The sequence below is a fragment of the Puma concolor genome, chromosome C2, assembly GCF_028749965.1.
Source record: "Puma concolor isolate L17-30 chromosome C2, mPumCon1.1.hap2, whole genome shotgun sequence".
Classification (NCBI taxonomy): Eukaryota; Metazoa; Chordata; class Mammalia; order Carnivora; family Felidae; genus Puma; species Puma concolor.
In genome coordinates, this window is record NC_141675.1 from 25733666 (window position 1) to 25795767 (window position 62102).

At 43.4% G+C, this 62102-nt stretch overlaps 3 long non-coding RNA genes across 8 annotated transcripts; 1 reads left to right on the top strand and 2 right to left on the bottom strand.

Moving 5' to 3' along the window:
- Positions 1–14173: 14173 nt before the first annotated feature.
- On the bottom strand, positions 14174–20532 carry LOC147577149 (uncharacterized). Of its 4 annotated transcripts, XR_015239959.1 has the most exons (4): positions 18487–18802; positions 15820–15974; positions 14843–15141; positions 14174–14535 (listed from the first exon to the last, which is right to left on the bottom strand). It is a non-coding gene; the product is annotated as an uncharacterized LOC147577149 (long non-coding RNA). The 4 variants fall into 4 exon arrangements; XR_015239958.1 differs by lacking the exon at positions 18487–18802 and adding an exon at positions 19544–20532 and having other exon boundaries at positions 14174–15141; XR_015239957.1 differs by lacking the exon at positions 18487–18802 and adding an exon at positions 19717–20531 and having other exon boundaries at positions 14174–15141.
- On the top strand, positions 19405–55877 carry LOC147577150 (uncharacterized). Its single transcript, XR_015239962.1, has 4 exons — positions 19405–19821; positions 31399–31576; positions 55153–55353; positions 55771–55877. It is a non-coding gene; the product is annotated as an uncharacterized LOC147577150 (long non-coding RNA).
- On the bottom strand, positions 50905–58626 carry LOC147577151 (uncharacterized). Of its 3 annotated transcripts, none has more exons than XR_015239954.1 (5): positions 57735–58626; positions 55608–57210; positions 55221–55483; positions 52759–52988; positions 50905–51832 (listed from the first exon to the last, which is right to left on the bottom strand). It is a non-coding gene; the product is annotated as an uncharacterized LOC147577151 (long non-coding RNA). The 3 variants fall into 3 exon arrangements; XR_015239953.1 differs by having other exon boundaries at positions 55608–56507; positions 57046–58626; XR_015239955.1 differs by having other exon boundaries at positions 56136–58626.
- Between the last annotated feature and the right edge of the window lie 3476 nt (positions 58627–62102).

Genomic DNA, 62102 nt, shown 5'->3' on the forward strand with positions numbered 1-62102 from the left:
TCCCCCAAGGGAAGGGGAAGCAAGGAAATGTGGTCATGTCTGATTCCTGGGCCTCACCCCGAATCACTGAACACGCCAGAACTGTGTGGATGCTCTTCCAGATGCCCTGAGGGCACCAAAGCAGGCTTTCGGTCTGGGCTTCCTTCTTCCCTCCCAGCAAGCCCAGGGATTTCCCCTGATCAGACAAGCTTCTGCAGTGAAGGGCATGGGGTTGTTTTCCTCCCCAGCAAATATTCACACCTTCCTTTTGCACTTCTCCAGGAGATGCTAGTTAAGTGCTATTAATTGGGGCCTGATTTGCATCCCTTATGGATTATTAGCTGTTTGTAGCTAATGGGGATCAAAGCTTGCACATACAACTCCACCCCATTCACCCCCGCAGGGGCCTGGGTTACCCCAGTCTGCTCCTCGGAGCCTAGCGAGAACAAGGAATAACAGGTTTGACATGGTAGGGCCAGGATGCCCCCCGGAAATGGAATTGACACACACCCCTGGCTCCCGCGTGACACAAAGGAAGCCCTTTCACCGTGCTTGCTTGGGAGGATGGCTGCACGACTTCTGGGCTGTGCTGTATGTTTTAGTCCACCGTAGGAGATTTTTCCTGGCACCCCTGCCCCCAAGCCCTGTCATCACAAGCTGGCTGGCATTAGAATTTGAAGAGATTTTTTTTTTTGTCTTTTTTTTTTTTTTTTTTTTAAATCACAGTCTTTAAGTGCTCTTTGTGTTCATAATTAGTCATAAGCCCTGGGATGGCTCAATTCACTTCCCTGTGCGGGCACCTGCCCCCCCTTGCTTGCCCAAGTGCTGTTAATTAGCCCTGCAAAGATCGGCAAGCCTGATTGGCAGCAGCTTTTGCAAAAAGATTCCCAGCCCTCTCAGCAACAAAAAAACGTCTTAGCATCTCGGTATCATAGCTGTCATCCGATTCTTTGCTTTCTCATTCTGCTACTGCTGAGGATTTCATGGATGCATTTATTTATTTTGAAATGTTAGCACCAACGTTTTGGTAGAAATTTGTAAGTTTCGCGTTTGAAAAATAACCTTGTGTTTGAGATTTGTCACATTTGCAAGAAGGGATGGAATGGGGGCGGGGCATTCCTTTTTAGAGTAAGAACAGGGCTAGCAGTTTAGAAAGCTGCCTGGCAGTGTCACTAAATCTAAGCATGGACACACCCGTGAGCTGGCAGTCCCACTCCTGGGTAGTTCCCCCAGAAATGCACTGAGCGCTTCCTCAAAAAGTGCTGAAACGTGCCCACTTGCACTATCATAATGGCCTCAAACTAGAAACTGCCCAAATGCCCATCAACAATATAATGACTTTTAAAACTGGGCGAATTCACACAATGGAACACCATACAGGAGTGAGAATACAGACTGCAGCTACAAACAACAATATGGATGAATTTCAGAAACGCAAAATTGAGATAGACACAAAAGAGAGTATCCTGTGTCATTCTACTTACAGCGAGAACAAAAATTGGTGAAAATTAATCTGTGCTATTCGTCCAAAAAGTGGTTAATTTGGGGTAAGGGGGGCAGGCAGTAGGAACTAGAAGGGTTTCCTGGATGCTGGTCATGTTCTATCCCTGACCTGTAGGTTGGTTATAAGAGAGCGGTTAGTGGTTAGTGTATGAAAATGTATTGAATTGTAAATGTGTGTGTGTACTTTTCTGCACATATATTGCACTTCAGTAAATAGTTTGTTTTTTTTAAATGGTGCCAGGTTGAAGTTACCTTCTTAGGAGGAAGCTTTAAGGTTACCTGCTCGTTTAGTAATTTGGAGTAGACACAGTTGATTTTGCCTCCCTAGCCAGCTGAACTCTGCCTGGGATGTGGTATCCTAGAGGCCTGGGGCTGCTTTAAGGACCGAGGTCCCTTGATCATGGACTGTGGTCCTGAAAGCCTAGGAAGTCATCCTAATCATGGCTCAAAGAAAACCAGGTAGATGACCTGAAGAACTCAAGTACAGGGGGGAAAGTCAGGGATGAGAAAAGGAATACAAGGCATACAAAGTTGTCTAGGTTCATCCCCTAGGCACCCTAGGCATGGTGGCCAGGGCCTGGGGGCATCTTTAAACCCTATGAAAAATTTGGAGGGCTTAAAAACATGTGTAATGACTCCAAAAGGCAAAACAGAAAATTATATGATCAAAATAAATACATAATTGTCTACAAAACATAACATTTATGTAAAGTAATTCAGTATTTCTCAAACACTAGTGAGCATAAAAAACCTCTGGGGATCTTGCTTGAACTCAGATTCAGATTCAGTAGGTCTGGGATGGGGCCTGAGACTCTGCATTTCTAACAAGCTCCTAGGTGATACCACTGCTTCTAGTCCATGGACCACACTGAATAGCAAAGAAATAGTTAACTGCAGCTCAACCAACTCTTACACAGTTGTAAATACAGTAGATACTAAAAATATAAAACAAAAACTCAAAATAATTTTTATTATGATAAAATATACATAATGTAAAAGTTTTTTACGGTTTATTATTTTTGAGAGAGAGAGCATGAGCGAGCAGGGGAGGGAAAGAGGCAAAGGACAGAGGATCTGTGGTGGGCTCTGTGCTCACGGCAGAGAGCCCGATGCAGGGCTTGAACTCGCCAACCATGAGATCATGAGATCGAGTCAGACACTCAGCTGACTGAGCCACCCAGGTGCCCCCACAATAATAATTATTTTAAGAATCATGGTAAACTGTCATTGTGGTGGCCCAGATGAACATATCTCCCCATATTTATGCCCTGTGTAATTCCCTCCCACATAAACTGTGGGCTTGGCCTGTCAGTCCTTTGAGAAAGAAAGAAAGAAAGAAAGAAAGAAAGAAAGAAAGAAAGAAAGAAAGAAAGAAAGAAAGAAAGAAAGAAAGAAAGAAAGGTAGAGAAAGCAATGCTAAGCCAGTTTCAAGACTAGACTTTAATTTGTCTGGCAGCTTCTGTTTCCTCCCTCTTGGAATGCTTACTCTTGGAACAGTCCTTCTTGGAACTCAGCCACCATGCTATGAGGCAGTCCAAGTAGCCACGTGGAGAGGCCCACATGGAGAAGAACCAAGGCCCCCAGATGACAGCCCCAACTGAACTCCCAGTCAAGCTCCATCTGACTCCAGATACCCAGGCATTCCAGACATTTCAGTCTCAGCTGAGCTCCTGGTCCAGCCTTCAGACAGTTCCAGTTAACTCCATTTGGAGGAAAACCACCACTGAAAGACGACATGTTGTTGTTTTAAGCCACTAAGTTTTGAGGTGATTTGTTACACAGCATTAGCTAACTGCAACAAAACCCTCTCAAATGTTTTAGAGCAAGAACAAAATGCACTTTATCTAATTACATGTTATCAAATGTAAGATACTTGATATAGAGTGAAACAGGTCCAGAATCTTCAAAGACCTTAAATATCCCAGGTCCTAACAAAAGGACCAGCAAATCCTGCTGCAGCTGGTAGGAGAAGGGCTTCTGAGTAACTCCAGTCCCTAGAACCAGTAGCTGCAGCAGGACTTTTGTGGTTGTTGTGGCCGCTGTTGTTTTGTTTGGGTGAAAGGCCTGGCTGGCCCAGATCAGCCTGCCAGTTAGCTGCTATCATCCTTATGGCAAAGAAGGCGGCTGGGGATTTTTCCACATATGTGCCTTGGCATATGGCTTCTGGGGGATTTGAACTCTTAATTAGAAGCTTCCTTTTGCCCAGAAATTATTGTGCAGCTGAGTGATAAGAATGAAATCAGCCAAGTCTGATCTCAGATTCCCAGAAGCACAGCAAATAAGCAGACCGAACAGGAAACCTTGAAAGCAGTGGCTGAGATGTGCTGCTCACCTCACCCTGTCCTTGAGTCCCTGAGCCCTCTCTCACTGCCACACACTACAAGGAAACCAGCTTCTGCTTTGCTCTGTTCTACCAATCTGGGGCCCGGTGGCCCACACCTGCAGGAACCTCCCTGACCTTAAGCAAAGAGAATGGTGGGCAGTGGTTCACTCATTATTCAATAATATATATTAAGAATGTCCTGTGTGCCAGGCAGGCACTATGCCGGGCATATGTTAGTAAATAGAATAGACATAGCCCTTCCTGTCAAGGAGGCCACAGCTCAGTGGAGGAGACAGATGGTAAATAGGTAAGCACACAAATACCATAGAAATGCCGCATCCATTCCTGCCTTGGAGGCTGTTTGCATGATTTCCTCCTCTGAAGTTGCTCTTTATTCTCATATTTTTGTTGTTAGATGTCAGCTTAAACATAACCTCCTGGCAACGGCCTTCCCTGCCACCCAGTCTGATCCATCCTTCTGATTTTATTCTCTGAGTAGCACTTACTATTACCAGATATTTTGAGTGTTTATTGGTTTATCATCTCTTTCTCATCCAACGAAAGTAAGCTCCAAGAGAACAGGCTCTCTTGTTCGCTGCTCTGTCTGGAGCCCCTAACACGGTGCCCAGCATGTAGTAGGTGCTCAGTAAATGTGAAGGAATCAATGAATGAACCACGACATAAAGTTGGCATCTCACCTTTACATCACCAAAAGTTTTGTTTTTTATCATATGCAAGTTAGCTGCTGATTTTACTTACTTTTTCCCACATAAGAAGAAAGAAAGAAAGAAAGAAAGAAAGAAAGAAAGAAAGAAAGAAAGAAAGAAAATTGTGATAATTTTTTAAAGGACAAGTAGGTACTAACAGCCCATTTTGTCTTCCATTCCTCATGAAAAACCTGGGGCATCAGAGAAGACTGACAGAATTCTAGCCAGAAACAATGCAAGTGGACATTTTAGTCAGGGGAGGGGGGAGGTTCTTAACCTGGGTAAGTGCGTTACATCCAATGGGCCTTTAGAAATCTTGAATTGTGCCCAGGCCCTCATTACGACTGTCACAATGTCCAGGTGGGCATGACTGACTTGAGAAGCTCCCGCCAACACTGGGACTCATTGTCAAGTATTTTAAGATCATTGTCCATCCACCCCTCCATTGAGCACCTGCCAGCCCGATGCGGAACAGGCGCTGTGCTAGACATGAGTGTATAAAGATGAACACAACACAGTCTCTGACCTCAAGGTGCTCAGACATCATGGAGGAGACTGAGACCAAAACCAACAGGTATCGTAGGCTGTGATTCATGCAGCGAAGGAGCTGGGCGGAGGATCACCCTGGTGGGACACCTTAACACAACCTGGGAGGCTCACGGTCAGGGGTTGCCCGGAGGAGGCGTTTCCCAAGTTGAATGTCAACAAACTAGAAACAGAATGGGCAGGGTGGACAGAAGAGACAGGGGGTATGGACACAGAGGGGAAACACAGCTTGAGAAGTCAGAGAACAATGAGGAATTGCTAAAGGGTGCTGGAGCAGAGGAGGGCAAGGAGGAAGAGGTGGAAGATGAGGTTGGCCAGACAGCAGGAAACGGTTGGCACAACGTTGGACTCCGGTTCTGATGATGAGATGTTACCTTGTTCCTTCTCTCCTCCCTGCCTTAGCATCCCACCTGGGACCTAGTAACCTGCCGGGTAAGAACAGGATCCAGATTTACGAAGAGCAGTGTGAGCATTTTTGTCATTGTTGTTCATTTCTTTAGGAAGACCTTTTTACCTGCATTAGAGAGTCCGAAGGTAAGCATTTTTCCCTTGTACTTCTTTTTGCTCCTAGTAACAGCTAGCTTTTAAAAAGTCAGCATATGTCCATTAACTTTGAAAAACTGCAGCAAAGAATCCAGGAAATTTCCACTGTTTGGACAACTGGCAAAGAGAATAGCTTTCTCTCAGCAGCAGGCCACGGTTTCACCCATACTGCAGTCAGAGAGGACAGACAGCAAACTGGAGAGAGAGATTAGCATCGAATAGAACTTATTTTTTCCCAGTTTCTTAGAAAACCTTAGAGACCCGAATTTTGTTTTCCTCTTCCACAATGAAAACGTGAATATTTCTTGTAGTTCCTTCTGCTTTGTTCATCAAAAACCTTGGCCACTAAAATAGGTGCCGTGGTGCTGTGCAACCTAAGAGGGCAATTTTGGAAGAAGTCCTACAGAGTAGATTTCCGGCTCCCCTCCTAGGCTATTCACCGAGGGGCAAATGAAATTCCTTTTAACCTGGACTACTCAGCAATAAATGTTTTGCCCACATTTAGACCGATAGCCAGAGATCCCTTGTCATCTTAAAATCCGCTGTGCTGGGTTTACACACACTCACATCATGAGACTTGGAGGGGAGGGGGCCGAGTGCTATTGGTCCCTCGAGAGAGAGAGGGGCGGAAGGACCTCAGATGAGTGTGTGGCATCGCCTGCCTGCGGGGCTGCCTGGGGCTGGTAGCACAGTGGCTTTGGCGCCTGGGGGACTGGGGACAAGAGGCAGGGAACAGCAGGAGAGGGCAGTATTAATACCAGGATCACGGCCACTGGAAAGGGCATGAAGTCCCGTTAGCCCCACAGCAACACGACCCTCAGAGATGATGACAAGTTCTGGGACAAAAGGGGAATGTGAGAGATTGACCAGATTTAGCAAATAAAAATGGAGGATGCTCAGTTAAATTAGAATTTCAGATTAAAAAGAAATGAAAAATAAAATGTTAATGTGTAAGACCGTCCCATGTAATACTTGGGATAGACTTACACTAAAAATTATTTATTTGGTTTTTCTCTAATCTGAAATTCTAATTTACCAAGCTGTCCTCTATTTTATCTGGCAATCCTACCTTGTAGATCTGCAGCCCACCAGATCCTCCCCCGTAGTATTTTCTTTCCCCTTTCCTCCTCTTCTGGCCCTCCTTCTTCCCCATCAATACACGAAAGGATCTGACAATAGGTCCCAAGTAACTGAAGCTCATTCAATACCAGTGTATTCTCTTGCCTCAATTTGCATGTTTTCTCTTTTGAGGTTGTCAAACGTTTAAAGACTTTGTTCCCAGCTGAAGTTACCTAAGCAACATGCCACTGATGAGGGGAGAGCTGGAAGCGAACTGCCTTAATTCAGGTAGAAATGTTGGAGGGTTTGAGCTGTTCTCGCCAGGCTCTCTGCAACGTCAGCGCCTCTCCCCTGAGAAATTCAGTTCACAGCCTGTGGATCCAGTTGTTGCTAACGAAGCTTGTTGCTGCTCAGGAGTTTACGTTTGGGGAGCAGGGAGAAAGGGAACACTCTGGGAAGAAAGAGGCTGAGACCAACATCCAGCTCTTGTATGGTAAGATCTAGGATGTCTGTTATTTAGTTTATGTGAGTGTCAGAGTTTGCATGTGAGGTGATAATTAAGTGGTAGGTGGTACCGGGGAAAATTATCAACACAGAGGCTGATGAAAGACACCAGCGGCCTAAACACATCAGCAAAGTTAAATGGATTTGGCGTGTAGAAGTAATACTAATTGCAGTCATTTTGGTGTGCCGTCTACCATGGATGCCTAACTGGTGCCATAATGCTTATGGGTATCATTATACATGCCTTCCGCTAACTTTGTTGTAAAGTATAATTTGATTAGAACTGGAGACTCAACATGTATTCAACCGCACCTGTACAGTTGGTTACTCACACTGAACGGATACCCGCTACTCAAGACTTTAGTGCAAATGGGGCCTGGGTCATGGTGAGAAAAGCAACTGCGCGGGCAGCCTCTGAAGTGGCTCCGACAATTCCCTATGTCCCGGGACTCGGGCCTTCGCGTCATCCCTTCCCCTCCGGCGTGGCCTGGACCTGACTCACTCCCAACACACAGAATACAACGAAAGGGATGGATGTCACTTCTGAGATCAGAAAAACGCCTGTGACTTCTGTCCTCCTCGCCTTCTCTCATGCTCTCTGGCTCTCTGGCTTGCTTGCTCTAGGAAAAGCCAGCTGTCACGTTGTCAGCTGCCCTCTGGAGAGGCACACATGGCAAGGAACTGAGGCAGGCCTCTGGCCAACAGCCAGCAAGAACCTGAGACTTGCCAACAGCCGCGCGCGCGTGGGCTCAGCTTCCCCGAGCTGAGCTTTGAGATGCAGGCAGCCCTGATGGACACCTGCAACGAGGTTGAGGTTGCAACCTCGTGAGGAGCTCCAAACTGCAGGCAAACTGCCCCACAGAAACTGCGAGATAATAATAATTATTATTATTAACTTAGCAATAATAAATGTTGGTTGTTTTACCCTGCTAAAAATTGGGGGTTATTTATTAGGTAGCCACAGGTAACTACTACAGTCACTTATTCAAGACAGGACTTACAGGGTTTCTTGCGTGGCTCAGTCGGAAAAGTATGCAACTCTTGATCTTGGGGTCATGAGTTCAAGCCTCACGCTGGGCCTAGAACTTTAGGGGGAAAAAAAAGACTGTACTTACGTGGTAGGGAGGTATGTCATTGAGAGAGGTGGCTGAAGGTGTAACTATTCTATGATGCAGACACAGCAACAAATGAGGCATCTACACCATGTGGGGTGTGTGTGTGTGTGTGTGTGTAGTGGGTAGGGACGGGGCAGAAAGAAAGACATGGAAACTGGTGGTTTACTGCATCAGCATTGCCAAGTTCTTGTAGCTCTAGCAGTGCTCCCACCTGTCACTGAACAATCTTGAAGTCTTGGTGTTATAACTCAGACCTGCTGTTTCCTGTTTGCAAACTGAATCTCCAGTCACTGGCTGGGCCGCAAATTGCTATCTTTCTTCTCCCTTTGATTTGTGTTCTTGGGTCAGTCTGTGCTGACCAGGTCACAGGCCACTTCTTTCTGCGACTCCTTGGATATTAATTAACTCTTCGGGGAGGTGGGCTAGTTAGTCAAAGCTCTTGTCTCTTGACTTCAAACCTACCATTCTGGACTCCGCTTGGCGCCGTGGGCCTGGAGCCCCGCAAGCCGAATTCCTGCTTTGTCAGCAGCTCCTTGCCAGGTTCTGCCAATAGGGGGCGTTAGAGGGCGCTTGCCAGGCTGAAGGACTTGTACTCTCAATGCTGCTTCCCCTCTACTTCCTGTTCCTATAAGCATCGCCCCAGCTGTAGCAGGTCCTGTGGCAGCAGCCCAATGTCTTCAAAACTGTACATCCAACGTCACAGGGCCCTGTGAGACGCTAGCAGGCGCTGCGTCGCACTCACTTCTCGGAGGGTGGGGTCCCAGCCCCCAGGACGTCCTCTGAGTTCCTAAGTTTTAATAATGTCAATCTCTTCCTTGAGTACCCCAGCCTGAGGAGCGGTGGCCGCTTCCCACAGTTGCCACCTCCACGATACGTTAGGGTTCTTGCTTTTCCAGTTACCTTATTCACAACCTTGTCTATCGAATCCTCTCTTATAGAAACAAACCGATGTTTGTTTCTGTGTCCCAATTATACTCTGGCTGTTACAGGGGTTCCCCCGCCCCTACTCCTGGCCTCTGACCAGGCTTGGCCCCATTCCCATCTTACCGCTTCAAAGAAAGCTGCCCACCCTGCAGGGGCACAACCCCACCAGGGACTCTTCTGGAAGTTGTGTGCCCTAGGCTCCTGCTGGCCTCACACTCGTTCCAGCCTGGCCTTTCGGAGACAGCCAGGAAGTGGGGACCACAGACACCAGCCGACCTCAGAGCCAGACACAGTGACAGTCGCAGAGGAGGAGAGACGTTAGTATAAAGAAGCCAGAGTCCACCCAGCTCAGGGATCGCTGGTGCCATACAGATGATCCCTGACTTAGAATGGATCGACTTGGATTTTTCGACTTCACGGTGGTGCAAAACCACCATAGAAACAGCACTTCGAATTTTGAATTTTGGTCTTCTCTGGGCTAGTGCTATGGAGTCTGATCCTCTCTCATGAGTCTGGGCTCGGGCAGTCATGTGATCACAAGGGTAAACAATCGCTCTACTTCAACCATTCTGTTTTTCACTCTCTGTACGGTGTTCAATAAATTACATGGGTTACTCAACACTTTATTATCAAATGGGCTTTGTGTTAGATGATTTTGCCCGACTATAGGCTAATTAAGCATTCGGAGCATGTTCAAATTAGGCTAGGCTAAGCTATGAGGTTAGGTATATGAGATGCATTTTCTTTTTTTTTTTTTAAGTTTTATTTACTTTGAGAGAGGGGGGTGGTACACTCACACGCACACAAGTAAGGAGGGGCAGAGAGAAGGAGAGACAGAATCCCAAGCAGGCTCCCACTGTCAGCGCAGTGCCGGATGTGGGGCTCCAACTCATCAACTGTGAGATCATGACCTGAGCCGAGATCAAGAGTCAGAGGCTTAACTGACTGAGCCACCCAGGCACCCCTACATTTTCAATTTACAGTATTTTCAACTTATGATGGGTTATGAGGACACAATCCCCTCACAAGCTGAGGGAGATCTGTATGTCCAAACACAGCTGGAGCCACAGGTGACAGCTGAGAACAGGTGGCTGGGAGGAGCAGCACTGGGCCACCAGGTCTGGGTACCGTGTGGGTTATGGTCCACCTGCTGCTGGCTGGTTTCACCTGCTTATGCTACACCTCCACGGTTGGCTCTGTCGTTTCTTTCAAACGGTCCAATGTCACAAGTCTCCGACTGACAAATGGCCGCGAGGCTAAGGAAAGGACTGTATTTTTAATATTTTTGTTTAAGTCAGGGGCCCTTTGAAACACAATTGCTTAAAAGAGGAGGCCAGAGTATAAACTTAAATTTGCATGCGAAACCCAGTATAACAGGCAGAGTCTAACCAGAAAAACTGAATTCAGTTTGTATCTAAGCAGATCAGGGTGTAATGCAGTGAATTGGTTACACAGGCAGTGGAAAAATCTAAGTGTCCAAAAAGCCACCCAGAGATTAGCACCACAGGAAGCCAGTAGGCTTCAAGGCAGGAAGGACGGAGGGAAAGAAGTGGTATTGGAGGCTGGGTTCTCCAAAAGCAGACTTAAGCATAGTTTGGGGTGTAAGACACTTACTAAGGGTCAACCCCTGGGAAGGGGGAGAAGCAGCAGCAGGATGTCAGGGGAAGAAGGTGCAGTGGGGTGCAGCCTGAACTAAACCTCAGCCAAGTCTGGAGGGTTGCTCACCAGAGCATCCCGCATCAAGCCAACACGGTGAGGCATTTAATACCGCACTCCCTCGGTCACCAGATGTGGGTGGTTTGGAAAGGCACGACCTCCAGCAAGGCTGACCCTGCGGTAGCTGACAGCTGGAGGCTGGCTGCGTGCCCTGCCGTTGGGCAGCAAGTCCTTCCTTGAAGGAGATTTGAGCATTTTGTGTTTGCCACCGTACTTCCACTGGAGCCCAGGGGCTCAGGTTCCCTGGTGGAGGCAGGAAACACACTGGGCCTGAACAGGAGAGGTAGAGCCGGGAGACAAGGCTGCCAATGGAGAACCTGCCCAGGGCAGAAAGGGAGAAAAGAAACACCTGCCCTCCCCCTTCCTCTTCCTTATAATGTCTGATCCATAGCTCCTACTGGCCTGGCCAGAAACAGCTAACAGGGAGCTTGAGAGGCTCCAAAGGACGCTTGAGAAATGCAGCCTGCAGGTGTCAACGCCCTTGAGCAGAGCTGGGGAAGGTAAAGGACCCTGCAAGCAAACAGGCCCAGGAAATCAACTTTTCTTCTTTTTTTGGTTTATTTTTATTTTTTATAGAGAGTGGGGGGTGGGGGGGTTGGGGCAGAGAGGAGAGAGAATCTTTTTTTTTTTTTTTTTTTTTTAAATGTTTATTTTTGACAGAGAGAGAGAGAGACAGAGCATGAGTAGGGGAGAGGCAGAGAGAGAAGGAGACACAGAATCCAAAGCAGGCTCCAGGCTCTGAGCTGTCCGCACAGCGCCTGAGTTCAAGCCTCCAGGGCTTGAACTCACAGACCGCGAGATCATGACCTGAGCCAAAGTCGGACGCTCAGCCGACTGAGCCACCCAGGCGCCCCAACTTTTCTTCTTTCCAAAGCCCACCTGTCTCACCTGTGATGAGCACTGTGCTGCCCCACCCAGCACGGCCTACAGAAACCAAGGACTCACCCCCTCAGCTGCTGGGAGTGCTGCTGGGAGACAGCCCTTCGGTTGTGACCCTCTTTGGGGACAGTGATGGCTAAAAGCACCACTGTGCCCAAGGTTGTACCCCTTCCTGTGGCGGCTGATACCTAATGACTGAGGCGAGGCAAAAAGGTCCAGCCCAATTAGGAACCACCCTGAAGGGCCATCTGGCTTCAGAACTCCCAAGAGTTGATGGACACCATCTCTGAGAAAAGCATCATAGCTCAGCTTTTCCCTCTGTCCAGTCTTGCTTTCTTTCCCTCCAGGCTCCTTCCTTTCTCCCTCATAAACCTCCTACATACTAATCATCTCAGAGGCTCCTTCCTGGGAACCCAAGCTGGGACATTCATGTTAGGTTCCATAATTGAGTTAACTTTGTTTTGATCCTTTCGGCTTCGGGATATCCTCCTGTCATACCAGGGAGTGAGGAATCCCCTACCTGGCCTCCATTCGGTGACTCATACATCCACTGCTAGAATGTTCTTCCCAGACAATCAGCAGGCTCAGTCCTTCACCTCATTTAGGTCTCTGCTCAAATGTCATCCACCCGTGAATCATAGCCTTCTCTAGCGCCAGACTCTTCCTTACCTTTCTTTACAGCACTTATTGTCAGCTGACCAATTATTTACAATTATTTCTTTATCACGTCTCCACTCAAGAACAGGGAGTTTGGATTTGTTCATAGCTGTTTGCCACACAGTGGGAGCTCAGTTAAATTGACTAATGAATTCATGCGTTCGTTTAGTGAGTGCCAAGCCCTGTGTCAGACACTGATGATGCGTTTGGAAATTTCTGGTCTAGTGGGGAAATTAGACAAGTAGAAAAATCATGGTAACACAACGTGGCAAGTGCAGTAACCAAGGCACAGTTGTCAACCGATGAGATCAACTTAGGTAGCCAGGGCAGAGCTCCATAGAGCAGGTGATAAGGGATTAGCTCCCCAAGGAAGGGCAGGGAAGACAGGTCCTGGAATGGGTGAGCTGTAGAGTGGTCCAGGCACACAGGTGGGTGACAGCAGAGGTCTCTAGGACATCAGGGTCAAAAGGGCAATGAGACAAGGAAGGCCAGGCATGCCCTAAGATCCAGCCAGCACTGCCTTTTCTGGAGTTTCTCATACGTTCACTTGAATGTGCAAAAATTCACATACAAGGGTGATCACTGCCACACTGGTTACAATAGCAGAAAAAAAGGAGCAACATAAATGTTGATCAAGAGGGAAACGGCTAAATCAGTAAAGGAACCTATGCACTTTGGAGTACGGCAGCTATTATATCAGTCTTTATGCACCAACTTGCAAAGACTATATGTACACATTATAATAGTAAGTGGAAAGGGAGATCATGGAAGTATATCAACATATTCATACCATTTTCTTCAAATACACACACATGGACGCATATGTGTGTTTACATAAACAGAGACTCCTCTGGAAGGAAACTTAGTTGACAGTGGAATAGTGGGACGGGAACAGACAAGGGGAGGCTTTTGTCTTGGGGGTATTATTTGAGTTTGTTAAAATTGTCATGGATTAACTTTCACATTAAATAAAAGGAAAGGAAGAGAGAGAAACAAGTCCTATGAGCGTAAGGCCACCAGGCAGAAGAGACAAACTGAAGATCCACAAATACAAAGAGGATAACTGATCAAAGCAGGTCAGAGGTGGAATGCCTGGGTGGCTCAGTCGGTGAACGTCCGGCTTCGGCTCAGGTCATGATCTCACAGTTCGTGAGTTCGAGCCCTGCGTTAGGCTCTTTGCTGACCGCTCGGAGCCTGGAGCCTGCTTCGGATTCTGTGTCTCCCTCTCTTTCTCTCTGCCCCTCCCCTGCTCGTGCTCTGTCCCTCTCTCTCTCTCTCTCTCAAAAATAAATAAACATTAAAAGCAGGTCAGAGGGGTTAAAGCAAACTAGAGATAGGAGTCAGGAAAATGAGCTAATTCAAGAGCAGGGCAGGGCAGCGGGGAGGGACTGGGACCTAGGTGACCTAATTCCAGGAGCAGCACTGTTGACTCTCTGGCCTCCAGGCCACTTCCGGCCTCATGTGTGAGGCTGTCAGAGCCTCCCTCAGTTACACTGCGCTTTGAAGGAGCAGGAGTAGCAGAGTTCAGATGATGAGCCCCAGCCTTCGAGCTTTCTCTACCTCAGTACTCCCTTCCTATATCCCTGAGGACAGAGAAGGCGGAGCGCTTCTGCCTTCTCTTACCAGCTCCTTTCACCAAAGCAGGTCTTTTCTTCTTTGCTCCTTGGGAGACTTCTCAAAGCCTTTAGCAAGCTTTATTTTTTTTTTATTTTTTTATTTTTTGCATTATGAAGCTCTAACAGGGGATGCTGTATGCAGCATTTCCAAAAACAATCTGGCCACAGAGCCCTCTTTAATTAGGTAATATATTTTAATTGTAATTAAGTTTTAATTACATAAGTACTGTGTGGGTGTTTTCTCCTTGTAAAGAACATCCAGTCTATCCTGCTGGAGGGAAAGGCCACATGGAAAAAGAGGCCCTGGAGGATGAGACACCACATGGTGAGAGAAATCAAGTAGAAAAGGTCCAAGGCATAGCAGCCTTGAGGGTGGGGCCATCTTGACCATCCAGCCCAGTCCCGCTGAATGCAGTTGCACGAGAGGGCCAGATGGTTCTGTGTGGAAGAACCCTGTGGGAAGTCTTGACCCAGAGAATTATGAGAAATAATTGATTTTTGTTTTAAGCCACTAAGCTTCAGTGTGGTTCCTTATGCAGCAATAGATAACAGATACATTCTCTCATCCCATCCCCAATGTCAATCTCCCCCTTCCCCAAGGAAACATTATCTTGAAATTTGTCTTTATCATTACTTGGCTTTAAAAAAAAAAATAGTTCTATCAAGTATTGTTTTGCAATATAATATATGATTTGTAGCTGTTTTTGAGCATTATAAATATAGATTCACGCTACATGTATTTTGGGGAGAATAGAATTGTGGAATACTCACCCAATGAAATACTGTCACACTAGTGAAAATGAATATTGCCACACACAATACCACGGGTGGATGAAAAGCTTAGAGTCATAGTGTTGTATTGCAAACAGCAAGTTGCAAAAGACTATAATAACAGATCATTCATCTTTTCGTATCATTATTGGCCATTTCTTCTTCTTTGATTTTCTGGTTCATTTCTTTTATCCATTTTTCTTTTGGGTTGTTTGTCTTTTTCTTATTGATTTGTTGGAATTCTTTATTCATTTTTAGAAGTGTCCCACTGAAGGTAGAGTACTAGGAATTACTTGAATCTGGAGAAACATTTCCAAGAATAGAGTTTAAAATTACCAAATCATACCAACCAACAAAAAGCACCCTGGAAGGTATTGAAAAAAATTGGACAAAATTAATAACAAATTACCAGGCTCTTCAACTTCTGGGCTAAAAATTCCAAGGATCAAAGACCCAAAAGAGTTTTGGGCTCTATTGCCAGATAAGAGGCTATTTATATATATCCACACTGCACAGAGGTTCTATTTCATATTTTCTTCACTACCAATAGGAAATGCATCATTTAACTTGAGATATGGCCCCCCTTTTAAACATTTCTTAGGATAGACCAATGAATTACTGTTCTCCCTAGCAGCGAATTTATATTGCACTAAGAAAAAATAGACTCCTTTAACCCCTGAAGAGTCACATTTCTTTCATTTAGGTCACTTGATAGGGCCATTATAGACTCCGATAAGACATGTGGGACTCTGTTTAATATCAGGCAATTTTCTTGTGCCTCTTCATTTATTAAAAGAATGTATCCATTAGCAGTCATTAGTACATTCTGTCAAGATGGAGGCTAAATTATCCTCGATGGCTTAAGAGAAAATGCTTTTTGAAGAAAAATAATGGCATTAATTGCTCAGTGGAATAGATACGGCTTTCTTTGTCATAACCTCTCCCTCCTCCCCCCAGTGCAATTGGACACTGCTTACCTCTGTGAAAGATCCAGGCCATTTTCTCCTTACCCTATGAGCCAGCTCCTTGCTCCAGCCTGTGGCCTCTCCAGTGGCAGGCCACTATCCACAGGGAATACACAGAGCTCCTCGGCCCATCACAGTGAGGAAACTTGACTGATTCCTCTTGCTCCCTAATTCATCCAAGGGTGGAAGAGGAAGGAGACGCCTCACTTAGCAAACAATCTCATTTGAAGGGACTCAGTTTTAGCAACAGGAAGCAAACCACATTAGAGAAATAATTGCCCTCCTATAGCTCCAAACTGAAACCCATCTCCTTTTTGACCTTTCATTTGGAACATATGCTCTCTGGAATGTGTGGTTGGGGGAAGGAGATTGTAGGAGTGTATGTTTGTGTGTGGTATGTTTTCATAATTAAAAACAAATTTCCTATGTACCTTTTTTATTAAAAATCTTAAGGTTTGATTAGTGAAAAGCTCCCATCTCTTGGGGACCCAGTTGGTCCCCAAGAGAAGTCAATTCTCTGTCTTCCTAACATCTTCTACTCTAGTTCATCGTTCCCACTCTTTTTGCCACTCCTGCCATCATGCTGTTCCAGTGGCACACGGGCCCCTTCATGTCATCTGAAATAGGCCCCAGCCTCAGAGTCACGCACTCTGCAACCACACTCACCTTCTTAAAGCCTGCAGTCCTCATTCCTCCCACATCTAGAAACATACACCCATGGGAGAAAACTTTTTAGTTTGGGTTTTAAGATTTTCTGCATTACATTAGAAAACGCTTCCCCATTATTCTCTGCTCCAGTCATACTGGTCAGTTCACTGTTCCCTGAAATATGCTTCATGCACCCATTTGTCCACACCATTCCCTTTAAAAAGGAACTTCAGGGTTAAATAACTAGACAAGTGTAACTCTGAAATGGCCATATTACCAGTGCTTTACAATGTACCAAAATAATAGTTGCAAGGTAAATAATGACATAATATCCATTGTCAAATATTGGGGAAAGTTTTAAAAATATTTCATCCTAGTGTTGAACTTCAGAGAGTTCAGAGCCCTTTTAAAAGATAAAGGTAGTAGCACTCTAGACCAGGACTGTAATAGATTCTTCAAAAGAGTAGCAATAGGGTCGGGGCACCTGGGTGGGTTGGGGGGGGGGGGTGTTCAGTCGATTAAGCATGACTCTTGGTGTCAGTTCAGGTCATGATCTCACAGTTAGTGGGATTGAGCCCCAGGTCGGGGCACTGTTAGTGCAAACCCTGCTTGGAATTCTCTCTCTCTCTCCACCTCCCACCCCTCAGGATAAATAAACTTAAAAAAAAAAAAAGAGTAGCAGTAAATCTATACAGTATGATGTCATCTCTTGGTGGAAGGACCATTTATTCGTTCATTCATTGGTAATCAGGAGATTGCAATTTCATTGCCTGACAACTGCCAGGCAGAATTCTTGGCAGGAGAACTCTCTATATTTAGGAAAATATCTTGACAAATTGCTTGGGGGTAGAAAGTGAGGTTCAGACAGAATCTGACTACACTATTTTTATCAGGGTGCCATGCTCGTGTCTAGGTAAGTGAAGGACTTATCTTCTTAAGCATTTTTTCAGAAAGAAAAAACAAATCACTTGAAGAAAAACGGCAAGGTCATCAAGGCAGAACCTTGGGTCGAAAACCAGGATATACTCCGAACTGTTTTCTGTTCAAATATTTTATGAACAAAAAAGTAGGAGGCTTTGGGCTTGGCTGTTAAGATCAGGTGAAGGTAGGGTCTGGTATCAAGTTGCCCATAGGGCTTCTCTGAAGGAATTTGTCAAAGTACAGCTTTTTGTTAATATCTAGGGTTTATAAGCCTAGCAGGAACTCTGGCTCTGTCCCTTCAAAGCTTTGTCGAAACTCTATGAACTCATTTCTTCATTTGGAAGATAGAAGTGGGGGTGGGGGTAGGGGGGACACTATACTCCACCCAGGCCTGCTTTGTATTGTGTTTCCTATATGCATCCACACATTTATGTTAAGCTGACTTCTCATTTTTTGATTCACATTTCTTTGGTAAAATTGTCTATATCAGTAGTGATGCCTTTGGCTAAAAGTAACAGAAACTCCATTTCAACTGGTTCATACCTTAAAGGGGATTTACTGACTCATGCAACTAAAAGAGTCCAGATGTACAATAGCCATCAAGTGTGGTTCCATCAGCCTCCAAACTGCCTCTCTATCATCTGCTTGGTCCCTCCCTCTTTTGTGGGTTCGCAGCATAGTCAGGCTGACGGCAAGGTGACCATAGCATCTCCTGGCTTTGCAGTCTGGCCATAACAATGTCCAAAGAAGAGGGACCACTCCGCTCAGTAACACGGCTGTTAAGAGTGAGACCTCTTAAACACTCTTTACCCTAGACAATAGATGTCACATGTGCACTGTAAAAAACTTGAAAAATAGAGACAAACAGATTGAAAATCGTAACTCAGTCACTCAGAAAACCACTCCTTTAGCATTTTTCTTCTAACGGGTTTTTGCAATTGTTAAGATTCTAGAGTGTTAGCAATTTTGAATCCTTTTTATTTAATATTATGTCATAATCATTTTCCACATCATTATAAATCTCTTGAAAATAGTACTTTTAATGATGACACAGTGCTCAATTAATTTCATGTTCTAAAATGGAAAAAAAAAAAAAGTGAGACCTCTTACCCTGAAACTCCTGCCAAACCTTCTATTGCATCATCTCATTGGCGAGAATTTGGTCAGATGCCCACCCCTGAACCAATCCCTTTGGCCTGAGGAATGTCACACACTAACTGTCTAAGGTCTGGATTCCTAGACTTTTTCTGCGGCAAGGAGGGAAGATTATTCAGACCAATCAAGCCCGCACTGCAACTGGAGGTGGAGTCAACTTCCCTAAACCTCAGGGCTGCATGGACCCAAACAAAACTCCCTGAACAAATCAGGGGGCCTCCAGAAACAGGCGAAAGGAAATGGATGCTGGGTAAGCATCTTCAAAGTTCCTTCTGTACAAAATTATAGAATACCTATCTCATCTCATACCACTAAACAGGATACAGGCATGTCTGATAACCAGAGGCTGTAATGTTCACAGAGTTCAAGTCTGCCAGATCTTTATCTAACAAGGAAATGGGAAGCATGTAAACAGTGACCGCTCTGTGGGTAACCATCCACCAGCATACGTGAAGCCAATTGTTTCCACTCCATATGGGATACTAATCAGCTTAATTATGTGGGGGAAAAAAAAACAACTCAAGAACCAAAACTGCTCCAACGTTTCACCAGAGTTGGGGGAAAAAAAAGGTGAAAAATATGCTTTCTTCAAACAGAACAGGAAAATGTTTGAAAGGAACGATCAGAAGTGAAATATTCTTTAATCGCTGAGTTTTTTTTTCACCAGAGGAACATAAAAGATGTTGGAAAATATACTCTGTTCGGATAGAAAAATAGAGTGTTGGAAAAGATCAGAGACTGAGCAGTTTTTAACTGTCAGTCGTTAATATCCATTTTTATTCTGCTACCAAATTTACACTCAGCATTTATATAATATTTGCAAAATACGATGTTTATCGGTTTTGTGGGTGTGGCGAGAAGTCTGTCAATCCAACCCTGCTTTTGGTCTCAAATTGACTTAGAAGAACAGTCGATCCATTCTTCCAACAAAACATCTATTGAGGGCCTCTGACGTACCAGGCTGCCCCGTGCCTGCTGCATAGTCACGTGGTCAGCCAGCTGCCTTCCTTACCTTTCACAGAAAGAGGGTGCCTTGGAGGCCATCATCCAAGGCCCTTCTTTTGAGCACCCTGATCCTTCCTCTGATGCCAGCTCAGATGGGTCACCGACTTATTAAGCTCCCACTACCAAGAAAGAACAGTACAAAATGCGTGGTGTGAAGATAAAGAGAAATCATTAACATACCTCATATTCCTGGGACCTTCGCAACCTTTCTGGAGATATAGCACCACCAGGAAAGAAAGAAGAGCCCATCTTCTTTCAAAGAGTTGGTGAACTGACACCGGAAGGGTAGGTAGTGCAGGAGTAAACTATGTCCAGGTTAATATAATATGTGTGCAGGGTGGGAAGGGAGACTGGCATGAATGCAGAACAGTGGGAATGAACCACTAAAGGCTAAACTGTGGAAGGCTTGGAAGTCAGAGATAGATTTAGACCCCATGGGCTAAGGAAAAGGGAAATGGTTTACATCTCAAAAGCAAGGCTGTGATCCAGTGCTTCCTCCCCCCCCCCCCCCCCAAAATCCTGCCTGTTGAAGCAGCCAATGTGGTACAGTAGAAAGAGTAAAGCCTTTGGTGTCCAGCTAACCTAGGGTTGAATCCCGGGTCAACCACTTGCCAGCCACGTGACCTTGGGAAAACTACTTATCCTCCCTGAGCCTCGGTTTTCTCATGTAAATAAAGAAATGAAGCCCATGTTCTAAAGTTGTGCTGTCTAGTGAGGTAGACATAAGCCCTGTGTAGCTATTGCACTTGAAATGCAGCTGGTCCAAATTCAGACGTACTCTTAGTATGAAATGTACACCAGATTTGGAAAATTGAGTATGAAAAAGTAAAAAGAAAAATATCTCATAATTCTTTATATTGATTATATGCTGAAATGATAATGTTGGATATATTGGGTTAAATAAAATACATTATGGAAATTCATTTTATCTGTTTCTTTTTGCTTCTTGTAATGTAGCTATTGGAAACTTTAAAATTACATAGCTATAATGTTAGGCAAGGCAAGAAACAGTTCTATTTTTCTGGTAGAAACTGGAAGTAGAATTTTGTTCCTTAATGTCTTTAAAATCAGTGAGCACAGTAATTTGTAAACGTGGCCACAATTTCTATCAATGCCAGTTGGCCGTGTCCTCCTACTCAGACTCTGAGCTGAACTTGCTACTTGCTTTGCTGATGGGACTTGAGCAAACAGGGTGCGAGCAGAGGCTGTCAAAGTGCTTGTGCATCAGGGCTAACTCTCTTGTGTTCTTGGGAAACTCACAGCTAAATGAATAAACCCAAGCTAGCCTGCTGAATGACAAAAGATACATGGTCAAGTTTCCCCAATGCCCCAGCTGTCATGGAGCCAACCTCCAGACATGTAAGTAAGGCCATGCTAGGTCATCCAGCCCCAACTGAGCTGATCTAGCTGACCCATAGAATCATGAGAAATCATAAATGTTTATTGTTTTAACATAAGTTTTGGGGCATCTTGTGCAGCAAAAGGTAGCTGGTAGAGTGTGGATGGGTCCATGACAGCCATGATATTCGTAGAATCTTCACCAGAGTCTGGGGAAGAATGGAGACTAAAAAATTCCAGTTAATCTGGTCTCTGTTTGAGGGGAGAACTTCCAACTGCGTTCATACACACACACATACACACACACACACACACACACACACACACACACACACACAGAACTGACAGAGGAATTAGAAATGTTGGTGCAAACAGATTGAAGATCTCACACGGGATTTTCCAACCTTTTGGGGCATAAAGATTTCTTTTTCTGAGGGAAAAACACTTGGACACCTGTATTCTGGTAGTTGTTTATTAATATCTATCTATTGGCAGAGAACATATATAATGCCCAGAGAGCCCCTGCTGGTATTTACATGCATTTATCAAATTGAGATAAAAGAAGTCTTTCTAGATGGATCAGTTAAAATATGGTGCCACCTGGGGATGACTCAGCCCCAAAGTAGACAAATGGCTCATGGAAAGGAATTGGGGTTCGTTTTCAACCCTTGTATGAGCCCCCTCATACAAGGCACTTTGGGCCAGGGGACAACCCATTTAACCATAGAGAAGCCCTGATGACCCAAAGACTCTATGGATTCAGTAAAGCCTTGAAATGAAACTGTGTTTGGCTCATAGGAACAGAATCTGGATGAATTTGAAAAATAGTCATTATTTTACTGAAAAGACAAAAAAAAAGCTTTGAGGTTTGAAATGGATTCAGACTCCTTGCCATAAACTTATACTTCCCCAAGGCTCTATAGTCCAGAGCTGGGTTCAGACAACTCAAGATCGTGTCTAATGGTCACAGTGGGGCAAGAGTGAGGGTGACATTGTCCATCTCTGGCCCGAACTCAGTTCACAGCTGCAGATCAAGTGTGAGTATTGGCAAAGGAAATACAGTGACAACTTACCACTTCGCCCCACATTGAAATCACGGGATATGATGCTAAATTAATCCTTTTACGTTTTGTTCACACGTATTTTTCTGTGAAAAAAAGATGCCTACAAGTGAATAATCTTAACATAAAATTCTGAGTTATTAATAGCACTTAGTTTGAGCCATGAGTTAATTTAGCCACTCAAGTGTCCCAGCGTAACCGAAATGTGCCATCTTAAAAACTGCTCCGGTGCATCAAGTTCCCCCAAAAGGGCACAGATTCCAAAGATGGGCATTGGAACATTATTCTATCTCTCCTCACATCCAACCAAACACTAAATTAAATACAGAAATATGCCTTCGTATCCGTTGACTGTTCTCTTGAGACCGTGTGATCCTCTGTAACGATGTCTCGTGTTTGCATGAGGCATTCGCTTTTTTAGAGCCCATTCATGAAACCACAAAACATAAACCATAGAACTATTTTAGACGGTTAAAATAAGTTTTTCTTTTCACAGTGATCTTATGGGATGACAGGGGCAAGCATTGCACTTTTGCCTGCTTCAGAGATGGGGGGAAATTGCAGGACAGAGACGGTATTCTCAAAAGTATTAGCAGAACTAGTCAGTGCCCAGCTCTCCCCACTAACATGTAGCTGCTTTATAAGGGGCAATAGGACATCCCAAGGACCATACTTTTCAACTCATTAGTTAACCCAAGCCAGTGGCGTGCTGGCAAATGTATAACAACTGAATCTCCAAGTGACAAAGCCGTGATTTGCACAACTTGCCAATTTCCATGGTATAAAGACGCCTATTGCAGCTGATACCCAGCTACTGCGTGATATCACCGAGTGCAGCTGGGGAGAGGTGCTCAGCAATACTCCATTATTTAATATTTCTGTACAATAGACCTAAGCAACCTCAAGAATGTGATAGTAGTAAAATGTAGTCAAATAATTAGTACATGATGAATTTGGAATATTTGTTACCTCCATTTTTAAATAGAATTTATTTAATTGTAAGTTCTTATAAGTTAATTTTTAATGATGGCCGTATCACCCAATTCCTGAAAATTTAACAACTGTCTCTCACTTGTCAGGAGGAGCTAACTTCGCATGCTCCCCGCCCCCCCCCCCAAACCTTCCTTTCAAGTTATTTCAGTTTTAAAATAAAATACATATTACCCCTAGGGGGCACAGCCAGGGAGACACTTAACTCAGTCCTCCCCAACTAACACACATATTTTGACACTTTTTAGGTTGCACAAGCGAACACATAGCAATTTGTAGATGGCCTGGGCTAAAAGTCAAAGACAAGTGCTAGAAGCAGAGGTCTGAGGACCGTTGATAGCATTAAGGAATATGCACTGAGGAATGTTCATACAACCTTCCTGAAGACCAGAACAAAGAAAATCTGCCCTCCTGTTGCAGAAGAAGAGAGTACCTTTGGTCTGAATTATTCCGCTTTGGCTACTGACTGAACTAAACCAGATTATTACACAAGTTTCCATTTTCTTCTAGCTTGGCCTAAGGTTTATGTTTGGGACATAAAATATTAGCACTGGGAAAGATAGTAGTCAAGCCCGCCTCATCAGTTTACAGATGAGAAACCCAGCAGATGAGGGAATAGAGTAAGGCAAATAAGGTACTGGGGGTGCAAAATTTAAAGAGGCATGTATTCTCAGGATCAAGTGCAGTAAGGATCCAGTGTCTCCTTAAATTTTGCACTCGAGGCACCTCACTCGCTTCGCCTTCTCCTGGTCCTGAAACAAATGCCCAAAGAGGTCCAGTTTTCTCTGCTAGCTGGAACTAATACAGATCCTTTAACCTCTGCTCTGGAATCTTCCCCCTCCAGTAGGCTACCCCCAGGTCTGGCCAACCTTTGGAGGGAAGACCTTCAAAACCACGCAGGAAGTTTTGTGCCCAGCTAGAGTAGCAGTTCTGGCTCTCAATTGAGGTGGCATAATAGAATATCCCCAGGGAGCCTTAACTGTTTCTGATTCCCGAGTGCCACTCAGATTTTAATTTCAGACTTGTTCTGAGACGGGCCCTGCATCATATTTGTTTATTTATTTTTATTTTTTTTAACGTTTATTCATTTTTGAGAGAGAGAGACAGACAGACAGAACATTAGTGGGGGAGGGGCAGAGAGAGAGGGAGACACCGAATCCAAAGCAGGCTCCAGGTTCCGAGCTGTCAGCACAGAGCCCGACGCGGGGCTTGAACTCACAAACCATGATGAGATCATGACCTGAGCTGAAGTCAGATGATTAACCGACTGAGCCACCCAGGTGCCCCTGTTTGTTTTTAAAGCTCCTCTGTGATTATTATATGCAGCCAAGGTTGAGAACCATTGCATAATAAAAACAGTAATAATAATAACTGTCCAAATAAAAACCCAGATTAGTTAAGAAAGGGCAGGTTTTGTTTAAGCTGTGGTGTGGAACATCATTGTTTGTGTCCTTTCCCATTGGTATTGTTAATTCAGTACATTATCTGCATCCATAAAGAACTACCTTGTTTAAGAAAAAATGAAAATCAAACAAGCAGGTAGCACCTTGGCCTGTATTAAGACTGCACTGATTCCTTCCCACAGTGCAAGACCTCACCCACCACAAGGCAATCATAGTATTCCAACGGGTGGACTTTTGCACTCTCAGTGGGAAAAATGCAAAGCAATATATATACAAGGGTGGGGCACCTGGGTGGCTCAGTTGGTTAAGCGTCTGACTTCCACTCAGGTCATGATCTCACTACTCATGAGTTCAAGCCCCACATCACGCTCTGTGCTAACAGCTTGGAGCCTGGAGCCTGCTTCAGATTCTGTGTCTCCTTCTCTCTCTGCCCCTTCCTGCTCATGCTCTGTCTCTCTCTGTCTCTCAAAAATAAATAAATGTAAAAAAAAATTTAATAAATGAACATTTAAAAATATATATATAAACAAGGGAAATATTTATTATTCTTTTTTTTTTAATTTTTTTTTAACGTTTATTTATTTTTGAGACAGAGACAGAGCATGAACGGGGGAGGGGCAGAGAGAGAGGGAGACACAGAATCGGAAGCAGGCTTCAGGCTCTGAGCCATCAGCCCAGAGCCCGACGCGGGGCTCGAACTCACGGACCGTGAGATCGTGACCTGAGCTGAAGTCGGACGCTTAACCGACCGAGCCACCCAGGCGCCCCTGAAATATTTATTATTCTTAAGAAGGAAAGCTACAAACTATTTCTGAGTACTGGTAAAATTATTTTCAATAGAACCATTTGACCAAACAATGACTTTGCTAATTTACAAATCACTCCTCTTAGTTATTGAGACACAGAGGATCCTCCAAAAGGAAGAGTGATTTTACCATTTTCATCAGTGTTTGTCAGAGATTTGAGAGCAAGAATTCTGCATTTATTCAAAAATATTCTAGACTATAGGCTTTTTAGTAACACGGGTATACCCAGAAATCCCTATTTCACTCGAGAAAATGTAAACTCTATGAATCAATTTGTGGTGGTGGTTCCCTGATTGCATACATTAGTCAAAACTCATAGAACTGTACACGCTAAAAGTGGTCAATCTCACTGTAAGTAAATAGCATCTCAATTTTTAAAAATTAGGGGCGCCTGGGTGGCGCAGTCGGTTAAGCGTCCGACTTCAGCCAGGTCACGATCTCGCGGTGCGTGAGTTCAAGCCCCGCGTCAGGCTCTGGGCTGATGGCTCAGAGCCTGGAGCCTGTTTCCGATTCTGTGTCTCCCTCTCTCTCTGCCCCTCCCCCGTTCATGCTCTGTCTCTCTCTGTCCCAAAAATAAATAAACGTTGAAAAAAAAAATTAAAAAAAAAAAATTAAACATAGGGAGGGGCGCCTGGGTGGGTCAGTCAACTCTTGACTTAGACTCGGCCCCACGTGGTTCATGAAGTCCAGCCCCACATCGGGCTCTACGCTGACAGTGCAAAGCTTGTTTGGGATTCTCTCTCTCCTTCTCTCTCTGCCCCTCCTGTGTGTTCAATCTCTCTCTCTCTCTATCAAAATGGATGAATAAACTTAAAACATAAAATAAAATTGCTCTTCTGAAGGCATTGTTTGTACTGCAGGCCAGCATCTCTGAGACTAAAGACCCACTCAGTTGCCTGTGTAATCCTGGGTATCCCGTTTAAGCCCAAGTTATTCATCTTTGAGAACTAACAAAATCAGGTATTAGAAATCATGGTATCACTGAGTAGAATAAATTGTCTGTGAATTTAAATGCAACAATAGTAGAAAGTTTGCCATATGTCAGGCACTGTAATGAAATGATCAAACTTTTCTTTTCAACAGGACCACTCTGGCTTCTATGTTGAGAAGTGATAGAGGTGAAGGGAGGAAGGGGTGTGAACAAAGTGGAAGCAGGGAGGCCCATTAGAAGGGTATTGAAACACTCAGGTGAGAGATGGTGATGGTTTGGTCCGCAGTGGAGGTCGTGAAAGTGGTGGGACAAGGTTGCCGTTTGGATATTTTGAAGACAGAATCCATCATCTTTGCCGATAGATTGGATTTGAGGTGTTAGAGAAAAAGAGGAGGCAAGAATGTCCTATAGATTTGAGCTCCTGAATAGCTAGAAGGATGGAGTTGCCATTTCCTGGGATGGGAAGATAAAAGAGAAGGAAATTGCAAAGGACAGAAGGTCAGGTGTTCAGCATGTTAAGAGTGAGATATCTACTAGCTGTCCAGTAGGGTTGTCAAATGGGCAAGTGGAGAAATGAGTCTGGAGTTCAGAGGAAGGGTCAGCACTGCAGGTGGGTAAGCTACAGCCATGACGCTGGAAAACTTACCATTGGATGAGGGAGGTAAGAAAGAGAAGAGGTCCAAGGACTGGGATCTGGGACACTGCAACATCAGAAGGTTGTGGAGGTAAAGAGCAGCCAGCAACGGACCGAGCAGGAGCAGCTAACAAGGTAAGAAGAGGGTGATATCCTGGAAGATGAGGGAAGACAGTGTATCTGTAGGGGGAAAGATCTACTGCATCAAAAAGAGCTCGGAGGTCAAACTTTTAGTGAGGCAACCTGAAGGCTGAGTGGCCGGTAGCCCTCCCTGGATCTCAGTCCAAGAGGCCACCCTTCCTTCCTCACTGTCAGCTTGCCCATTTCTATCTCTGTCACGTGTGTTATTACTCTTCCCTGTAGTCAGCTCCATTCTCTATCTTGAGCTCTCCTCTTGGTCATTTCACTATTTCCGGTGCCCTGTGTATGCTCAATAAATGGTTATTGACTAAACAAAAGATGAATGAGTGAGAAAATGGTCAGGGATGGGGACGGGACTGGAGAGAGGTTTATATGCCTCCCATCCCCAATATCTAAGGAAAATGAGTTGTCTTCAAGTGCCACAAGAGTCAGGGTTCAGTTGGAGCCTCTTCTCTTGGCTCACATGCACTGTTATATTTTCAGGAATTCTGATAGCTGGCTATTAAAAACAGCCATAATTAAAAACTACATTATGCAAACTTATACCCAAATAAATACATTAAATGCAAAGGTAATAAAATCTCCACTTCCCAATGATTTCACTACATTTTACTATTCTCTGTGCTCTTGAGTTTACCACTTCTATTGTATCTGAATGGTGGAAACACTATAAAATGCGGTGCTATTGGATTCTTCTTCCCAACATCGCATTCGGTGGTATCATGTTGGTAGCTTGAAACAGAAACGGACTACGGTGAGAGTGTTTCCACCACAGACACAAGCGCTTTCTACAAATCAGGGACCCCTCCCCCCAGTCTTTTGTTAAACCTTTGCCATCTTACCATTGGCAATGTTCTTTTATTATTATTTTTTTATTTGAGAGAGAGAGAGAGAGAGAGAGAGAGAAAGTGCACGCATGCACCCATGGGGGGGGGGGCAGAGAGAGAGAGAGAGAGAGAATCTTTTTAAAAAAAAATTTTTTTAAATGTTCGTTCATCTTTGAGAGAGAGACAGACAGAGCATGAGCAGGGGAGGGGCAGAGAGAGAGGGAGACACAGAATCCGAAACAGGCTCCAGGCTCCGAGCTGACAGCACAGAGTCCAACACGGGGCTCGAACCCGGGAACGGCATGACCGGAGTGGAAGTCGAACACTCAACCGACTGAGCCACCCAGGTAAATATATATATTTTTAGATGTTTATTTATTTATTTTGGGAGGGGAGGGGCAGAGAGTAAAAGAGAGAAAGAATCCCAAGCAGGCCCCATGCCCAGCACAGAGCCCGATTTGTGGCTTGATCTCACGACTCTGAGATCATGACCTGAGCAGAAATCAAGAGTTGGACGCTTAACCAACTGAGTGTCTCAGCCCCTGGTTGCTCTATATTTCCTATAACAACCTCCAGTAGGCGACCTTTCTTCAACGGGGGAAAAAAAGATCACTGAATTCTCTGAGAAAGCAACATTTTCTTCTTTGAATTTCTATCTTTTACTTGTGTGGATTGCAGGTGGACAAAACAACCAGTGGATTCACTGAATTCTTTTTCTCCCACCAGTGGTTTGATGGTTTGCAGACAGCTAGTGTTTAGCGCCATCAATCAAAGAGGTTTCAACATCACTACTGATGACTTCTCTCCCAACCACCACCCTGCAGCCTCTTCCGCTGGATTCTTATGAGAGAAAGTTTAGATTTATAAAAATCACTCATTATTATTTAACTGGGTCGGCAGCTGAGCTGGTTATGAAACATGTGTCTGGATCGGAAATGTGGGTATAAACTGCCAGACTTTAGGGAATTAAAAAAAAACATATATGGTGAATGTGGAGGAGAGTAGGATTATTCCCTTTGAATGCTAAGATTCCAGCCTGATTCCTCTCCAGGTCTCTTTCCAGCTCCCGGATGATGCAATTCATCTCCCCACTGGAGTGCATTATGCTCTCTTTAAAGACCCAGAGCTAATGGAATGCTGAGAAAATCAATCCTTTCTTATTATGCAGGCCTGCTGTTTGGTAAATGGAAAGCAAATCCTTTCTTCTTCTAAGTAGGAAAAAAAAAAAAACCCAAACTTGAGAGACACCTTGATTATATCCTCTGCATGTCCTGAATGAGAGTCTACACACAATATCTGTGCTTAACATACATGGAATTCAAGAAGGCCAGGTGCATATCCACTCACAATTCAATGGAGAGATGGCACACACACACACCCTATCTCTCTTTCTTTCTCTCTCTCCTCTGAAGAGGGCATATATCATAATGCAATACTTAGAAGGAGATGTATTAAATTGACATCTCACATCCATAGTAATTTTTTTACCATTTATTAGGCATTTACCATGTGCCAATTATCATGCTTTAAGCATACTTTTTTTTTTTAATTTATTTATTTTGAGAAAGAGAGAACAAGTGGGGGAGGGACAGAGAGAGGATCACAAGCAGGTTCCATGCTGTCAGCAAGGAACCCATGAGCCGTGGGGCTTGGGCCCATGAGCCGTGAGGTCATGACCTGAGCTGAAATCAAAAGTCATAGCCAACAGGTGCTCCTAAACATTTCTTTTAAACAACAACCTCAGTGGGGCGCCTGGGTGGCTCAGTCGGTTAAGCGGCCGACTTCCGCTCAGGTCGTGATCTCGCAGTCTGTGAGTTCGAGCCCCGCGTCAGGCTCTGTGCTGACAGCTCAGAGCCTGGAGCCTGTTTCAGATTCTGTGTCTCCCTCTCTCTGACCCTCCCCCATTCATGCTCTGTCTCTCTCTGTCTCAAAAATAAATAAACGTTAAAAAAAGAATTTAAAAAAAAAATAAAAATAAAAAAAAATAAACAACAACCTCAGTAAGTATATTCTATTTTTATCCCCATTTTACATTGAGCAAACTAGGTGAGATAAGTGGACTGAGGACACTGTTGGGAACACACTCTGGATTTAAGCCCAGTTCTGTCTGACTCTAAAACCAGGGCTACTAAACTTAGTTCCATGCTGATGATCATGCCTCACTTAGAACTAACAAAGTGAAAAGCTATGGACAGTGTCAGATTTGATATAAGGTTTCTGCTAAGAGTGAGAATACATTGCCTTGCAAAAAGATGAGCTCCCTGATACTGGAGGTATTCAAGAAAAAGTTGAAAGAACACTTCCTAGTGGAGGCTTCACCATTTGGTAGGCTTCTTGTTCTAAGAAAAATGGTTGGTCAAATCTGCTATTTCCCTAAGTGGATTTTTCACCAGAGAAACAGAGAACATATTTTTGGTAAGAAAGTTGACTGTTCTAGGGGCACCTGGGTGGTGGCTCAGTCAGTCAAGCGCCAACCTCGGCTCAGGTCGTGATCTTGTGGTTCATGAGTTCGAGCCCCGCATTGGGCTCTGTGCTGACAGCTCAGAGCCTGGAGCCTGCTTCGGATTCTGTGTCTCCCTCTCTCTCTGCCCCTCCCACACTCGCACTCTGTCTCTCAAAAATAAATAAACATTAAAAAAAAGAGAGAAAGAAAGAAAGAAAGAAAAAAGGAAGGAAGTTGACTGCTCTACAAAACCAGACTAGAAATGACGGACAAAATGCAATGATTGGGCCATCATGAGGAAGGACTTCTTTTTAGTCCATGCAGTGAACCAGGCTTCGCTGAGAATGATGACCTTCTCTCCATGAGGTTGTTTATGGAAAAGCTGGTGACCACACATAGAGTTCCTTTTGCCTCTACCCTTGTCTAGGGGACTTTATTTTCTCTCACTTGTAGTTTTGCCCCATTTTCCTAACTGATCCGTCCTCCAATCTCTCCACAACCTAGCCCATCCTCACACTGATCTGAGTTATCACCACCACCACCCATGGCAGTCTTACTTTTCACTCTCTTGCTTAAAGACTTGTTAGCTCACATTGGCAGGCTGAGTTCCCAGAGAAGTAGGACGAGACAGAGACCAGCAGGTCCGATGCTTACTCAGCAGAGCTCTTGACATGAACACCTGTGGCCAGGAGGAAAGGAGACAGGACTGGGCACACGGAGAAGTCATCACAGCAGAGCTGCAACTAATCCCAAGGGGGACTTTCGATACTGGGACGGCCCTTCAGAGTTCTCCTGAAGTGGGGTAAGACGGGCAGCCTCTTTCTACTCCTATGTAGACCAGTCATCAGATGTAGGCTGCTCCAGGAAGCTGCGCGAGTTCAGGCAAGGCGGCTGCCTTCAGGAAAGAGTGCAAGAGAACTGAGACACGGGGCCATCTGCTAGCAGCACTCCATGAAGCTTAAGCCCACCGGTCCTGAAAGGGGATCTGGGCAACACAGCACAGTGTATGCCAGTGGAACACACTCAACTCCTTGACCTGACGTGCAAGGCCCTTCGCAATCTAGCCCCCGCTACCTGCCCAGCCCCATCTTTCTCCATTCCCTATTGCTGAACACAGATCCATTCGACTTCTCAGGGGATTCTTCAATGTGCTGCCACTTTCATGATTTGTACATACGACTCGCTCTTTCTAGGATCCCCTTACCTGCTGTATTGGCTTCCTATGGCTGCTGTAACAAATTACCACAAACCATGTGCCTTAAAACAACACACATTTATTTCCTCACAGTCCTGGAGGTCCAAAGTCCAAACTTCAGTTCACCCAAGTCAAAATGAAGGTGTCAGCAGAGCCATGCTCCCTGAAAGCTCTGGGGAAGAATCCAACTGTCTTTTCCAGCCTCTAGAACTACATTGTTCGCATTCCTTGGCTCCAAGTTCCTTCCTTCGTCTTCAAAGCCAGCAGCAAAGTAAGTATCTTGCTTCATTGTCACCTTCACTTCTGCTGCTGTTACACCTATCTTTATCGCCCTCTTATAAGGGTATTTGTGATTGCATTTGGGGGTCCACCGGGATAATATCAGACAACCTCTCCCACCTCGAGATACTTAATCACACCTGCAGGTCTCTTCTGTCATATAAAGGTAATGTTCGCAGACTCCAGGAAAAAGGACTGGTTATCTTTGGGGGCCATTATTCTGCCTACCACACCTGCCTCGACCCACCTCCCTCTCTTTCAAGTCCCAGATCAAGTGTCACCTCTTCTGTGAAACTTACACTGACATTCTCAGGTAGCTTGAATTGGCACCGCATTGTCATCCCTCAGCACTCAAGCCTATGTCTTCATTCAATCAGTTATGCTGTCATGCGTACTTCAGTCATGAAACGATGAATTCATTCATTCGTTGAGCACTTCCTATGTGCCAGGCGCTGTTATGAATTCTTGGGATTTGAACAGTGAACAAATGGGACAAAAGGCCCTGCCACTGTCTAGCTTCTATTCCAATGAAGGTGGACAGACAACTTAAAGTTAACATAAATAGTGTGTTAGAAAAAAACAAGTAGGCAAAAAAAAAAAAAAAAAAAAAAAAGCAGGAGCATGAGCATGAGCGACAGCCAGGTATAGGAGAATAGGAATGTAGCGGAAGAAGATGGAAATAGTTGCAATTTAAAACAGGTGGCCAAGGAAGGCCTCAAGGAAATGGTGACATTTGAGTGACGCCTCGAAGGAGATCTGGATGGATATCTGGCAGAAGAGCTTTCTCTAGGTAGAAGGAAGCACCAGCACCAAGGTTCTGAGGCTAGTGTATGGCTTACCTGTTTGGGGAGTAGAGAAGAGTTTCTAGAGCATTTTGTGCAGGGGGGTAATGTGATCTGTCTTTTAACAGGATCCCTTTCCTGGGGCTGCCACATATAGCCCTATGGGGTGTACATTCCACAGCACAGTCTAGTGGGTTCCGTTTACATTTTTAGTCCATGTACATAGACTATATGTGTAACAAAGAAACTATAATGGCTACTGGCTGAGAGAAAATGAAGGAGATGCCAGGGTGGAAGCAAGAAGACCAATGAAAAGGCCTTTATAATAATTCAGGCAATCTATCTACCGCTAGGCATCTCCAATGCCTAGAACAGTGCCTGGAACGTGGTAAGCAGACAAGAATAAAATGACTATCACATTTTATATCATAGTGTAAGCTAGACTTGAGGACTCACTCACTGGTTACTTCTTGGATTCATACTTTTTTTTTTTTTTTTAATTTTTTTTTTTCAACGTTTATTTATTTTTGGGACAGAGAGAGACAGAGCATGAACGGGGGAGGGGCAGAGAGAGAGGGAGACACAGAATCAGAAACAGGCTCCAGGCTCCGAGCCATCAGCCCAGAGCCTGACGCGGGGCTCGAACTCACGGACCGCGAGATCGTGACCCGGCTGAAGTCGGATGCTTAACCGACTGCGCCACCCAGGCGCCCCTTGGATTCATACTCTTGAATGAAGGGGTAGACCAGATGATTTTTCAAATCTAAAATTCTGTCAACCCAACTGCCATCTGGGCTTCTCCATTAGGGTGTTCCACTATCATCTCCAATTCTACACGTTTAACCTGTATTTCTTTCTTTCTCCCCTCCCCACCTGAAAGAAGTTCCTCCTGGCTTTCCTCATCTGTTGATGGAGGCATCATTTTCCCACCTAGATTTGAAATCTGTCATTTTAACCAACTGTATCCAGGTCCAAGTCCTGGGACACCTCTTCTTTCAATTTCACTGCCCATAACCCAATCCTGCCCTCACCACGTCTCCCCAGGAGCCAAGAGCCCACAGTGGCGTCTCATTATCTATCTGCCACCAAGTTTCTGCATTTGCGTCTTGCCATCCCTCCCCACCCCTCAGATGCTCTCCTGTCCTTTGCTGTACCTCCAGGACTTCCATCCAAGCTCAAGCCCTTTACGGTCCTTTGTCAGTCCCTATTGGCCCCATCCCTCTATGATCCCATTCTCCTCAAAATTTCTCTGCCCTTTGTGGCCTGGCATTTGGTAATATCTAGAGAGGAGGTGATGGGTAGGGGAAAGAATGCAAGCTTTGGAGGCAGTCAGGTGGGAATAAAATCCCAGCTCAGCCGTCTCCTAGTGTGGGGTCTTGGGAATTCATTCACATTCTCTGGGCCATCGTTTCTTCATATTAAAACTTTTTTAAAAAATTAAAACTTTAAAAAGTCTACTTCGTAGACCTGTGTGAGCGTCCAAAGATAATGTTTACAAAGCATCTTGTACACATTAGGCGCTTGGTAAATACTGATTCCTTCTTCCCTGCCTGCTGTCCCTTGCCCACAGCTCCCGTGCTTGTGTTTGGCATTTTGATTCCTTTCCCTACCACCTTATTGAATTCACTTGAATTCTTATTTATAAGTAGATGTTAATAACACATTTATTTCAGCCCGGGTTAGAACACCAGATTTTGGAAAACCCTTTCTCAGTAATTACCTACTTTAGATATGTATCAAAATCACCTTACAATTATCACTGTCAATTTTTTCAACTTATTTGGATATTTTCAAAAGCGCTCTACAATAGAAGAGAATAGTGTAACGAACCTCTGTGTACCTGTGACCCAGCTCCAATAATTGTCAATTCTTAGCCAGTCTTGTTTCATCTATTACTCTAAATTTTTATTTCCGAAGCATTTTTCCCCAGAGTATTTTACAGCAAATCTCAGACATCATATTGTTCTACATATAAATAATTCAGTAGGTATCTCTACTATGTAAAGACTAGTCTCAGTTTGCTAGACCTGCCATAACAAAATACCATAGATTCAGTGACTTAAACAACAGAAATTTATTTTCTAACAGTTCTGGAATCTGTAAGTCCAAGATCAAGGCGTCAGTGGGTTTGGTTTCTCCTGAGGCCTCTCTCCTTGGCTTACAGATGGCCACCTTCTCTCTGTAACCCCACATGGCCTTTTTTCTGTGCCCATGCACTCATGGTATCTCTTCCTCTTCTTATAAGGACACCAGGCCTACTGGATTAGAGCTCCACCCTTATGATCTCATTTAATCTTAATTATTTCTTTAAAGGCCCTGTCTCCAAATATAGTCCCTTTGGGGGGTAGGGCTTCAACATTTAAATTTTGGGGGAACACAATTCAGTCCATAATAGGACTTCTCAAAAACATGATTGTAACATCATTATTATACCTAAAAAATAGTAATAATTGCTTAATATTATCTAATATCCTGTCCTTGCTTAAACTTTCCTAGTTGCCCCCAAAAACATTTTAATCTTTTTTTAAGTTTTTTTTTTTTTTTTTTTTTTTTGAGAGAGAGAGTGAGACAGAGCATGAGTGCGGGAGGGGCAGAGAGAGAGGGAGACACAGAATCCAAAGCCGGCTCCAGGCCCTGAGCTATCAGCACAGAGCCCGACGCAGGGCTTGAACTCACAGACTGCAAGATCATGACCTGAGCCGAAGTCAGACGCTTAACCAACTGAGCCACCCAGGTGAGCTGCTCCAAAAACATTTTTAAATTGTTTAAATTAAGATTCAAAACGGGACATATTGTTTTAGAAATACAGATTCCCAGGTCTTTACCCTGGAGTTGTGATTTAGCTTCCACCCAGCTGCCTCTTCAGGAGGCAGCCTCTGTGGAGTTATGATAATTTTTGACTGTAATGCTACCCCAATGGAAGTTTGGCCATAAATGTTTTAATCAAAATTATGCCAACATTGATAGATTTCTATCAAGAAACTAATTTCTACAATAAGTGTTTTGTTTGTTTTTGAAAGAGAGAGAGAATGACCAAGCAGGGGAGGGGCAGAATGAGTTGGGGAAAGAGAATCTTAAGCAGGCTCCATGCCCAGCTTGGAGATCAATTTGGGACTTGATCTCACAACCGCAAGATCATGACCTGAGCCAAAATCAAGGGTCTGAGGCTTAGACAGAGCCACTCAGGTGCCCCTAGAATAAGTGTTTTCTTTACTGAAGTATAGTTGGCATACAATATCATATTCATTTCACATGTACGACATAGTGATTGACAATTAGATACATTATGCTGTGCTCACCACAGTAAGTGTAGTTATTATTGGCCACCATACAATGTTATTACAATATTATTGACTATATTCCCTATGCTGTACTTTTCATTCTTGTGACTTATTTATTTTATAAACGTGTGCCTCTTAATCTCCTTAATCTCCTCAACCTACTCTCCAACCTCTTCCTTTGCTGGCAACTACCAGTTTGGTCTCTCTATTTATGATTCTGTTTCTGATTTTTTGTTTGTTCACTTGTTTTGTTTTTTAAATTCCACATATAAGTGTAATCATATGGTATTTGTCTTTCTCTGTCTCACTTATTTCACTCAGCATAATATCCTCTAGGTTCATCCAGGTTGTCACAAAGGGCAAGATTTCTTCTCTTTTTTTATGTCTGAGTAATATTCCATTGCATATATGTATACATGACATCTTTATTCATTCATAGGGCTTGTTTCCTATCTTGGCTATTATAAATAATGCTGCAATAAACATAGGGGTGCATATGTCTTTCTGAATTAGTGTTTTTGTTTTCTTCAGGGGAATATTGAGAAGTAAAATTACAGGATCATATGGTATTTCTATTTTTCATTTTTTTGAGGGACCTCACATTGTTTTCCATAGTGGCTGCACCAATTTATGTTCCCACCAACTGTGCATGAAGGTTCCCAGAACAAATGTCATTAAGTAATAAAATTCATTGATTCCCTAAGCACAATTCATTTCCAGTTTTACCACTTTTATTATAGTTTATGGGACTTATTTTCATCAGCATTAATTCTTTTGCTGTTTAAATGTTACAAGGAAATCTGATTCAGGTTTTCATCCGTGTCAAATTTTCCCAATTATAACATCTGCCTTTCATTTTGTGGCCATTATTTCTACTAAATCCAATTTTTTCCCCAGTCAGATTTGGGTGTCTACATTTTGGTCAAGGTTGGATTCTTCAGGCCATTTTTTTCCCAGTATGTAGTTTTAGCTGTTGTTACTCTTATTTTGTGGTGGTTATTTCCATCAGGAATATTCATTATTACTTGGTAATAGGCTGAGAGCTTAGATTTATTTCTTTACTTATCCATGAAAAAATGCTATGTATCTAAGACATAGCAAGGGAGATAAAGTGTAGGAGTCAGAAAATGACAAAAAGAGACACACACAGGGGAGACAGATTGAGACAGAAGCTGCAGCTATCTTGAGATACTGTTTGCTAAGCTCTCTGAGGGGTCTGAATGTCCTGAGGGTCAAAATGGCGAGATTAAAACAATATGGAGACCGCAGTATGGTTGTTGAGCATGGGCTAGGCAAATAATTCCAGGACTTTAAATCCTAGGAAGTTAAACACACAGTGTTACTCACCCCGCCTCCTCCCCCTTTTATGGCTCTTTTTATTTCCTTCTTATCCTTGCCTTGGGACTGAATTTTAGCCCTCTGCTCTTCTTGAACTTCAGACTGACCACAGCCTGCCCCAAACCTCTGTTCCTTCCCTTCCATTGTTCATAAAGCACCTTTATCAGTGGTGACCTCCCACATGGTTTTATCAATGTCTAGCACAGTGCCCTACATGCAGTGAATGTCCAATAATTACCTGTTACTGGTTTATCTTAAAGTATCACCCTTCTGATTTAAACTCCCATAAGCTAGGCCACTGTTAACAAAATCCAAACACATCTAACTCGACCTACCACTTCCTGGGGCTTAAGTGGGTGGATGGAGCCAGATTCGGCAATTCTGAACTGTTGGGGGGCCTCTCAATCTGTCTGCAGAATTGAAGCTTGAAAAGTTTTATTTTTTGCCGACGTTCCCTAGCAAATGCCTGCTGCACACCCACACACTTAGCCAGCAAGAAGAGAAGAGCTGTTGCAAGAATTGTTCCCTCTGGGACCAATCACCACAGGGGCAGCCCTCCCTGAAGATTCGTCCAGCGGGGGGCTTCCAGTCCCTCTAGTCCAGCCCCCCAGCTGCCATCCGCAGAAGCTCAGAAGGAGGAGGTGTTGAGGGGAGGTGCAGAGAAGGGCTACAAATGGCAGCTCCTGGAGGGAGAGTGAGGCCCTGGAGGAGTGACCTTGTGGAGGCCAGGAGGAGGGACACAGAAACCAAGCCAACAGAGAGACAAGTAGATAAGGAGGAGACTACAGGGCTAGGTTTTTGCAGATGTCTTAAATGGCTTGGAATGGCGGCACCCAAAACGTAAACTGTGTGATCACAGCGTTAAAACCTGAGGATTAGCAAAAGAAAACAGAAGTAACAAGAGAGATCTGCTGGCATTTAAGGGAATAGGAGAAACAAGACTGAGACGGGCTAGACTTGATGTTTCTCAAACTCGGCTGCAGGTTGAGATCGCCTAGGGAGATTTAAAAAGACTGAGGCCTGGGTCCCACCCCAAGAGACTTAGTTAATTGGTTTGGGGTGGGTTCTGGGCATCCAGATTTTGTAAACACTCCCCAAGGGGTTCTAAAGTACAGCCAGCTGAGATCAACTGAGCTACACTGAAGACCGAAAAGGAAATACAATCTGCTGTGTCTTCTGTGGCCCCGCAATGCAAGAGAGAAGGACCTTGGGCCGGACCCCGTTTGGTGTCTGTGGCCAGCTGTGTGTCTCAGTGGAGACAGCTGAGCATGTGCATCTCAAAGTCTTGGTTCTGGTTTGGGCTTGACCACCACCGTGGCTGGTGTGACCTTGGACAATGGGAGTCCTGGTCAGAGAAGACCTGAGCTCACCCTGTGCTGGGCTGGTCACTTCTCCCTGCCTGCACTTCCCTCACATAATCTCCAGCTCTGAAACATTTCAAGTCTCTACTTTCATTAAAATAGCCCAGTCACTTCTAGTTCAACAGATTTTTTTTTTCATGAATTATTCAAACTTGGGAGTTGAATGTTGAAAATAACATGTTCGAGTTGTCCTCATTAGGAAGCTTTTAGCTGCGGATCTCCTGTCTTCCACTATATTTACAAAGCCAGGTATCCGCAGTTTTGGGGATGAACGCAGTCAATCATTTACAAAGTCTCTAGAGAATTCCACATGGAACTAAAGTAAGTAATAAAACCCACACAATAAACAGAAATGGTGCAACAAAGGAAGCAATAAGGAGCAGCTGTGGGCACCCACAGCCTTCAGTAAGCCTCTCGGCCTCGCTGGGCTTCTGTTTCACTTATGTTCATGAATGTCTATTTCATGCCCACCTTGTAGAAGGGGAATTAAACAGATGACAGTTGCCCTTGAAGGATCCCTAATCTGGGGGATTGTGGCAGACTCATAAATAGCCAATGATAAGGGAATATGAATGAGAGGCAGAATGTGGTACAGGCTTTTAACATCTGACTTTCTCCTTGACTTTTAACCATGAAGCAGTAAATCAGAGGAAGCAGAAGGTGGGACTGAGCGATGACACCCCTCAGAGGGGCCCCAGAGCCTCTGCCTGTGGGACACCACAAAATCATCACAGACGTTGCCACGTTCCAGACAACACAGGGCTTCATTGCAATTGCGTCTTTAGATGGAATTGCTAAAGTGTGGAAATGAAAACCTAATGGTCTGTATAATTTGTAATAAACTTATAAATATATTGTAACTCTAGAAGAAAGGTATTTCTAGAGAACAGAAGTGAGATAAGATTCATTTGCTTGGTTTTCAAGATCATTCTCCTTAAAGGGGTGCGTGGCTCAGTCGGTTAAGTGTCCGACTTCGGCTCAGGTCACGATCACACACAGTCTGTGAGTTCGAGCCCCGTGTCGGGCCCCATGCTGACAGTTCAGAGCCTGGAGCCTGCTTCAGATTCTACGTCTCCCTCTCTCTCCTCTCCTCCCCTACTCGCACTCTCTCTCTCTCTGGCTCTCAAAAATGAATAAATGTTAAAAAAATTTTTTTTAAAAAGATCATTCTCCTTATTATTACTTCATGATTAAATAAATCCCACCCAGGACAGTGGAGAAAGTTATATCTGGTGACTGTGTTCATGCATATCTCTGCAAGAATCAGCAGACAGTAATATCTGGAATTTTCACAGTATATGTCAAGGAGGTGCGGAAATTCAAATGCTAAGACATTTATGATATCATTTTACTTTGCATTAGAAAAGATGGTTGTAAGCTGTCATAATGTAAACCAGTAATACCTGACCTCTAGTGTGCATGGGAATCACATGTAAGCTCGGCTAAAACACTGCTGGTCCCACCCCCAGGATTTTTGATTCAGTAAGCCTGGGCCGGAGCTGGAGTATTCGCATTTCTAACAATTTCCCAGCTGCTGCTGCTGCTGCTGCTGCTGCTGCTGCTGCTGCTGCTGCTGCTGCTGCTGCTAAGGAATCACACTTTGGAAACTGCCAATAAGGGTATATAATTTCACTATACAAAATGCTGTGCAAGGCAGGAAAAAAAATGCATTTGAGGACTCTCAGTGCTGTGCTTCTGCTCTACTGTGTGATCCCTCTTGTCTATGCATGTTCTGACTTAGCTCTCATAACCTATAACACTGATCTGTGGTTGATCAGCAGTAGAGAAATGTGTCTCTTCTTGGCCACCATCATCTTAAAGTATTATTGGCATATAAGTGCTATTGTAAAATCTGAAATTTGGCTCGTCGGTGCAGATTATTTTTCCGCCAGTATCTTCACGAGTGAATGAGATGATTTTTAAGAACTTGCCCTGGGCTAGAATCCCATGATTTTATGAAGCAATGATTTTTAAGAAGCACTGTCCATTTGTTTTGGAAGGAGGAGGAAAATCTGTTATATACATCCATTCAGCTACTTATGTGCTAAGCCTCATTTAATTCTCTTCGAGCTGCTGGCCATCTTAGAGATAGAGACATAGAAGTTCACAGAGCTTAGGTAACTTGTCTGCATCCCTCAGCTAATGAGTGATGGAGCAGATTTTGAACTCTGGGCAGTCCTTGCTCTGTCCAGCACACTGTGGGCTTTTCTGCTGTGGAGGCAAAGTGAGAATGATGTCGGGGAAATGCTCCTTCCCACGGACTTCTGCTCCCAAACACCACTGCTACTTGGGTGTTTGTGCCCAAGAGGGAAGCTTTGGTGCCAGGCCCCCTTGTTTAGAGATCTGGAATCCCACACACATGGAGAGTGAATGTGGGGCCAGGAGGGAGGGCGGAGGGCTAGGCCAAGCTCAGATAGCACAACTGTCAACCCAGCAAAAAATACAGAGAAAGGCGAAAACATTTCAAAAATACAACCACAGCCATTTTCTTCTTGTTAGAGCAGTAGCTTTTGACCCTCGATGTGAATGGGCTTTTATTTTCCGTAAAAAAAAAAAAAAAAAAAAAAAAAAAAAGGAAAAAAAAAGCTATTCTATTTGCAGCTCCCCTAATGACAGTGTTCACAGGGATGATGGGAGGAAACCTCTCCGTGACACAGGCGGGTCTTGCCAATCTTAACATCAAGTGATTCAAAATCACAGGCTGGAATGAAACTCAGGGAGGAAAACCGACCTACCCAAATCTGACCATTAGCGAGAAGGAAGCAAGAGCTATCAACCAACACTTACCAAGGGTCCCTTAGGGGCCATCTAGTCTTACATAAGCAGCTTTTCAAATTATTTGGAATCAGAAAGCCCAGCTCAGCCAGTCCCATAGGCTGCTAGAAACCCAACCAGCAGACTTCGTAGAGAACGGAAGCCAGCAGCATTAGCAGCAGACGCTGAAGAGGTATTTAAATGATAGCCTACCCTAGGAAGGAGCCCACGCGGAGAACACGGACAGATTCCAGGCTACGAAGCCACGTTCTTCCGGGAGGGGAGTGGCGGTGGTCCAGCTCAGTGTTTCTCAGACTTGAATGTGCTTGCAAATCACCCTGAGATTCCATCAAATGCAGATTCTGATTCCGTAGGTCTGGAGTAGGCCCAAGAGTCTGCATTTCTACCCAGCTCCCAGGTGATGCCGATGCTGCCTGTCCACAGACCACACTACAATAGCAAGAATCTGGACAACTTTCCATGTGAGTCTTGAGTTCTTACGGGAGTCAATTTTCAGATCCTCAAAGCCCGTTTTTCCTCTTTTCTCAAATCTACCTAAGAAAAAAATGAGGTCAAAGTTGTACGTTCCTCTTGTGAAATGGACTTCTTTCCACCTTACAGAGCAAAGGCCCTCCTCCTTGCATCTTACATCTTAGGGAATACATTGCCTCCGGTGCAAAACCCACCAGGTTCCCTGGTAAAGCAACAATGTGAAACATCGATGTTATGATGAGAAACTGACTCACTCTAATAAATGGTTACAAACATTTTCACAAGTCAAAGAGTATTGATTCATTGCTTGCAACAAAGTTGAAGGAGATGTCAATTATCCACTGAGTGTTCTTTTAAAATAATCTTGATGGGCGCCTGGGTGGCTCCATGGATTAAGTGTCCGACTCTTCCTTTCAGCTCAGGTCATGATCTCAAGGTTTGTGAGTTTGAGCCCCTGATCAGGCTCTGTACTGACAGCCCGCAGGGAGTCTGCTTGGAATTCTCTCTCTCTCTCTCTCTCTCTCTCTCTCTGTCCCTCCCCCACTTGTGCACGGGCGCAGACACACACACACACCCGCTCTCTCTCTCTCTCTCAAAATAAATACATTAATAGAAAAATAAATTTTGGGGCGCCTGGGTGGCTCAGTCGGTTAAGTGCCGACTTCAGCTCAGGTCACGATCTCGCGATCTCGCGGTCCGTGAGCTCGAGCCCCGCGTCGTGCTCTGGGCTGATGGCTCAGGGCCTGGAGCCTGCTTCTGATTCTGTGTCTCCCTCTCTCTCTGCTCCTCCCCCGTTCATGCTCTGTCTCTGTCTCTGTCTCAAAAATAAATAAATGTTAATAATAATAATAATAATAATAATAAATTTTGAGGAAAAAACAACCACGAAGTGATTTTGAACATTTAACTCAAAAAAATTCAAAGAACTAAAATGACATTTCTATAACAAAACTTCCAATCCCACTGCTTAAATATGAACAAAATATCTCAGCATTTACATCTTTTAAAAAACAAAAAAAAAATTGGGGTGCCTGGGTGGCTTAGTCAGTTGACTGTCCGACTTTTGCTCAGGTCATGATCTCACATCTCGTGAGTTTGAGCCCACAACAGGCTCTGGGCTGACAGCTCAGAGCCTACGGCCTGTTTTGGATTCTGTCTCCTCCTCTCTCTCTGCCCCTCCCCCACTCGCTCTCCGTCTGTCTCTCTCTCTCTAATATAAATAAATTTTTTTTAAATTAAATAACATAAAAATAAAAAATGAAAAAATAGAATGAGTACTGATGCTGAAACCTATTCCATTTTGGCAATTTTATTAATAGTCAACATGGAAATATTATTTAATTTGTTTTAAAAAGCAGAGCAATGTAAATAAAGAAAATATCTATCTTATGAAAAGATCTGTTTCCAATAAACATTTTGTTTAAAAATAATAATTACCCAAACACATTTATGTTGTTTTCATAATTTGTATACCAGTGATGACTGTATGACTCAACCCAGAAGAAATGTGTTAACACTTAGAGACTTATAGGCTCTGAGTTTATATATATTATTTTGTTATAGAAAAAGATGACACAAATTATGTTTCATAAGGATAAAGTTTTATGAGGTAAAAGAAGGGAAATAGGGGGCGCCTGGGTGGCGCAGTCGGTTAAGCGTCCGACTTCAGCCAGGTCACGATCTCGCGGTCCGTGAGTTCGAGCCCCGCATCGGGCTCTGGGCTGATGGCTCAGAGCCTGGAGTCTGTTTCTGATTCTGTGTCTCCCTCTCTCTCTGCCCCTCCCCCGTTCATGCTCTGTCTCTCTCTGTCCCAAAAATAAAAATAAAAACGTTGAAAAAAAAAATTAAAAAAAAAAAAAAAAAAGAAGGGAAATAGGAATCAAAGAGAAGAAAGAATGATGCAACGTTTAAGAACCTGTTCTTCTATTTCTAAAATGATGCTGATGTCAAATCACCATGGTATACAGGTTCCATTGGAAGCATTTTTAAAAATCATATAAAAGTCTTGTTTTAGGGGCGCCTGGGTGGCGCAGTCGGTTAAGCGTCCGACTTCAGCCAGGTCACGATCTCGCGCTCCGTGAGTTCGAGCCCCGCGTCGGGCTCTGGGCTGATGGCTCAGAGCCTGGAGCCTGTTTCCGATTCTGTGTCTCCCTCTCTCTCTGCCCCTCCCCCGTTCATGCTCTGTCTCTCTCTGTCCCAAAAATAAATAAAACGTTGAAAAAAAAAATTAAAAAAAAAAAAAGTCTTGTTTTAAATGTCAATACTTTATGAAGAGTTTGCCCTTGTGTATTTTTATCACATGATTATATATCAAATTACCGTAGAATATAGATTCCATTGGAAACAGTTTTTGAACTGTGCAAAAGGTTTGTTTTAAAATATCAGCATTTAGGGGTGCCTGGGTAGCTTAGCTGGTCGAGCATCCAACTGTTGATTTGGCTCAGGTCATGATCTCACAGTTCATGGGACCAAGTCCCACATCAGGCTCCAAGCTGACAGTGGGGAACCTACTTGGGATTCTCTTTCTCCCTCTCTCTCCACCACTCACACTCAATCTCTCTTTCAAAATAACTAAATAAACTTAAAAAAAATAAAAAATAATAAAATGTTGGTATTCATAAGCAGACACTTGCACTTTTTACAACTACTTAAACTCATAACAAAATGTAAATGAAAATTATGAACTATACATAGTTTTTCATATTTTCTCTAACAAGTTCATAGCAAAACAAACAAAAAGTTTGAAGACCACATGTCTGAAATCTTTTCCTCTGATCTTCAAGGCGCATCAGGGCATATCAACACACAGAGTCATCTTGTCTGCTATGAAGCCCTCTCAGGCAAGCAGAGCAACCCCCTTGTGACCTCATGCCTCCAAGTCTGCCCAAGACCTGATTCCAACCTCACACTGTCATCCCGCAGTGCGATTACCTCTAACTCCTGTTCACATCCTCTCCAGCAGCTCCTTAGCCCAGGCATGAAGGAGCAACTCAATGCTGGCGGACAGATGAAGGATGGATGGATACATGCATACATGGACAGATTGCAGCCTACGTAGTCAGGCATTCTAGATTATTCAGGACAAAAGCATTGATGTTTAAGGTTAAAAACAGCTCTCTGAGACCCTGATTCCAAGGGGCTGTCTGTATAATAGCATTCGACCAGATTATCACCACCTCCTGCTCATATCATAAAGGGTGCACCTGACTGGGAGGAATTAATGTCGTGGCAGAACAGTCTTCTCGGCTTTTAGGAGGATTATCTTTGGTATCTTGGTTTTACTGGTTAGTTTTTTATTTTAATTTTAAAATAACTGTATTCAAATTATGGGTTATTTATATGGTTTTGTTTGTTTGTTTTCTTTTTTTGGAAGTGGGGAGGTGGGAGGAATAGGGAAGGTTGATAGAGAAGATAAAAGAGAATACAGATTGGTATCTCCAAACGATACCATCACTTCCTTGAGTTATTTAATACATAGCCATCCATTCCAGTCATCTTCTCATTTCTGATCTCCGTTTTTCTTCCTTATTTAATACTTACAAAAATGTATAAAGTATTAGTAATAATAGTATAAACTGGGGCACCTGGGTGGCTCAGTCAGTTAAGTGTCTGGCTCTTAACTTTGGCTCAGGTCATGACCTCACAGTTCATGAGTTTGAGCCCCATGTTGGGCTCTACACTGACAATGCAGAGCCTACTTGGGATTCTCTCTCTCTCTCTGCCCCTCCCTCACTTGTGTGCTCTTTCTCTCAAAATAAATAAATATACTTAAAATTTTTTTTTAAATATGAACTTTCATGGATCTACCACTCTGTTCAAGAAAGAGAACATTATCAGTCCCAAGTCCCCTCTGTGCCCCACCTTCGTGTCTTTCTCCTGACTTCCCTTTTCCCAAAAGTAAGCACTGCTCTAAGCTCTGTGTATATCATCCCATCACTTTTTTAAAAATAGATTTTCACACATGTCTTAACACTATATGGTTCAGTTTTGCCTGTTTTTGCACTTTGTATGTTATCATAGTCCATATATTCTTCTACAATGTGATTTTTTTTCACTTGACATTTTGTTTGAAAAAAGCATCCATCTTGTGTACATAGCTAAAGGTCATTAATTTTCATTGCAGCAAGGTATTCATTGTATAAGTATGGCAAAGATGATCCATTTTCCTATTGATAGCCATTTAAATAGTATTTTATTGTTTTCACTACAATAGAAGTGCTGCTGTGGACATATTTGAACCTACGTCAGTTGGACACGTGTATGAGTTAGTAGGAGGAGGGATCCACACATTCCTAGGAATTTCTGGGTTACAGAACACTTTATGTGTATGTTCAACTTTACTAGATAATGCCAAATTATTTCTTTTTTAAATTTTTTTTCATGTTTGTGAGAGAGAGATCAGAGCATGGGTGGGGGAGGGGCAGAGAGAGAGGGAGACACAGAATCCAAAGCAGGCTCCAGGTTCTGAGCTGTCAGCACAGAGCCCAACGTGGGGTTTCAACCCACAAACCGCAAGATCATGACCTGAGCCGAAGTCAGACGTTCAACCAGCTGAGCCACCCAGCCGCCCCAATAATGCCAGATTATTTCTAAAAGTGGTTGGAATAATTTATACTCCCACCAGCAGTGTATAAGACTTCATGTTAACCCATGGCTTCACCAACATGTTTTTAAAATGTTTTATCAATTTGGGGGCTATAAAATGTTACCTCATTCTTTAATTTGTATTTCCCTAATTATAAATGATTGAACATGTTTCCCTGTTTATTGGACATTCATGGTTTCTTTTCCATTAAATACCTTTCTGTGCCTCTTGCCTATTTTTTAATAGAGTTTTTGCTTTTTCATTGATTTTTAAAATATGTGTGTATTAAACGTGTGTTATAAAACATGTCTTATATATATATTACACAACGTACGTTTTTTTCTGGATAGAATTCCTTGTCAGTTATGTTTTGTGAATTTCTTTTCCCAGATTATATCTTGTATTTCACATTGTTCTGCCCTCTTTTGATAATCACAAGTTCTTAATTTTCACAGGGCCAAGTTTGACAATACTTTCCTTGCCTATTTTTCTTTGTTTAGAAAACTGTTTCCTGTATGGAGATCAAACAGGTATTCTCCTCTATTTTCTTCTAAAAGTTTTGAAATTTTCCTTTTCACACGCAACTCTTTGGTTTACCTCGAATTCACTATTGTGTTCTGTGTGAGGGAGGAACCAAACCCAAAAAAATTTTCCCGTAAGTATATTGCATGTTCCATACTTTTCTCCCCAATCTGTAGTGCCAGCTCCATTATTGGTATAAAACATTCCTAACCATGCATGGCGCAAGTTCTGGGATCTGCTCTGTTCCGTTGGTTTCAATTTAAAAAATCTCTCTTTAGCTTCTTTCCAATTGTGCTTCAATCAGTGTGGGGAAGTCATACCATTACCCTCATTTGGCTGAGGATTTGGGGGGCTATCTGGTAACTGCATCTACCTCACAGCATTGGCGTGAAGATCTCACACAGGATATGACACACACATTGTTTAAGAAAATGCCTGGCCCAGAGTAAACCCCTCAGTAAACTGTACTTATCATTACCATGATACCTTATAGTGTTCATAATTTACTTTCTTTAGTGTCAACAGTGGCTACATTCCTTAAAAAATAAATTTATTTTATTTTTATAATTTATTATAAAATTATCTGAGGATATTCAGGGAGGGGGCAGGCCATGTAGCATATACTGCCTGTTTTATGCCAACAAAATTAATTAAAAGAAAAGAGGAATTAAGTCATGAAAAAATATGTGTGTGTATCAGGAGGAAGGATATTAAAAGGAGAGGTGGACTCTTTGGCCAATGATCAGCCCAGGCCAGATCTGAGAGTGTTTGAAAATTTCATCAAGATTTAAATTTAAGGCATCTTATGGATTGTGGTGATATTAAAATATGTCCACAAATTCTTTTTTTAAATTTTTATCATTTTATTTATTTGAGAAAGAGAGAGAGAGAGAGAGAGAGAGAGAGAGAGAGAGAGAGAAAGAGAATCTCAAGCACGCTTCACGCTCAGCACGGAGCCCAGTGTAGGGCTCGATCCCACAACCCTGGGATCATGGCCTGAACCAAAATCAAGAGTCAGACGCTCAACCAACTGAGCCACCCAGGTGCCCCTGTCCACAAATTCTTTAACATTCCTCTTCTCAAAAAGTGGAGCCTAAATCCCTTCCCTCAAGCGTGGGCTAGACTTAATGGCTTACTCCTACTAACTAATAGATTGTGCTGGAAGTGATATTTATGTGACTTCCAAGATCAGGATACAAGGTGTATGGCTTCGTTTTTGCCCTCTTTTGAATTATTCATAGTGGAGGAAACCAAGTGATATGCTGTGTGGACACTCAGGTAGTCCTAGGGAGAGGTCCATGTGGTGAGGAACTGAGGGAACCATCTTGGCAACAGATCATCCAGCCCCAGTCAAGCCTTGAGATGACTACAGTCCCAGCAAAATCTTGACTGCAACTTCATGACAGACCTTGAGTCAGAACCACTTAGCAAAGCTGCTTCCTAATTTCTCAGCCCCAGAAACTATTGAGATAATAAATGTTTGTTGTTTTAAGCCACTACGTTTTGAGTTAATCTATTACATAGTAGATAACTCATATATGGGTCTTCCATGGTTGATAACAAATAAAAAATGTGATAAAAAATAAATAATTAAAACATTAAAATTAAAAAATAAATTAATTTAAAAATAAAATTTAAACAAGTTAATTTAAAAAATTAAAAAATAAAGAAAAAGAAGCTGAGGAGAAGACAGTGATGGATATGAGGAAATGACTTGATGTTTGTATCCGGATAATGACCAGGGTTGGTAGAGGTTTCCACAGTCCAGTGACATTTGCTTAAAAGTAGAAGAGGTACTATCCCATTTGTTAATTTGCTTATTTTAATGAGGGAAGAATATTAAGATGAAGAACAGCATTTTAAGTACATGATATGTCTTCATCATGAAGACACATGAATAGCTCCGTTTTACAGATGAAGAAATATAGCTCAGAGTTACACAACCAGTAAGTGGAGAAGTCTGCCCAACTCCAGAGCCCATTCTCTTAGAATTTATGTTATACTGGAATCTTCTATGATACCATAGTCAGTCTTATTATAGAATATCTAATTTCTACTATCCGATTTCATAAACACTTGTTGAACACCCACAGTGTAAGCATCTCACTACCTATGTGATTCCAAATTAAATCTGGGTCTGTCCCTGCTCTTGAGTTGTACACAATCTCAACATAATATCTAAAAGCTGTGACCTTCTCGCCACCTCTGCTGGCACACCCTACCCGAAGTCATCATCCTTCCTCACCTAGACCCCTACAAATAGCCTTCCCTGACTGGTTGCCTTGCTGTATTCCTGCCCTGCTCCCTCTGTTCTCCACGTGTCCAAAATGATCTTGTCAAAATACCATTTCAGTCATGACACTCACCTGTTAATACCCACCAATGGCTTTCCACCGAATAAAATCCAATCCCTTCATCACAACCTGCACAACTCCACAGAGTCTAGTCTCTGCCTGTCCCTGATCCCTCTTTCTTTCCCAGTGGACTCGTTTTCCAGCCACATAGGCCACTTCTCCAGTCCTCAGTCCTGTCGGTCCTCCTTCCTGGAAAACTTGTCCTGCTCTTCCCATACTTCGAATCTCAGTTTAAATGTCACCTCCTCAAGGGAGATTTCTCAGACCGCCCCCTTACTCTACCCACCTTCTGTCTCCCAGCACATCATGGGTTTCCTTACAGCAATTATCACAATTTTATGCACTAATACATTTGCTTATTTTTCTATTTTCCCCACTGGAATGTAAACCTCTTGAAGGCAAAAGCCATGTATATCAAGAGCACACTTTTTTATGTCCAACTTAGTTCTGTGCCTGCATAGTGTGGATGCTGAATAACTATTTATTGAATGAATCAACCAATCAGCTGAGGGGGGGAGAAAACCAGCAAATAATTATAATATAGATGTCAATCATAATGGTTACCATTTCTCAAATGCTCCTGATGAGCCAGGCAATGTATTCATACACTTAAAATCTTGTTTTGTTGAGTTCTTATATTGTTCCAAGTCCTTACAAATACCATTTTTTATTTCCACAAGAACTCTGCAGAGCAAATACTATCATCTTCATTATTACAGATGAGGAAACTGAGGCTGTACACAATTTATAACATAGTTTATGGAAGGCCACTAGACAAGAAAGTGGAAAAGTCAAGATGTAACAGAATAGTCTTGCTACCAAGACTACACCTTTGCCTTTTTAAAAATATCTTTATTTATTTTTGAAAGAGAGAGCATGAGCAGGGAAGGGGCAGAAAGAAAGGGGGAGGCAGGGTCCCAGGAGGGTTCTGTGCTGACAGTGGTGAGCCTGAAGCGGGGCTCAAACTCAGAAAACATGAGATCATGACCTGAGCCAAAGTCAGACACTCAACTGAGTGAGCCACCCAGGTACCCCTACATCTCTGCCTTATATCACATCATGTCTCTAAAACTTGGTACGTCACACAAAACATGAGTTAAGTGCAAATCTTTGTATCACCATCACCCTATTCTAACCAATAAAGAACCAGTTATAACCAGGGATGTACCAAGTGCTATAGAACTCCCTGCACTTACCTAATAAAATACAATTATATACATTAACGCGTTTACATATATGAAATGCTTAGCTTCATGCCAGGCACAAAATAGTCACTCAAGAAACGGTTGCTCTAACTGGGAGGTTGACTCTCAAGGTGGTTAAGGGCGTGGACTTTGGAGCCGGGCTAAATCTGAATTTGAATCTGGTCTCCTCAACTTACTAGTTACATGACCTCAGGTAAGTTCGCTCACACTTCACACCTCGATATCTTCTTAGGTTTGCTGTAAGATTAAACGCATTTCAAATGCTTGGCACAGTACCTGGCACATGATAAAGAGCTAACGATCAATAGTTTTTCATTGTGTTGGCTATTGAAGTATCACAGAAAAAGTGTTTAACTCTCCTCAGAGCAGCTGCATGCTGTGTTACCTGATGTTAGCACCTTTGTATTTCAGGGGGCTATGCAAGCATGGAGCCCATCAATGCTGCCCCATTTATTTGGTCATATGGCTGACCCTGTCTTCTTTCAGACTGTCTGCTGATAATGTGGAGCATTTGGAATTCTTAACTTGTGGTTATTGTTTACCAAATGAAACAAATATATATATATATATATATATATATATATATATATATATATATATAGTTATATAACTATATATATATATATATAGTTAGAGTGATGCAAGAATTTTAATTATGGAAAAGGGAATATTGATTAATTTAATAATGTCATATTGTGACATGAAAAAGAATGTTGAAGCAAGAGAAAACTGACCTCTCATATCAGCTCTTCCTAGCTGTGCATGCTTGGGGTTGGTTAAGTGACTTTTCTGAGTTTCTGTTTCTTCGTCTATAAAATGAATACAGTAAAACTTACTTGGTAGATTATTAGGATTATTTGAATGTATACGAGTCATGTGGGACAGTGAATTGTGCATAGTAGGTCCTCAATCCATAGCAAATAAACTCATTTGCTGATCCAGAGACCCAGACCCCAAGTTAGGTGTCAAAACTAAAAAAGAAAAAAAAGGTATCTTTCTGCATCATAGATTCTAACACATGGATTATAAAATGATAATTTCATTTGGATCACATGGTGGCATTGCTGTTGCCAACATTTAAAAATTGGCAGATATATTAATACCGTTGGAAAACTTCCATCGTCCTCAAGGTATGTTTTCACTAGAAGCATCGGAAGAGACAGTAGGTGTTGTCTCCCATAAATTAAACACTATGTTAATAATTCATTAATTTATGATGAAAAACATTAACAACTTTAGGAAGCAGGACTCAAGCCTTCTCTAATCAACACATTCTCTTCCGGGAGGAGATGTACATGGATGGTCAGATTGTAGACAGAGGATTCCTTGGTGAAGAGCAAATCAGAATATGGGGTGTGTTCAACAATCCCAATGGCCAGTGACATCAATCCATAATGAATTCATCCAATAATTCCCTCCAAGGGGAACTACGGGAAAGAGCTCCAAGGGGCAATTACCTGAGTCTATGCTCTCTAATGGACAGCCCTGGAGAACACCATTGACTTGTTATTCTTTTGCACACTTGACTCTTCTTTGGTTGTGCTCCATGCAGACATAGTTCAGTTCAAGCCCTCCTATGTAATAAAATTGATAAGTGTAGTGTGTTAGCAGAATACTTTTTTAAGTAAATAGGGGAAAAGTTCACTGGAAAAAAATGAGGGAATTATAAAAAAAGAACGCATTCAACATTTTATTCCAAAATTTAAATGCACCTTTGTATGTCAATCTTTTGATCTAGGACTAAGACCAATTCTTTAAAATTTACCTCATTTCCCTTGCATAAAGCTCACCTACAAGGAGTTATCTACAATTTCCTTTTAGGTTTCTTTAAAGTGGAGGAAGAACATAAAGGTCCCTATGAAGCACTCTGAGAGCAGAATACTTCTAGATTTCTACAATTTCAACCCAAAGTTGTCTCATTTACATATCATTCAATGGCAACTTTAATAAAAAGCACCTTGGCCAAGTTTTTCACAGCACCTAACTTAATTTTCATCAGTACAAGAACTCATCATTTTTTTTTTTTTTTGCACTCATTATTTCACAGATTAACATAGTATTTTATTTAAGTATATAATTACAAAAGGCACAACTGGCATAAAACAGGTTTGGGAACAAACCCAACTGAGTCTAGGAAAGTCTATAATGTTATTAGGAGACATACATCAGACTGGACTTCCAGCCAGAAGTTTTTAGTGAGATGTGGGCATTCATCAGAATGTCTTACAGAGAAAACAGCACATCAGCTAACGTAGCTAGTCTGTTTAGTGGGAGTCAGTTAAAAAAAATACAATCTAGAAGCTTTTTTTTTTTTTTTTCAGATCATGGCTTATATAACTGGTTGGATCCATGCTCTCTTAGATACAATTACAATCCTCTCTTGCCTCCCTGAGAATACAGCCACCCACTATTTAGCCACCCAATGAGTGATTATTAAGTCAGGAAGATTCCCTTCTCATTTATCGCAAGCTCATTTTGTAGCTCCAAGTTTGGAACTTACCTTGCTATAGCCACTGTGTGATACTTCCAGGATCTGTTGTAAGGATCAAATGTGAGGGGTGCCTGAGTGGCTCAGGTGGCTAAGTGGCCAACTTTGGCTCAGGTCATGATCTCGAGGTTCACAAGTTCAAGCCCTGCATTGGGCTCTGTGCTGACAGCTCAGAGCCTGGAGCCTGCTTCGGATTCTGTGTCTCCCTCTCTCTCTGCCCCTCCTTTGCTTGTGCTCTGTCTCTCTCACTCTGGAAAATAAATAATAAAACATTTTTTAAAAATGTTAAAAAAAAAAAAAAAGAAACTGTATCTGTGAGAACACTTTGTTAACTCAAAAGCCTTAATCTAAAGGCTGTCATTCATTCTGTGTGCATTTATCAAACCATCCTGTTAGATTGTGGGTTCCATGAGGATAGGAAAAAAACCATTCCATACAAAGCCAGCAGAGTACTGACCACGCAGTGAGGACGAAGATTACTTGGGAATTGATATTCTATGGGCATATGTAAATCATCCTTGTTGTTCTTATCTGCCAGGTACAAGCATATGCTGGAAAGAGGATCCCGTCAATTCTGCCCATCCCATAAGTACTAGAACATTGTCAATGATCAAGAAAATAATGAATTTTACAGGATCCTTCACTCCAGAAGGAATCAGCTGGTGGCGGCTCCTCGGAATTATCTGGGATGACAAAGGAGATTGACAAGGAAGATGAGCAGGTGGTTTTGTCTGAAAGGAGTGGCACTTTCACATAAAACCACAGCTCAATTTTTTTTGACATTTTTCTTTGCTCTCTTCCTATGCTATAAAAAGTCTGTTTTGAAATCATTGAATGTATTTTTTTACAGGCAAAGTTTCTGTTTTTTCAGGAAGGCTAACAACCTGCCATTACTGATTTATTTCTTCCTGGTCATTGGTGACATCTTTGTGGTATTTCTTTTCTTTTTCCTGTTTTTTTCTTTCTTTCCTTTTTTTTTTTTTTTTTTTTTTTTGCAAAGATGGTGGGTGGCAATAGAATAGTATAAAGAAGTGTCTGTTACAGAGAAAAAGCATCTGAGTTCTTGATGTCCCAAAGCCAGAGCAAGTCTTCTAAGCTCAAATATTCTATAACAATCATTCTTAAACTTTAATCAGAATCTCCTGGAGGGCTTGTTAACCAGATTACTGGACTCCGCCTCCAGGGCTTCTGATTCAGTAGGTCTAGGATGAAGCCCCAAGAATTTACATTTCCAACAAGTCCCCAGCTGATGCTGACACTATAGGTCTGGGACCATACATTGAGCACCACTGCCCTAGCCCTAGAATGCTAGTTCAGTTACCATATATTGAACACCTACAATGGGCTAGGCTCTGTGCTAGGGACACCAAGATGGGTGAGACTCATCTCATGCCTTTGAGGAGTCAAAGGCATGGAGCAAAAAATAGACATAGACATGAATTCATTTACTCATTGAGCACTGTTAAGGGAATACAGCATCAAAGTTCTTTCTCTGGGCCTCAGTTTCCCTCCTCACATCCCAGGCTTCTGGTGTACCATCCCACTGCTCTTTTTGACACTAGCTCTTCCCTTCTCTGACTGGGTGACCAGGGTAGAGAACCGGCTCCAGAAGGTCACAGATGAAAAGGAACCTTGGGTTCTTGAGGAGTGGGTGGAGAAGACAGGGGCCGGTTTCTTTTTATTAGCATGTCCGTGAAGCTCCCTTCTGGGCCAAGAGAGCACTGAGGAAGGAGCCAGAGGGGCCTGGACACAGGTCAGCAGCACTTTGGTGTGGAAGGCAGAGTGAGCATGTCAGAAATTATCCCCTCACCCAATCTCTACCCTTGAAATTCTTATTTCTTCATGTCCAAATGTCACCCTTAATTTAAAGCTTGGCTTAGATGCCATCGTGTGTGCAAAGCCTTTCTTGGCCCTCTATCCTTCACTGTCTCCACTGAACCTGCTTCCCTCACTGTGAATAATTACAGGATTTTATTCTTGCCTCTTCTGGGGCAGCTGCTTCCTCCTGCCGTTTAGAATAGCCCAGTCTTTTCTCTCTTGCTGACCATGAATTCCATCTTTTCTTAGAATTCTCCATTGCACGTGGTGCCAGGCCTCACACAGCATTCAACACACATCAGAATGTGGAATGAATCAGAATGTGGAATGAGGAATGAATAAACTAAGAGTTCATGCTACAGAAATCACTTCAATCCCAAAACCCACAATGTGAAGCAAAAGAGAGCAGAAGGGAAGTGGGGATGGAAGGAAATGGGAAATGGAGTAGGTAGGCTAACCAGAATTTGGCTAGGGACTGGACTGAAGAGAGTATAGGCCTTGCCAGAGATTATGATTTAGTGGAGGATCACGGGAGCTCCAGGGTTCACGTATTCACTCAGTTATTTGCTTAGTTTTTCCTTTCTTTAGTGTTCCCAGTGTAACCAGGCTCCCTTGGGCAGCACCTGCTCTCACCCTGAACCTCCTGGAAACAGAACTCACCATTTGATGTGCCCCTCAAGACAGATCCACAATGCACTCACAGAAGAGACAATTTACTGAAGGTTTTGTTGGAGAGAATGGAGAGAGGATTGACCTCACACACCACAAGACTTCTTCAATTCCTAAGGGGTATCTTGGTTCCCTTCCAAATCCTCTTCTAGTCAGCTCCTTTGCTGCTCCCTGCTTCCTTCCCCAGACAGCCTCCAAAGCCGTTTACTGCCCCAAGCACTTCAGATCTTCTCAGATATAATACTTCACTCTGCAAAATGGAAGCCTAAGAGTTAGTCAACCACAATAACCTATGGCTCCTGACAAGTCCCTCGGAGGCCCCAGAACAGCCCTCTCGCACACTCAGTCTACACAGACGTACGAACTCTTACTACCCAGCTTCCACACTGCTCCCCACTCAGTGAGGATGCCCTTGTGGAGTCCCCTCCCAAACGCATTAGAGCTGGCCTGTGTGACAAATAGAATTTGGTGTTAGTAGACTGTGTGACTGCTGGATTAAAGCAAAATGGCCTCCAAACCTCTACTTTATTCTTCCAGATTACCTGCTCCTAGTGCTTTGAAATGCATATAAGATGCTTGTCTATCCTGAGGCCACGAGCTGGAAGTACCACATGAGAAATCTCATAGAGTCTTGGCTCTGTGCAAAGGGAGAATGAAATGCCCAGCCAGCCCTCAGCAGATCCAGCCCCAGCCATTTGAGTCACTCCAGCTGGGGGCCCAGACGTGGCATGGAGCGGAGACAAGCTCTGCCCAAATTGCAGATTCCTGATAGACTCCTGTGACTTTAAGCCAGTAACTGTGGGGATGATCTGTTATACGGCAACAGATAACAAGGTAGGTGCTTTTATTACTTTTATTTTATAGAGGAGAAAAATGCGGGTCAGAGAAGTGAAGTAACTTACCCAGTAAGTGGTGGTGTCTAGATTTGGATGCAAGCAATCTGGCTTCTAAGTCTGTTCTCACAACGTCAAAGGCTTTACATAAACTCAGAGCCTTCTTCAACATTCAAATGTTGAAGGTGTGGACCTCACAGACTGTTGTTCTTTATGGGGCCATGATGCTCCAGGCACCGTGATGTAACTTCTGGCTCACCACTGCCTCTCTCAGTCTGTAAGTTCTTGTTCTCCGTCAGCCAGGCATGGCATACACTCAGTTTCACACCAGAGCAATTCAAATTCCTGAAAACCAGCTTACACATCCAGCAAATCCACTCTCAAGCACATCAGGACACTCCTGTTGGCCAGTCTTCCATTTTCCTCATAGCAGGGGAGCCTCTTTGGAAAAAGAACTTGGGGTCAGAAAACTCAGAGCCAAGGGAGTAAATGATGCACGATAGGGAGGTTCAGCCCAACATGTGGGACTGCAGTGGGGAGGAGGTAGGGGGTCTGCCTAGTGTCTGGGTTGTGAGGTAAACAACTGATGTGGTCATGTGCTGGCTATTCTCTGCCTGGCCCTGCTCTCCTGCATGCACTCTCCCCCTTCCTCTGCCCTGCTCTGCGCTCAGGGAAACTGATCCCAGGGGACTGCATCAGCTGGGCTCCCTCGTCAGGTGGATACTGATTGGACTCAGCAATGAGAGGCACTGGCCAGAGACTGGAAAGTGGGAGAAGAGAGGATTCAGCTCTGCACCGTATTTGTGGCCTTGGCTGCACCCCTCCACAGCCACAGCTCCTCAATGGCTCCGGCTCACACGAGCTCTGGTAAGACGACCTTTTTGCCCCTTTCTCCTTCCAAGCCTAAAAGGGTGGTAACATCTTCCTGCCAGTCTCTGGGTGCCTCAACATCCTGTTTGTTCCCTTGACCTGAACACACCTTTGTAAGCAGATCCCTCCTGAAAGTCTCCTCGGTTGTACCATCTGGGTGAAGTTGATTTCAGCTGAGACTCTGATTCAGGTGCCCAGGCGTGCACATGGGCTGAGCAAGGTGAGTCAGAAGAAGTAAGGGGCAGACTGGGGTGGGAGTGTTTGGGAGCTGGCCCTGCACCAAAGTATAAATGTCAGATACTCTCAGACATAGTGCTGGCTGGGCCCAACAGATGCTTCTAAGAGGACTTATTTACCATCCACCCATTTGGGGAGCCTGGCAAAGCCCTTCCTTCTATAGGAGAATGATAATCCAAGCCTCCTATGGTCTTCACTGTGGCCAGCCAGGACACCATTACTCTAGGACAGAGCTGGAGAAACCCTCATATATGCTTTTGCTTTTGTTTTTGCAAACATTGCAACATTCCCTTTCTAGCATAGAACATAGATACACCTCTGCTTCAGTTCAGACCTTGGCTCTACCCCTTGGTACCTGTGCGACCTTGAATAAATAGGTAATCCCTCTGGGCCTCTGTGTTCTCATCTGTAAAATGAGGGATAATAATGGGTTTGGGGCAGGGACTAAATGACCTACTACACATACAGCTCTTAGCACAGCGCCTGACACCAGCCAGTGCTCAAAATTGTTACTATCTCCACCGCTTACGTAGCCACGCGACCCTAGGCAGTTCACTTCACCTTTCTGTGCCTCCATTTCCTCCTCAATCAACTGGAGAAGTAACACAGACCTCCTGCATTACAAGGAGATCAAAATGAAGAAAATGTCAATGAAAGCATTCTAGAAGCTCTAAGCATCTTATGAATACAAGGCCTGTTTTAAAAAAAAAAATGTAATAATAATTACCACAATTGAAAAACTAGTGGGGGCCCTAAAGACATGTTTCAGTAAGTCTTCATGCCATTATCCATAATGAGATGGAGAAGGAATTTAATAATAAGACCCCTGAGAAGGTCTCAGGTAAAGAACAAATCATGAAAGAAAGAAAGAAGGAAAGAAAGAAAGAAAGAAAGAAAGAAAGAAAGAAAGAAAGAAAGAAAGAAAGAAAGAAAGAAAGAAAAGGTTAAGAAAACTTCTGAGAAATGGATTTGGTTTCATTTCTAAGCCTACCCATTTAAACGCACCTCCTGAAAAGGAATTATTACCACAATATATTTTCCAAATTCACTGATCATTAAGCCAGTATGAACAATGACTAAAACACACAGGATCAGATGCATTGAAATGAGTGAGTCCCCCCAGGAAAACACCTAGAGGAGTTCCCCCACCTCCCCAGGCATCCAGAGTGGACCACTCCCCTCCTCAGGGCAGGACACCTCCCTGCCCACGCCCAGCCGGGAAGACAGCCACAGGCCAGGGCCCAGGGGCCGGAGCCATGACTGTGTTTTTGGGAAATTAGACTCTCAAACCAGACTACTTTTGTTTTCCTGCCTCTCGTGATCTGCCTTTCCCTTCATGATAATGAAAGCATTGACTTTGTGGTAAGGGTTTTAACATCTCCAGACTCAGAGTATGGTCTGTGGACCAGCAGTATCAGCATCACCAGGAGCTCGTTAGAAGTCTACAATCTGGGGCGCCTGGGTGGCGCAGTCGGTTAAGCGTCCGACTTCAGCCAGGTCATGATCTCGCGGTCCGTGAGTTCGAGCCCCGCGTCAGGCTCTGGGCTGATGGCTCAGAGCCTGGAGCCTGTTTCCGATTCTGTGTCTCCCTCTCTCTCTGCCCCTCCCCTGTTCATGCTCTGTCTCTCTCTGTCCCAAAAAATAAATAAACGTTGAAAAAAAAAAAATTAAAAAAAAAAAAAAAAAGAAGTCTACAATCTTAGGCCCCACCTCAGCCCTGTTGAATCAGAATCTGCATTTTAACATGATCCTCAGGTGATTCGTAGGCTCATTAAAGTTTGAGAAGCACTGTTTTAATCTTTCTGAGCCTCATACTTATCTTGCAAGGTTATTGTGAGGATTAAATATGTTCAAAGTGGCTGGCAAGAACTAAGTGCTAAATACATTTTTATCCTCTTCTTTACCCGGCACCCTGCACTGCCTCTGTGCCCGGCCTCCATCTGCCTGAGCCCTTCTTCTTGGCCTGGGCTTCTGAAAGCTGACCTTAACTTGCTTACTCAGACCCTGCCACTTGGCCAGTGCCCCAGACTGACCTCAACTCTTTCCTTGGAGTCCCTGGCAGACTCGCTGGGGCCTGTTGCTATACTTTTCAGCACTCCCTGCTGACCTAGACTGTCCTAGACTTATCCTTGCTCTCCCCAAGCCCCACCTCTCTTGGCCCATCGCTGCCTTTGTACACCAAAAACTCTACAACAGCACGTATTTTAGTCACGCTGCCATTGCTCAAAATGGCCTTGGAACCGCTCCTTGGAATTTGCCTTTACAACCTCACACGGTGCCTGGCCCAGCAGAGTCACTAACTAAGTATTCCTTAGAGGAATGAATGAAGAACAAGCCTTCATACTGGGCCACAGGGTTTGTATCTCCTTTTGGGGATTCAGTTTCTTTGCTTTTCCTTTTTCCCACTTTTCTTTGCCATCTCAAAAGTGTGATGCAGAAAGCTGAGATTCAATGTTGACCCAGAAAGAAAGAGCCAATGAGAATGCCTGACTTGTTACTATTCTAGACCTCAATTCTCTATGCAAGGGAGCCCCTGTGGCCCCCAGGGTCCAGCCCTACTCACTATGATAACATGCTGGGGCTTGAGGCCAAATTGCCAGAAAGTATTGTCAGGTCCTGGCCTGGCCTTCTGTGCTTAGGTGGCTATGGGCTATCGGTATCCTGTCCAAATCTCCTTCACTAGCTAGTACGCACGTCACCCAGCTGCTACAAGTGCTAGGGCCTGAAGCTCCCACCTGTGATCTTCTTTGGACAATTGCTATTGAATGAGCCACCTCACCTAGAAGATTAGGATATATGTCATCCTCACTCTCATCCCAAGGAACCAATGACTGAAGGATATAGGGGTATAAAAGCCAGCACCTTTGTCTCCAGGTGAGAGAACTCTGTAGTGCAGTTCACATTGCAGAGTTCCCACAGATCAGACCAAGGCTAGAATTTACCTGAGACCACATCCCTGACCAGCTCATTCCTCTGCTTCCTTTACTCCTTTACAAGTTTCCTTCTAGGGCATCCCTCAATAAACTGTGTGCACCTGAAACTCTTTCTCAGGCTCTGGTTCCAGGAAAACTGGCCGAAAACAGTGCTTTTGGGATTGAGTGGCAGAACAAGGTTTCTGTGTTCAGGATCCTGAGGGCTCAGCAGACACCATCTCGACACCAGCCTGACATGACTTATACTGGCATCTCCCCCCCCACTCCCATCAGCCCCTGGAGGCCCCAGAGCCAACTCTGAGAGGGATGAGAATCTAGGGCCGTGTTGTCCAAAATGGTAGCCACTAGCTACAGGTGACTGCTGAACATTTGAAATGTGGCTCATGCAATTAAAAAGCCGAATAGTTAATTTCACTTTATTTTAATTAAAAAATTGGTATTCGGGGTGCCGGGGTGGCTCAGTTGGTTGAGCTTCCGACTTCGGCTCAGGTCATGATCTCGTGGTCTCTGAGTTCAAGCCCCGCGTCGGGCTCTGTGCTGGCAGCTCAGAGCCTGGAGCCTGCTTTGGATTCTGTGTCTCCCTCTCTCTCTGCCCCTCCCTTGCTCATGCTCTGTCTCTCTCTCTCTCTCTCTGTCAAAAATAAAAATAAACATTAAAAAAATTTTTTAAATAAAAAAATAAAAAATTGGTACTCAATTCAGTCATTAGGAAACTATTAAGCATATTTGTAACAACTTGGGTGTGCAAATCTACATCTTTGCAGGTTGCAAATCTTTTTTAAAAAAATTTACATCCAAGTTAATTAGCATAGAGTGCAATAATGATTTCAGTAGAATCCAGTGATTCATCTCCCACATATAACATCCAGTGCTCATCCCAACAAGCGTCCTCCCTAATGCCCCTTGCCCATTTAGCCCATCCCCCCACCCACCTCCCCTCCAGCAACCCTCAATTTGTTCTCTGTATTTAAGAGTCTCTTATATCTTGCCACCCTCCCTGTTTTTATATTATTTTTGCTTCCCTTCCCTTCTGTTCATCTGTTTTGTATCTTAAATTCCACATATGAGGGAAGTCACATGACATTTGTCTTTCTCTGACTAATTTTGCTTAGGATAATGCCTTCTAGTTCCATCCACATGGTTGCAAATGTCAACATTTCATTATTTTTGATTCCTGAGTAATACTCCATTATATATATGTGTGTGTATATATATATATGTATATATATACACATACATATATAATTTATCCATTAATTTGTCGATAGACATTTGGGCTCTTTCCATACTTTGGCTGTTGTTGATAGTGCTGCTATAAGCATTGGGGTGCATGTGCCCCTTCGAAATAGCACACCAGGATCCTTTGGATAAATTTCAGGTTGCAAATCTTATGAAATCCAAATACAGTTCAAGGATTTTTCCAATGAAAATTTAGCATCCAAATTGAGAGGTGCTGTATGTATTAAAAAGGTACACCAGATTCTAGAGATCTAGTATTAAAAGATAACATAAAAGATACCATTAATATTTTTATTTATTTTTTAATTAAAAAATGTTTATTTATTTATTTTTGAGAGAGTTGTGGAGGGGCGGGGGGGGTGGGGACAGAGAGAGAGAATCCCAAGCAGGCTCTGAGCTGTTAGCTCAGAGCCCAATGTAGGGCTTGATCTCACGAACCCTGAGGTCATGACCTGAGCCAAAATCAAGAGTAGGATGCCTGACCGACTGAGCCACCCAGGCACCCCTCATTAATATTTTTAATATTGGTTACATGTTAAAATAATATTTTATTTACTTTGTTAAATAAAATGTTATTAGTATTTAAACTATGGCTTCGAAAAATGTTTAATTATGTACATAATAAGAATATGTACTAATTACATGTGTAATAAGAATTAAAGGCAAGGACCAGGCAGGGTACTGGAGTCCAGACTGAAATGTGACCAAAAAGGGACTTAGAGATACTGAGCCCCAGAGATGTTAAGATAAAACAGTT